Source organism: Hibiscus syriacus, unplaced genomic scaffold (genome assembly GCF_006381635.1).
Source record: "Hibiscus syriacus cultivar Baekdansim isolate YM2019G1 unplaced genomic scaffold, ASM638163v2 tig00110505_pilon, whole genome shotgun sequence".
NCBI classification, from domain to species: Eukaryota; Viridiplantae; Streptophyta; class Magnoliopsida; order Malvales; family Malvaceae; genus Hibiscus; species Hibiscus syriacus.
The window spans coordinates 906,723-958,670 of NW_024062765.1; the positions used below are offsets into that span (position 1 = coordinate 906,723).

At 34.5% G+C, this 51,948-nt stretch overlaps 1 protein-coding gene across 3 annotated transcripts; it reads left to right on the forward strand.

The window, feature by feature from the left end:
• The first annotated feature begins 8,251 nt into the window (after window positions 1–8,251).
• LOC120129955 (protein transport protein Sec24-like At4g32640) lies at window positions 8,252–30,185 on the forward strand. 3 transcript variants are annotated; one of them, XM_039147339.1, is made up of 26 exons: window positions 8,402–8,417; window positions 8,558–9,368; window positions 9,408–9,521; window positions 10,077–10,310; window positions 10,506–10,580; window positions 10,722–10,820; window positions 10,929–11,040; window positions 12,351–12,478; window positions 13,044–13,163; window positions 15,032–15,112; window positions 15,889–15,966; window positions 16,110–16,202; window positions 16,877–16,931; window positions 17,059–17,135; window positions 17,978–18,049; window positions 18,204–18,287; window positions 19,366–19,485; window positions 19,597–19,665; window positions 20,614–20,691; window positions 27,586–27,724; window positions 28,037–28,201; window positions 28,400–28,545; window positions 28,622–28,801; window positions 29,446–29,534; window positions 29,660–29,691; window positions 30,009–30,185. In XM_039147339.1, exons 2-26 carry the CDS (start codon window positions 8,649–8,651, stop codon window positions 30,113–30,115), a joined length of 3,267 nt encoding a protein of 1,088 aa, XP_039003270.1. In that variant the 5' UTR covers window positions 8,402–8,417; window positions 8,558–8,648; the 3' UTR covers window positions 30,116–30,185. The 3 variants fall into 3 exon arrangements, with proteins under 3 accessions (XP_039003269.1, XP_039003270.1, XP_039003268.1); XM_039147338.1 differs by having other exon boundaries at window positions 8,252–8,416; window positions 8,568–9,521; XM_039147337.1 differs by having other exon boundaries at window positions 8,558–9,521.
• The last annotated feature ends 21,763 nt before the right edge of the window (window positions 30,186–51,948 follow it).

Below are 51,948 nucleotides of genomic sequence, written 5' to 3' on the forward strand. Positions count from 1 at the left end.
CAAAGTTTTTAAATTACTCACTATTTGATACGAATAAATGTTTGAAAAGTCAATGTGACACTTCGGACTCGTATCCGGGTCGGATACGGGTTGGGGGTGTTACATTTAATGGTATCAGAGCTATGGTTTAGCCGATTCTCGGCATAAACCGAAGTCCAAAGTGTCATAAAGGGTGTACATGCCAACATAGATTGAAAAATTTCTGATCTGATAGTGTAAGGAATATGTTGTCTTGCTAATAGAATAAGAATAGTTTAATACAGTAGAAATCCGATCGTGATAATTTCGATGTAAGTGAAAGGTGATATTCCTGATTGTGATAGCTATTCACCTGCCCTGGCCAGGCAGGATGAAGAGCGGACACCTCAGGAAATGCCTAGTAAGATCAAAAGTTGATTTCAGAAAGCTGAAATCATATCTGAATAATGATAGAAAGTTTTCATCGTTTGGAATCGGAAAAACGATATAGAGTTATTATGTGGATAAGATAGAATATGGTGAACAGGTGTCACCATAAGAATGTTAAAAAGATCTAATGACGTGATGATTACGTATAGAAGAACTCAAGGATAAGTGCATCAGTGACAAGTGTATAAGATGTATAAAGTCAGTGCTTATGAGTTTGAAACAAAGTGATAGTATAGCGCATAAATAAGAGTATGTTTATGATAAGGGTTTGCAGTAGAGATGGAAAGAGTTAGCATTGGCTAACTAGAGTATGTGATAAAAATGTACTGGAATTATAAGATTATAAGATATTGTCAGGATATGATAACCATATCTGCAATGGATCTGGATACAGTTGCATATTTGGATCATAGTAATGTGGTATAGTAAAGGAAAAGGAAGTAAGAATTGGTATATTTAAGTAAAGCTGAGGATTGATAAGAAGAGTTTGAGAATATGTATATCGATGATCAGATTATAGGACACAGGAAGTCAGAATGTTGAGATAATTTAGATTGGAAAGGATGTATATGATTGGTATAATAGGGCTTGTGCCCTAGATTGAACGAAAGTTATTTTATAGCTGTCAGAGTAAAGGTGCTAGAGTTATAAGATTGGAGGAAAGATAAAGTGGAGTTAATTGATTATGATGTGAATTTGAATATAGTTGTATATTCTGAGCAGATAGCTATGATGTAGAAACTGGGATAAGTACTTGCATGGAACCTTCAGAAAGGAAAATACAAGTATAAGAAATGATAAAGAATGAAGTTATGTATAAGAAATGGGTTATCAGAGTAATGAGGATGCAATGAAGATTGGTACATAAAGATGAGTATAAGTGATAAGATAATAGTATGTGAATATGAAAGGAAATATATGATTTATGTATAAGGAGGAAGGAATAAAGAAATGAAAGGGATTGATTTAAAAGAATCAGATACGATAAATATGGAAGTACAGAGGACAATTTTGATATAGAAATAAGACAAGTGTGCAAGGTAATGTGAAAATATTGTTTGACTCCTTAAAGTATATGTTTAATCACATTAAGGAAGATTTAAAGTTGTGTTTTGGTCAAACGATGACGAAATACAAGTTTGGTATGGTTATTGTTGATATGATAAGTAACAGAGGATGATTGTATAAACGAAAAAGATAGTCGGAAAACTAAAGGATTAAAAAAATAAGTTTCTGATGATGATAAGAAAGAATAAGTCAGGGAAGCAACATAAGAACATTAGAAGATATGTTATTACTAAGATGTTCAGTGAAAAATTCGAGGATGAATTTTCTTAAAAGGAGGGGAGATTTGTAACATCCGCAATACCGGGTTAGTGACCAAATTGTAAAGTTTTAGAATTTGGTGACTAAAGTATAAGAATGAAATAGTTCAATGATTATTGGATATATATGATGAAGGTTAATTAGTAATTATTAAAGGAAATTAAGGGTTAAATGGTTATTTGACCAGAAAGATTTTTATATTCCTTTTTAAGGGTAATATAAACGTGGGATATGTGAGAACCATCCAGAGTGCTCTTCTCATTTCTTCTTCTTCATACGTGGGAGAGCAAGGCAAAGGTAAGTTTAATTTCAGTTGGTTAATTCTTGAGTTTTAAGCTTAGTTTTGATTCTTTGGGTATTAAATAAGCTTAAGGAAAGCTTATATGGGATTTAAACAATAAGATAAAGGAATTATGAAGGAATTTGCAATATGAGTTTTAAGATGAAATTTTGATATGGTAAGGTTTTTGAAATTCTAAGAATGAATTCGACTTGTCATCAATCTAATTAAGAAGTATGAAGTGTTAGAATTGGAATTAGAACACATTGAAAATTTGGTATGATTCTTGAATCTCATATGGAAGATAGGATTTTGAGGTTTAAGATGAAATAAATGAATATAGATTGGTTTAAGTATGTGTACTAGAGTTAAGAATGAAAAGGGGATGATATATGAAGTGTTTGAGATAAAATGAAGTAATTTTCGGGCTAAAATATGATTTCTGGGCAAGGGGAATCGGTACCCATTCAAGAAGGAACCGATACCCCTTCAAACGAATAACATTTCCAGAATGTCATTAGGGAATCGATACCCCCATAGTAGGGAACCGATTCCCCCTAAAGGAAAAATGTGTATATTGGTTTAATAAGTTCGTTTAAGTTGCTAGTATCCAATTACAAGGTGTAGGTATCTAATGATTGCCTCAAAATGTACATTTATGTAGATTCTACGCATAAAGCAATTCCGGAACGTTTGGCAAGTAAGATCGATCAAGGGGAAATATAAGAGATTGGAATTGACTAGTGAGGCCAGGTGAGTGCATATTCAATAGTATACAATGTGCGATGGGAATAAGACTTGCGATGAGTCTATTTCCTAAAGTGTTACACATGAATTCATGATTAAAGGCATGAGTGGAATATGCATGTATGTATGCTTGATTATATGGATTGATCTGTTCTTTTATGTGTTAGATGATAAAGTATAAGTAATTACATAAGAAAGGTTATGAAGTTATATGAGAAGATTATAGGAGTTATATGAAATTGATTTAAGTAAACAGATTATATTATATATATAAAGAAGTAATAGAAGTGAGATGTGTTTATAAGTCTGCCATAGATGAATATGAATATGAATTATAAGAGTGCTATATGATTTATATTAGGATAAATCGTGAGGATATATATATCTAAGAGAAGGCATAAGAGTAAGATATAAGCAATGTGACTATAAGTATATGTGCTCTAAGTGATATGACTTATAGGTATTTCTATTATAATGTTACATGATATGTTATGTATGTTAAATGAATTATGTGATGGTATAAGAAATGATATGAAATATATATATTTGAAAACAAGTACATGTTATGAGATAAGACCTATGACTATAAGCTACGTGAAAGTGTTCTAGGTGTTTCTATATATTATATGAAGTATATGATCTTATGTGAATAAGATATGATAAGTATGTTTACATGAATAAATGTGATTGGGTGAGAAATGATAGAATTATATGAAAACATGATATACGTGACATGTGAATTATATGGAAATGATCTACGTATAAGTGAACTACGTGACTATGTGATAATATGAAAAGAAGCTATGTGATACGTGATATGGGAAAGTGAATTACAAGTTTATGTGAATATTTGAAATGAAATAAATGATAACGCCCATGTTATGTGTCATGAGAGCTAGGGGTATAGTTGGCATGCCAAGAGTCGAGGGTTTACCTATGTTCTACGGAATATATAGACAGTTTTACCTATGTCTTTCGAGACATATGGACAGTATACCTATGTTCTAAGGAACATATGGACAATTTACCTAGGTTCTTCGGGACCTATGGACAGTTACCGAGGATCTTTATGACCTCTGGATAGTTACCGAGGATCTTTATGACCTCTGGATAGGTCCTTCGGGACATTTATATGAGCTGTGATGACAGTATAGTGGTGCACAACCTCAATAGACTCACATATCTACAGTTCTCACAGGTGTACATGGGCTAATCAAGAGATATAAACAAATATATGTTAGTGATATGATAAATGTATTACAAATGATATGATGTTGTGTGTGTATAGTGTTTGATTGAAAGGTTAAGCATAAAAGTATGTGATTACATGATAAACTGCTAATGATGATTTATGTGTATGTATGTATTTATTGTTAATTAATCTGATATAATTTTACATGATATGAGGAAGTCATGTAATTTGGTATAGTATGATAGAACAGAACATGCATATATTGATATACGTTATAAAGTGCATTATAAGTTTTTATGCCTCACTAAGTCTTCGACTTAGCGTGTGATTGTTTCACACGTAGGTTTCGCGAAGAGTAAAGAGGAATGCGGAGCAAGACATGTCAGTTTTCCTTACCAAATGTCAGATCAAAAATATAGGTACTGTTTATAGAGTGTAGTTGGCATGTAGTCTAAAGATATAAATTGTATGAACTCTGATATATTTTGTAAACGTTTTGAATAAGTTAAATGCTATCAAAGTTTTTAAATTACTCACTATTTGATACGAATAAATGTTTGAAAAGTCAATGTGACACTTCGGACTCGTATCCGGGTCGGATACGGGTTGGGGGTGTTACAGTGTCGACACTTTTTGTAACATCCCAAACTACGGGTTAGTGACCAAATTGTAAAATTTCAGAATTTGATGATAAAAGTAGAATACTTGAATAGTTCAATGATTTATTTGAGGATATTTCCTGAAAGTTTTTAGTAATTATCCAATGAATTAAAGGGCAAAATGGTCAATTGACATTAAAGATATTTTTATCCCCTTTAATAGGAGATAAAAACGTGGGAGATGAATGCATTTTATCTTCTTCTTCATTTCTTCTTCTTCTCCAACCATGGAAGACTAGGCAAAGGTGAGTTTTCGATTTTGTTGATTATTTGTTGAATTAAAGGTTAGGTTTTGATCATTAAATGATAATTAAGCTTAAGGAAAGCTTAAGTTATCTTAAATTCAAAAGATAAAGGAGTTATGACAGATTAAAGAAAATGGGTTTTGAAGTGAAATTTTGAATAGAAATGTTTAAATGATTTTGGAGGTTGAATTTGACTTGCCATCTATGAGAATAAGAAGTTATAAGTGTTACAATTAAGTTTGGATAACATGGAAAATTTGATATGATTATTGAATTCTATATGGAGAATAGAATTCTAAGGTTTAAGATGAAATAAATAGATATAAATTAGTTTAAGTATGTATACTTGAGGTAGGAATATGAAAGGGGATGAAATATGAAGAATTGAAGTGAAAATAGAGAATTTTCGTGTAATGAACAGTAATTTTCTGGGTTGGAACGAAAATTTCCAGATTATGCAAAGGGAATCGATACCCCATGGGGGGGATCGATTCCCCCTAAATGAAAAATGAAAATTTAGTTTATTAAACCGGCTTAAGTTATTAACATCAAATTTAAGGTTTAGGCTTCTGATAGTCGTTTTGAAATGTTATATTTATGTAGATATTGAGCCTAAACAAGTTCTGGAATAATCAAAGGATTAGGATTGAATCAAAGCAAGCAAGGCTAAGGTGAGTGCAATTTAATTGTACTTTTGCTATCGGAAAACATTGGCTCGCGATGAGCCAGTGACGGAGTTACTATGGTAAGAAGGGACTCCTAAAATGTTATATGATTGGTATGATTCTTATGAGTGCATTTTAGTTTATAGGATTATAAGGAATTGGACTTGTGATAAGTCTATTTTCAATAGTTGTTGTGTATGGATTATTGATTATAATGATGTGAATGACATAAAAGGTATGTATACTTGATTATATGAAATGATATGTGCTTATGTGCTATGTGATCTATGCGATATGCCATATGGGAAAATAGAGTGTGAACTTTAGGAAAGGATTATATGATGTATATATGAACAGATGTGAACAAAATAAGACATGCATGTTTACATGAATACATGAGAAATAATATAGGTAATATGATATGAATCTATGTGACTACGTGAGAAATAATATATGTCTATGAGAAGACATAAGAACAAAGTATAAGCTATGTGATATATGAATATGAATTCATATGAAAAGTGACATGTATTACATAAAAGTAAACTACGTGATTATATGCACATGTGAATGTGAATCACATGGAAATGTTCTACGTGTAAGTGAATTATGTGGTTATGTGAATATATGAAATAATATAAAGAATAATGCCCATGATATGTGTCATGAGATCTAGAGGTATAGTTGGCATGCCAAGAGTAGAGGGTCTACGCGGTCCTTCGGGACAAATTCTACGTGGTCCTTCGGGACGTATATGTATTCTTTGGAGCATGTATGAGGTCTTTTGAGACACATGTTTGATCCTTAGCATATATATATGATTCTTAAGGAGTTTATATGAGGTCCTTAGGGACATATTATATGGCACTACAGTGCAATTCTACGTGGCACTTCGATGCATTTCTACGCAGTCCTTCGGGACAAAATTCTACGTGGCACTACGGTGCAAATTTATACGAGCTGTGGTGACAGCATAGTGCACAACCTCACAGTACTCGCATACCTTAAGTTCTCAGTAATGTACATGGGCCTATAAAAGACATTGAAAGTGTTTACAAGATTCATATGTGATATTGTGTGCATTCCTAAGTGAAATGTATTTGTTATATGAGATTGGTAATTATTTATGCAATAGTGAGATTTGAAGTTTATATTATATGCTGATATAGTATATAAAGAAATTAGTGATGAAATGTTATATGGTTTTCTTATATATGTTATATGCCTCACTAAGTCAACGACTTAGCGTGTGATTGTTTCACGCGTAGGTTACGAGAAGATGACGGTTGATAAAAGTTACTCAAAACAGGTCAGTTTCTCCTTTCCATAGATCAGATCAGAAAAGAAATGTATAATGTGTATTTTGTAATAACGATAGTGGTTGGCATGTAAATAAATGATCAAATCTGATAAGTTTTAATCGGTTTTGAAAAGTCATACGAATGAGTTTTGTAATGTTTTAATGAGTATATGTAATTAATAATATTCAATTTATTTTGTTAAATAAATTTGGAAACATAGATGGGAATTTTTATAGTGACGAAAGGTTAATTTTTATAAGTTAATATGTAAATTTCGGAAAATACTGTAGCAATTACTGTAGCATGAACAGTAACCGCGAGTTTGAACAAAATTTTCCAGTATCTTAAAGGGGAATCGATTCCCTGCTACAGGGAATCGATACCCCTACTGTTCATCGCACTATTCACTGTTCACTATTCATACCGTATTTTTACTGTTCACGAATACATATTTTTGAACTCAAAATTTTATAACAAGCACAAATGAACCATATATGGTCGTATTTTCTTAATACAAATTAAAATGCTCGATAATTTTGAAAGTAAATCGTTTTTAAAAGTCAATGTGACATCTCAGACTCATATTCGGGTCGGGTACGGGTTGGGGTGTTACACTTTTTAAGCGCAATAACTTTTTATCTTTTAAATTCAGAAAGTGTCGATACTTATATTAAATTATCGACACTTTTAACATATCCGGTAACTTTTTCCGGTTTTGTCATTTTTGAGACCTGTTTTATCATATTTTTACCTGTTATATTGGTAAGGATCGATATATTTTCATAAAGTGTAGACACTTTGTAGGCGCTATAACTTATTCTCTTTTAAATTCATAAAGTGTCGATACTAATATTAAATTATCGACACTTTCAATATATCCGATAACTTTTTACAGTTTTGTCATTTTTGAGATCATTTTTATCATATTTTTACCTGTTATATTGTTGTTGATCGATATTGTTTTTTAAAGTATCGACACTTTATAGGCGCTATAACTTATTCTCTTTTAAATTCAGAAAATTTCGATACTTATATTAAATTATCGACACTCGACACATATCCGGTAGCGTTTTACCGGTTTTGTCATTTTGAGACTGGTTTTGTCATATTTGTAGCTGTAATATTGCTATAGAGCGATCCATTTTTTATTTGTATCGACACAAACCGACAAGCTAAGTTTACCGATTGTCAAATTTTTTAATATTTCTTTATGATTTAGACCTACTACATTATTATTACTCAACATTTCTGATAACCTAAACCGAATATTATAAATATATTATAATATATCCGATAACACCGTATATTAATCCTATATTAACCCCTTTTTCCGGAGACAATCCCGGAATAAATGGAAGAAATACGGTAAATCTAACAGCTGTAAGTTTGTAACTGTCGAAGATAGATTAATTTTCATGTCAGTCTTTGTCGCTTTCTTCTCCCTCAACCAAATTCCAATCTACTGGTCGATCCTCCTAAAAAAACCCTAATTTTTTCGTTCTCTCTTTCTAAAACCCTACCATATAAATAACATCATTCAGATCTAAGCTAATTGTTTCGTTCGGTCAGCATATCCAATTCTTGTGATCACGGGTACTTAATTGAATTCCTTCTTCTCAATTTTATTTCATTTTGTGTTATTTGATTCGATCTTTTTGTTTTTGGTTAAGTTGGGATCATAATGCTATAGACCTTTATTTTCTTAGAAATGCTTAAAGAATTATTGTTTTTTTTGGCTGTGTAGAGTTTGATCGTATTGTAGAATATATATCTAAAGGAAAGGGATATTGAAAGAGGGGATTGGAATTTGGTTTTTGATTAAATCATGTCAGCTCCAGTGCCTCCAGGGGCACCTAGACCCGACGCCAATGCACGGCAGCAACCCCCACCGCCTAATTTTAATCCTAATTATCAAACCAATTCCAATTCAATTGCAGACAGCATGCAGAATTTGAATCTAAATCGACCACTTTCTATGCCCAATTCTGGTCCTAGACCTCCCCCTTTTGGTCAACAACCACCCTTCTTTCAAGCTTCAGTCTCTACTGGATATCCAATTTCCTCCTCACCAATACCACTGCCCGGACCACCACCTGGGATGGTAGGAAGACCTGCAGTGCTTCCTCCTGGACCACCACAATCCACATTACCTGCAAATGTACCCCCAGGAAGACCGGTTGGTTCACCTGTTAGTCACCCGCCCCCTTTTGGGTCTAGAGCTCCTCCTGCTTCATTGTCTTCATCCACAGGCGGTGCGGTTCTACCTTCTAGTGCTTTCCCATCTTCAGGTGTACCTGGTGTCTCTGTTGCACCACCACCAACAGGTTCTCGCCCGGGTTCTTTTGTGTCATCTTTACCTTTGACTGGTGCTCCTGCTGTGCCAATGTCAAATGCACCTGCTGGTCCTTTTAGTAACGGGCCACCTGCAGTTGGTACAGGAGCTTTGCCTGGTCCTCCCCGATTTCCTTCTGTTGCAAGTGTTTCACAGCCCCCTGTTGGACCTCCACCATCTATGATGTCATCTAGGCCACCTGCTCAGGCTTCAACCATGCATTCTGTTTTGGGAAGTTCAGCTGTTAGTTCCCCGATAGCTCCTTCCTTGCCTTCAGCATCACCATTTTCAGCAGTGCCTCAGGCTAGACCACTGCCTCCTGGTTCTCCTTATGGGCCACAGTCATGGCCAATGCAACCCCAGCAGGTTAGTAATCAAAACTTTATGCTTTCAAGATTCTTCCAATAATCAATTATTATCTGTTGGAATTAATCATTGATTATTTTTCCATTGAGCTGGTCCTTCAGCAACCTGCATCAGGCAAAAAGTCTTTGATTGTCTTCCTTTCCTTTATTGCTATCTTAGCCCTGTACTTTAGTAATTACATTAAGCACTGAATGATTATTGTAGAAATCTTAGCCCTGCACTTGAGTAATTATATTAAAAGTACATCTAATGACCTGGATGTTTGGTCCAATAGCTGGTGTACATATCCTCTAGCTCGAATCAATTTAAAGTTGGTTATTTATTTCTTTAGGTTGAATTTGATCATTCGGCCTATGAAAATGAAATTTCGGTCTAGATGGATATTTTAAAGCTCTGAGATGGGTTGAAATTGTGTTAGTGACTTGAAACCATTTTAAGGCAATGCATATGAGGCACTGAAAATTCTAACCAGAATTGTGTGGTCTGGTTGGAGCGGGTTTGCATTTTGTTTGCTTCCATCAATGATTTGAATTCTGACCGTTTTAATTGCCTTAGGGAGCTCAACCTCCCCACATTCCCGGTGCTACACATGCACAACCTCCAAGAATGTATGGAATGCCACAACTTCCAAATCAAGCTACGACTACCATTCCACCTGCCATGGGTCAACCTGGAGCACCTCTGTCAGGGACATCAAGGATTGATCCTAATCAAATTCCAAGACCTATTCCAAGTGCAACACCAATTGTGTATGAAACTCGCCAAGGCAACATGGCAAATCCTCCTCCGGTACTATCCCTCGTCAATTCATAGGAATAGAAAGAAAATTACTCAATTCATCTGGAATTTGCTAATTTGGCTATTCCTTTTGTTCTTTATTTAAGCTTAGGTCTATCATTCTTTATCAAGGTTGTCACTGCATGTATGCATATAGCTGCAATTTGATTTTTTTTATCTATCCTAATGACTTGTAATCTTTTGAAGCCTGCTACAAGCGATTACATTGTCAGAGACACTGGGAATTGTAGTCCACGATATATGAGATGTACCATCAATCAGGTCATAAAAAGCTATACACATTTATTGTGGCTTCTTTATTCTGTAATCTCATATATTTTAATGAGGTCCGTGCTGCAATTCCACAACCAGTAATCATCGTGATGTTTTATGCTCTTGTTTACTTTTCTTTTTGTTTATTAGATCCCCTGCACAGCCGACCTTTTGACAACCTCTGGAATGCAGCTAGCTTTGTTAGTTCAACCTATGGCCCTCCCTCATCCATCGGAGGATCCTATTCAAGTAATGCCTGACCAACTTGTACTTCTATTTCGCTATCCAATCTGTCAGGCCCACTATGAAATTTGGAAATTTTGTGTACTCATCATATTTTAAACATTTCTTCCATAGGTTGTGGATTTTGGGGAAAGTGGTCCTGTTCGATGTTCTCGTTGCAAAGGTTATATAAATCCTTTCATGAAGTTTATTGATCAGGGAATGAAGTTCATCTGCAATTTATGTGGTCAGTATTATTTATCTTGTGTGTTCATATCACACATTCAGCAATATCTTGTGGCTTTTAATTATTTTTGTATTCATACATTTCTGTTGCGTTTGTTTCATTACTGTCAAAACTTAAATGATTAGTTATGCTTATAATTTGGGGATTTAATATTGCGATTATTATTTGAGAGCTTTTGATATGAAGCTTTTAAACAACCATTTATGTTTGAAATGTGATAATAGTCTCCGAGTATCTTAGTTGTCACCTATAGGTTCCTTAGATATTATATTGATCTGTTCTATTCTTAGTATGTTGGATTCTATCATTTACACATTTTACAAATAAATGCCACTTACATTTCAGTCATAGATACAAAAATATTTATTTCATGTTGGATAAATTCCATGACCACACATTGAGCTTTTCTATTTATGCTCTCTGATTGTGGTTCCGTAATGTTTTTTTTTATAAGAAGTGGAGGCCTCGTTAAAAACCCCCTTCATGATTACTAAAACACCCAAAGGTGTTCCATAATTAGCGGAAGGAGGAAAAGAGTGCCTCAAATTTTATTACTAAAAGATTAGTACAAAGTATGTGAATACAACCAAACTCACCCCCCCAAACAATAGAAAACCCGAATACCAAAATAAAAAACAACCCAACTTCTTATCAAAAAAAAAAAACAACCCAACCACCAACTCCCTATCTTAGCCAATATCAAACTTCGCTAAACCATCTGCCTCTGCATTTGCTGGCCTAGCTACCCAACGAATAAAGCCCTCCAAGTTTCTTAACTTATCAGCAATTTCTTTAGAGATAGAAACATACAAACTTGGACATTTATCCAAATTCTTAATCCACTCCACTTATGACTTACAATTACTCTCAATAATCAAACATTTCTTATAACACCAACGAGAAGATTCAAAGAAGATTAAACCCTGTCTAATGGCCTTTAATTCCATTAAAGGAGGAGGACTCGGACCAGCAGCTTCTTGAAAAGAACCAAGTGCCGTGCCAGACTCATCTCTTAGGATTCCACCTAATCCACTTGTCTTCCAATCACCTTTGATAGCAGCATCAACATTCAACTTTAGAAAACCCATAGGGGGAGGGGACCAAGAAATCTGTTTAAAAATCTGGTTCTTTGGAACAAAACAAAGATCTCCAAGAGAGGGATCACTGGTGAGGGAGTCCTTCGAGATGGAGACGTTGTTGAATTTAGCTAAGAACCAAGATGCTAGTCTGAACCTTGATGTGAAGAATGATTGAACCTTGCAGTAATGTAGTAAGATGACAATGTCACTGATTATGCTATTTTCTTTCAGGGTTTACTGAAGATACTCCACGTGACTACCATTGCAACCTTGGTCCTGATGGCCGTCGTAGAGATGCTGATGAGAGACCTGAGCTCTGTAAAGGAACAGTTGAATTTGTTGCTTCAAAAGAGTACATGGTTTGTTGAAATTTATAAGTTTGTAAATTTTAAACTGATACATATATATTTCTACTTTATTTAAATCTGGCTAGATCTCTTTCTCATTTCTTTCTTAAATGCTTTAGTAGCAATTGTTAATGCGCACACCTGCGGATAATGTATAACTAAAGTGATTATTTAACATTTGGTTTATTCAACTTAGTAACATATTAGTCCCCGCAGGTAGATGTATCTTTTGCCCCTTGTCTTCTTGATTGACTGCTATCCTGTTGCAAAGGAGTTAAGATAGTGAATATTTCCTTTTACAACTTTGATTGACCCTGCGTTCCAGGGATAATAACCAAAAGATTAAGATGAGCGAACAAAAAAAAAATGAAAGTCAAAGAAAGGGAGAAAATAATTTAAACTATTCTAGATTATGCTAACATTTTCTACTGTTTAGTTGTATGAATTTATTGCATCCAGGGGTTTATGGAAGGCGTTTTTTAGCCTTTTTTTTCATTCTTTCATCAATGCTGTGCCTTTTGTTATTTAATTGGTTCAGAGTATAGTTCATTATTTTGGATTGAATTTCTCATTCCAGGTCCGCGATCCAATGCCAGCCATGTATTTTTTCCTTATTGATGTATCCGTGAATGCCGTACAGACTGGTGCTACTGCTGCAGCTTGCAATGCAATTAGTCAAGTTATTTCTGATATTCCTGTGAGTTCCATATCATTTTTTAGAACGGATGGTTTTTAGTTCTTTCTTGTTGTAATTTATTGATTTAGTTGTTCATTCCCCCCCCCCCCTATTGTTCTCCTTGTTGCATTTCATCAATAGATATGGAAACTATACCAAGATCATAGTTTGTGGTTTGATCTATTATTTTTCTTTAATCATTAATTGTAAAAGATTTTAAATTATAGTGTCAAATTTATCTGCAAGATTTGTTGCTGTTAAATTCTCAAGAAACGGGTTCTTTACTGTTTGTTTTCATTGTTTGAACACATCATATGTTTGACCGAATTTTTGTTATATGTAAGAATTTCCGTAGGCATAACTGTATCTCGAGTCTTATTTCTTCATCAGAACTCTTCCTAGATAAATTATGACTGAAGTGTTTATTTCCTTTATGTTTGGATAAATAATTATAAAGGAAAAGAGAGGAAAGGAAAAGAAAAGAAAGGAAAGGAAAAGATAATTTTTGTTTGGATGGTTAAGATAAGTAAAGGAATTTTGACAAACTTTGTTTGGTTAAAGAGTGGAAAGGGAAGGAAATGGTTTATTTTAATGACTTTTCCAATTAGGCCCTTTTTATAAAATAATTTATGTAGAAGATCGAGGGATAAAAAATATTTCACAACTCTTTTAAAAATTTCATTTCCTTCCCCTAGTTTTCATCCCAAATTAGGGTAGTTAAAAAATGTGAATTTCAAGGGAAAGCAAGGGATATTTAACTCCCTTTTCTTTCCCTTGCTTACATAAAAAGGTTTTTCCAAACAAAGGACCTTATTTTCCCTTACTTTCCTTTCCCTTGTTTTTGTGCAATCCAAACATAGGGTTAGTTTCAACTTAGTGACAAGATGCACGCCTCCCACTAGTCCCATTTGTAGTTTTTCTTAGTTCTGATAGGCTGTACTAGAGTTACTGTTTTTGATGCAATATTTTTATGGATGCTGTATTTCTTCGTTCTCTTGAAAGTGAGTTGTTTGTGCATTAAGGAGAAAAATTGAAATGTGAATTCTTCTTTTAATGAGAAATTAGAGGTTGTGAAGTGGGAATGGCTCCACATGAGCCTTTGAGCCAGTTTGTTGATATAACATTGTGTGATTTCACATTTCTTTGTTCTCTTGATAGTATGCTGTTTGTGCATTAAAGAAAAAGTTAGAATTTGAAGTGTGAGTTTGTTGATGTAACATTGAGTGGCTATTGCTTTTCTTTGTTGTCTTTACTGCATGCTGTTTGTGCATTAAAAAAAGTTGAAATTTAAATTTTATTGTTGTAACATAATAGAGGTTGTGAAGTGCCAATGACTCCGCACTAACCTTTGAGTCAGTTTTGGTGTTCGTGGTCAAGGATTTTAATATTTATTCTAAGTTTATATGTTTTAGTAGAGAACCTAATATGGATTATCAATTTGGGTCAGTTGTATTTCCTGTACTTCAAATGGATATCTTTTCTCAATTGGGCTTTAGTTGAAAAGTGTATCAAGAAAATCATAAAGTGGGCTTTCAATGTGTGTGATAGACCAAATGTGTTTCAATTGTTTGTTTTCATTAAGCATAGTTTTGGGAATATGCTTGAGTATTTCCATTGAATGTGGTGCTAAATCATGAGATTTTATGATTTTAATCAATATGATTATTGTACTTTAGGCATGGCTATTTTTCCTTTGCAATGCATGCTAAATATAAGGCAAGTCGTCTACTTCTTTGTCTGCCATAATCGATGTCTGATAATGTTAGTTGAGTTGGAGGGTGATACATGGTCTTGATCTTTCCTTTTTCATCATGTCCAATGATTTCTTCTCAACACATAAACAAGGAAATGGAAAATCAGTTGCTTGATGTGTTAATTCCTTATTACAGGAAGGTCCTCGAACTCTAGTCGGAATAGCAACATTTGACTCAACAATCCATTTTTATAATTTGAAACGGGCACTGCAACAGGTCAGTAATTGTTGCTTCATTTAACATTCCCTCTTTCAGGCAACTATTGTTTGTTGGGCAGAAGACATTTTTGTGATCTTGTCTTGTTGGGTGCTTCCTACTTTAGAAAGGGAAGTCAATTTCACAATAATGACGTATAGAAGATACTAATATTTTAAAGAGGTTTCAATATTTTATTTCTGCAAGTAGTGTCAAATAACGACATAATGGTAAATTAAATATATAATGCACTGGGATGCATATACAAAATTGTGATTTTGGATGGTTCTATCATGTGCTGAGGTGAGGTTTAATTGGTTAGGACTAATCGGTGGAGGATCAGTATAATAGTGGTGTAGGTATACACCCAACATAACCCAACATACATGTTGCTAATAATGTGTTTGGGATTGGTACGAGAAGGTTTGTTCAACCTTTTTAGTATTGTTCAACATGTTTTAGTATTGTTCAACATGTCAGGTTTCATATTTTATGGATCACTATGAGGTTTGTAATGGTGTATATCCCCGTATGAGGGTATTCCGTGTTTTCATATGTATTAGGTGTTCTATTCAATAAACTATGAGGTACTCTTTTCTTCCTTTCAATGTTCGTTAACATACTTCTTAGTATTTGGACGAATACGAAGGGAGTTTTTAATGAGACCTCCAACTTTTGTCAAAAAAAAAATTATGGATCACTGAAAACTCTTTTGTATGATCTTTTCCTCTGATGTAATCTAATGAAGAACCTCTTGGAATTGTTCATTAGCTGATTTTGATGTCTTCAATTTGCAGCCACTGATGCTTATCGTTCCCGACATACAAGATGTCTATACCCCTCTTGAAACGGATGTCGTTGTTCAGCTTTCTGAGGTTGGTTCTTAATTTATGGGATTTTCCTTATATTTGTTGAAGTTTCCAAGTACATAATTTAACAATGGCTGAAGCTATCATGTCATCCTTGCGATTTGTCAAATATGTTCTGCTGACTATGGTTTTTTATTCTGGGGATTCAGTGCCGCCAACATTTAGAGCTATTGCTTGAAAACATCCCAACAATGTTTCAGACTAGTACAACTGCTGAGTCATGTTTTGGTGCTGCGATCAAGGTTAGCCATTTCAAGGCGATACTATAAATTAACAGATAAAATTCTTGTTCTTTGCATGTTTCAATTATTAATTAGATATGATTGTCTTTTTCTTATACCATAAAAGACGGATCAAGCTTATTACTTATTAGTTATAGAGTCCACTCAACCCCACTGATCCTACCACTGGGACAATTCTAGAACGTCAGGATTTTGTCATGGGTTAATCTGTTTCCTAATTTAGCAAATGCTAGTTTGTTATAGTTAGGAATATAATAAAAAAGTGGAACTTGTTCAAGGTTTGAAAGGCAAGAAACTTAACCTCTGCTGCTTAAACAAATTATGTTCAATAACTTTAGCTTAACCTCACTGATCCTACCACTGGGACAATTCTAGAACGTCAGGATTTTGTCCTGGGTTAATCTGTTTCCAAATTTAGCAAATGCTAGTTTGTTATAGTTAGGAATATATTAAAAAAAGTGGAACTTGTTCAAGGTTTGAAAGGCAAGAAACTTAACCTCTGCTGCTTAAATAAATTATGTTCAATAACTTTAGCTTTCTTTGAGGTTTCTGGAAAGTTAAAGAGTTTTATGGTTTCCTGGAAGGTTAATAATGCGTGGTCATAATTTAGGGTGTACAACAATTCCTGTACATTGTGTAGATGTTGATATCTTGGTGTTCTTTTTATATTTCAGGCTGCGTTCTTGGCCATGAAAAGTACTGGAGGGAAGCTTCTAGTATTTCAGTCAGGCAAACTCTTATCTACCTATTTGACATTTGCATGTTTCGGAATAACATATAATACAGCTCTCATACACAGAAATTAACGTATAATTTGCTATAGCTCTCTAATGAACGAATCTATATTTTGTAACAGTTTTGCCATCAGTTGGTATTGTTGCCTTTTCTTCTAGGGAGGCTGAAGGGAGGACTAACGTTTCTGCTAGTGAAAAGGTTTGCATATGGCTTTTTATTGTTTCCTTTGTGTGTTTATTTTTACTTGATTAATAGTGCAATGTTATTTTTTAAAACTCTTTTTCCCCATGGTATAGTTCTTTAAGGTGGAGATATTGTTGTACCTTAAGACTTGCACCTAAAAATGTGGAATCTTCTGTTTGGTTGTCCAACTTCACTGTTATAACCACTGCATCTCATCTCTAAAAGCTTCTTTATCTGTTCAACATTTGCAAGTTGATTCTATCATCTATTCAGAATATTAGGATAGTTACTACATAAGAATTTGATTTATGATTATGAAACTGATTAATCTGTTTTCTTATTCATTAGTTGAAATGCTTCTTTGATCTTCTAGATCTAGATATATATAATCTTCTTTTGAATATAATGCTTTCCATGGATTCAAGTTTTCCTAACCAAAATGTGATACCGTTGCAAGGCTAGACTAGGCTTTTGGTGTCTGTATTTTTTCTGTGGTTGGTAGGCTTTCAAAGATTTGGCTCTTTTTTGGGATGGTTATGGTACTTATCTCTAATGATCATCTTTGTAATCCATTTGTGATATTCACTCAACAGTGGATGTGTGTGAGTCCCCTTCTGAGAGAAAGAAGATAAAATAATTAAAAACATTCATCCAGAAAAATAATAAAATGAATTAGCCAACTATTAATCTGCGTTTCAGATATGATCTTATTTTCTGTTCTTTCATATTGAATCTCTTGTGATATATTTGCTTATTATAATTCAGAGTATTTGTGATTGAAACAAGAACTATTTTATATTCAATGGAAGATGAAATTCTGCTTACATTTTTTTTATTTTCCATTTCTATTTGATTAGGAGGCTCATAAATTACTGCAAGCAGCTGACAAAATTCTTAAGACAATGGCAATTGAATTTGCTGAGTATCAGGTAAACTAAAAGTAATTTTTTTCTCCTTGATATCCTCGTGATGTGATAATAAAAACCTGCCTGATGAACGCTTGTTGAAATTCATAGTTGGTTAGATAAATCTATCTTATGACTGAATTTTTCCAGCATGTTCTTATATTGCAACACATTGCAGGTCTGTGTTGATGTATTTTTAACTGCCCAGAGTTATGTAGACATTGCTTCCATCTCTGTCATCCCAAGAACTACTGGAGGCCAGGTATGAACATAAAATTTACTTTGTTTTTATTGATTTGTTTTAGTGGCTGATAATTTAACACAAATGTTTATCTTCTGGAACCCATACTTGAATAGAAATGGTGAAGTTGTTTGTTACTCTGCTTCAATTGAATCCATCTGCAGTCTGCACTGTTCTCTTAATTTAAATTTTAAAGTTATATTAGCATAAAGTCTTTTATGTAAACTTGTTAAGATTCAAGTTTTTAATAGTAATTACCATGATTTAAGTTATAAAATTTTGTAATGAAAAATGTTGAGACCAATTTTCATTAAAATGTGAAACATATGTTATGGAGGGAGTACAATTTTTAATACAAGTCATCCAAAGTACCTCTTGTAAACCTAAGTATATAGCTAATCTCTAATCTCTATTTCCTGGTCATATTAAGCATTTCAGTGAGCCAGCTACTCTGAAGTTCGTAAAGTGCACTAGGTTGCAAACCTTGCATGAGGCTGTGCTTTAAAATTTTCTGTTGCATGGTATTTCAATATCAGTGCTTATTGGACATTTTTTTGCTTAAGGTCAGGTCACACAATGACAATTTGTAACTGAAATTCTAACGGGCTAGATTTTCTGATCTGACTCTGTGCTATTGTAATCTCCAATACCACATCCAAAAAATTTATATACGGGCTTGCTGAGTTTCCTGGTTAAACAATGGTCATTGGTAAACTATGGACGAGGTGCATCTCAAGTATAAAGGGAGCAGTACAAATATGACGGATGAGTGCTTATTCCCTTTTTTTGTTATTTAAGTCCTCTTTAGTCAATCCTCTCTTTGTGTGATAAACTACATGGCTCTCTTTGTGTGAACTTGCTGTTGTCATCTCATCCTCCACCTACTTGTTTGCTGTCCCCAATAGAGTACTAATCAATAAAATATCGAGCCTGATGCATAACTTGGTGAAACTTGAAAGCCTGAGTCTATATTGATGTATATATTATTCATTCAAACCTCTACTTGTCAAACTCTATGTTCGAGGTCTTCAGTATCAGGATTACAGAGTTATTTCTTGAGTGGGAGACTTACTTTTCAACACATTTCTCCAAATTCCAGGTGTATTATTATTACCCTTTTTCTGCTGTATCTGATCCTGCCAAGCTCTACAATGACCTTAGATGGAACATCACTAGGCCCCAAGGTTTTGAAGCTGTCATGCGTGTAAGATGCGGCCAGGTAATGTTTCTGTTTTGCTCTGTTTCTTAGGTGAAATATGATAGTTGACTTTTTCGGTTATGATGATAATTTAACCATATTTTAATATATTTCCCACTTGTGTACTTATAGGGTATTCAAGTTCATGATTACTCTGGAAACTTCTGCAAACACATTCCAACTGACATTGACCTAGCTGGGGTTTGTGCTCCTTTTGAAAAATACTTGGTCTTATATTTCTCATTAATTTGTTCTAACTTCTGAACTACTCGCACTGTTTGATTAACTTAAGGAAATTATAAAATTATTTTCTGCATATTGTTTAGCTTTGAACTCAAGTTGGGTGATTAAAATCCTTGCTAAAATAAGTGTTACAAGCTTTGCTTGGATCAAGTATCTGGGATTTTGTGCTTCTAGCCTGGTGAATATTGTTTGATTTTGGGGATTGATGTGTTGAATAATTTATTCCTAACCTATTGGTTGTATTTTTGCCGGGTGTTTGAAATTCAGTCAATAGTCTTTAACTACTTAGCAAAATGATTTTATATTTTCTTATATTTTTAATTTAAGTCAATCTTATAATTGCACTATGAATGAGCTAGGGAAATGAGTGATGAGTTATCGAGTTAGATGTATGGCTTCTTCCTGGTGGTTTGTTTCTTAGTTGGTATATGACTGGACTGGAGATATTTGAAGGCTTGGTATGGGGTTGACAAGTGAGAGCAAATTTTCTTTGGTTTTTCCTTCTGTTTGAAGAGTTTTACAGTCATAATTTATGCCCTCTTGAGGTATTCAACGTGTTGTAACATGGTTAATTAAAAAAATTAAGCTGCCATTGGGTTGGAGCAAGATACTCTTCTTGCAATGCTTATCATAAAAGTTCCTCGTCAAGTTCTTATATTTAGTATCAAGTAACCAATTCCAAAATGAGATATTTCTTATTCAACATTTTCCCCTTATCATGATGTATTTTTGTTCTTTCATGAGCTATGCTTTTGTAGCTCCTGAATTGGTAATTTTGTTCAAAAGAAATTTTACACATTTTCTGCTAGGAAGGGTTTTGGCATGGTTAAGCGCAGCTTGAGCAGATTTTTTTTGTGTTTTATCTATTTTTGTTTCAACCCATGATCTGTCCTTTTTGGTTTGCAGATTGATTGTGACAAATGCATATTGGTAACCTTAAAGCATGATGACAAATTACAAGATGGTTCTGAATGTGCTTTTCAGGTACTAATTATTGGTATCTCTCAGAGAAACCTCAATTTCAGAAATATATGTTTCTGATTCTCCGTCTTTACTTTTAATAGCCTCCGTGAGCTCCAAAACATCCCTGTGATTTATTGTTGGATAAAATAGTTAGATAATACTAAATAGATTTGGGAAATGAAAGAAACAAATCATAAAAACATAAACCATAAACTAAAAACCCCAACACTTAGAAATATTGGATAGAAGTCTACAAAAGACTGTCCTATAATGATGAGAGAGAGTGTCAGGAAAGAAGAGAGAGAAAAAGGAATAGGCCAGTCTTCCTCCGGCGGGAGTTGGACTGTATTCGTTGACAACCTGAGTAAGAGAGTCACTAGGAGTGAGCTAAGAAACATATTTATCGATCAGGGTCAGGTGGTGAGAATTTTCATACCAAATGTGGTGAACAGGCCAAAGTATAAATCTTTCACTTTTGCCTTCGTTCAGTTTGGTAATGAAACAGAGATGAGGAATGCAGTTGAAAATATTAACGGGTTGTGGATAGATGGGAGGAAAATTTATGTTGGAGTTGCAAAGTACCAGAGTGTTCGACCAAGGGTTGCTGGTTCTTCTCGTCTTTCAGTTGGTGTCCAGGAAAAGGTTATATTTGATAAAGCTAATCCAAGTTCGAAGGCTGTGATTCCGAGCAGATTAAGAGATGATAGATCATACAAAGATGTCTTGGTGTCGTGCAGTTCGCAAAAGACTGAGTCGGAGCATATAGGGAAAAGTTACGAAAGTCTAGACAGGGGAAGAGGGATGAAGAAGAAGAAGAATATTTGGGAAATGCATATTCCTACTGAAAATTCAAGTTGGGTGAAAAGATCTCTAATGGGTATTGTGAAACATTCCTTTGAGCTGGAGTTGGTTCAAAAAGGTTTGGCTAGTGATGGTTTTGAAGTTCAAATTGCGAGCTGGGGATATGTTTGGAACTCTTGTGTTATAACGTTCAAATCAAAGGAATTGATGAAGGATGCGTGGTCAAATAAGAGTAAGGAGTTATGGTTCTGGTTCGATCGGTTGGCACCTCTGTTGAATGAAGGTGGAGTGCCTATGGCTTATTGTTTGGTGGAGCTGTTCGGTGTCCCTCTGTTATGTTGGCAAGATAATTTCTTACAGAAGTTAGCTGGAAGGTGGGGTTCAGTGGAGGTCATCCAGGATTCGACTCTAACAAGGGAAGATCTCTCGATGGTGAAAATTTTGCTTAGGGTGGAAAGTCCCTTTGACGTCCCGGAAGTGTTTACTCTAGGTTCCTATGGAAGATCATACAAGGTGACTTCTAAGTTGGGATCTACTTCCCAGGTTTCAAATTTCTTTCATGGCATCTCGCCGGATAAATTTTCCGACGATAGAGTCACAGTCGTAGAGTCGTCAGAGGAGGAAGACGATAGTATACGTTCGTCAGACATGGCAGGTCCAGGTCAGCTTGATGTGGAAGACCGGCAGAAAGTGGACTTATGGATTGATCAGGGATTTCCTGTCGGGGTTGGTGCAGCAGGTGAAGAAAATCAGTTTTCAAAAAGAAGCTTGGCAGGGAAAGACATTAATGAAGTTGTGTCAGAAGGTCACAGTTTGGGGAGTAGTAAAAAGGGAGATTATGCTGGGCTGGGTTTAAGAAATAAAGGGGATTATAAAGACAGTTTGCAGGCCCTTTCAGACAGGAGCAGTGAGCCTTTTTCTCCTATCTTGAGACTAGTTCCGGCTGGGCCAGCAGTCAAATTCATTGGGCTCGGAAATGCTAATCAAAAGCAAATTCATAATGTTACTAGCAGCTCTGGGGATGGAGACAAAGACAGAGGCAGTCAAGGCTTATGGTCTGAGGCGGATTTTAAGGATACAACAGGTATGGATGGTGAAGTGGGGTCTGCTGAAGGCTTAAAGTTGTCATGTTTTAGAGCTGGTTCGCCAACTCGTTCTGCTAGTCCTATTTCTTTGAAGAGTGCCCCGGTTGGGAGAAAGCTAATTAAGAGTCCTAAGAGATTTTACAGCAGGTCCAGAGAAAGAAAAATTTGGTTGGATGATCCAGGAAGGGTTTCTAGTTTAAAGTTGGGTAGGTCTCCTATTTCAAGTGGTTTTCATTCTAAAAGTTCAGAGGCGGCTGGGTTGGCTGAAGGGGTTTGTGTTGATCAAAGAGGCAAGCGCTCTTACAGGAGAATGAAAAGATCCCTCACTAGGGATGCTCTAGACCATGCTAGTGTGACTACAGTATCCACATTAACATTCTCAGGGCTGTTGGAGGAAGCGATTGCTACCTGGGAGATAAGCAGGATGCTGGGCATTTCTTTCAAGGAAGGGAAGAATGCTTTTCTACAAAAAATTATGGATTTGGAGAAAGGTTTGAGTCAGGCTAGCTGAGTCCTAAGATGGATTCTGGGATTGCTTTGGTATTTTTTATAATTGAATATGATGACAAAACTCATTATCTTGTCCTGGAATGTTAGGGGGCTGGGCAAAAAGGAAAAACAAAGAGCTGTTCAGAAGTTGTCCTCAGAGAAAAAACCAATGTTTCTTTTTCTCCAAGAGACAAAACTTGAGATTTTACCAAGCTCATTTTTAAGAAGAAGTGGGTTGAATAAGCTGCAGGGGTTCGTTGTGTCTCCAGCAGCTGGATCTTCAGGAGGCTTATTTAGTTGTTGGGATGATAGTTGTTTTGAGTTAGAAGACCAGTTTATCCATAGGAGGTTTATTGCTGTTTTTGGGAAGTTCAAATCCAACCAATTTAGGTGTGGGTTCATTAATGTTTATGGTCCGTCTGTGGAAGAAGAGAAGGCCAGTTTCTTTGAAGAATTTGGACAGTTTTTAAATGGGTGCAGTTTGCCTTTATGTGTGGGAGGGGATTTCAATGCTTACTTAACAGAGGAGGAGAAGGATGGCAGGTCTCAAAATAGAAATTCAATGGATATTTTCACTCTGTTCATTCAGCAAACGGGGATGATTGACTTACCTTTAATAGGGGGGAATTATACATGGAGCAGTAATCGGGATTGCCCCACGGTTATTAGGCTGGATAGGTTTCTGGTTAATGTCAGCTTCCTTTCTGAGTTTTCTGATATTACCCAATCGCTGTTGCCAAAGTCCATTTCTGATCAAAATGCTATTATTTTGGAGAGTGGGGAAGACAATTGGGGCAAGAGGCCGTTTAGGCTGTTTAGCTATTTGATGACTGAGGACGGCTTCCAAGAGAAAGTTGCAGAGTCTATTAATGAGTTCAAGAGGGTCAGGAAAAAAGCAGGAATTCTGAGCATTCTTAGAAATACTAAGTTTGCTATAAAGACTTGGTCTGGAAATAGGAATCAGTTTCCTAGTAAACAGATTTCTGCTATTGAAGACAAGATCCATCACCTAGAGAACTCTTTTCAGAAGAATCGAGTTTCAGGAGTTATTGATAGTTCATCAGAGCTGAAGTTACTGAGGGATGAGCTTTAGAGACTTTACAGAATTGAGGAGCAAATCTGGTTTCAAAATTCAAGAGAGAAGTGGGTTAAAGATGGTGATCGGAATTCTAAATTTTTTCACACTTGTGCTTCCATTAGGAGGCGGAGGAACGCTCTAAATGCTATTTGTGTTGATGGGGTTATTATCAGGGACCCGGTCCGGTTAAAGTCTGCTGTCAAAGAGCATTTTTTCAAAGCTTTCAATAGCCGCACTACCTTGGAAGTGGTGGATATTAAGTTAAATTTCTCAAGAATTTCAATGGAGCAGAGTCTTATGCTAGAAAAGGAGTTTACGGAAGGCGAATTTGGGAAACCTTGAATTCGTGTGATAGCAACAAAGCTCCGGGTCCGGATGGGCTGAGTATGGGTTTTTTCAAAAAATTTTGGTCTTCATTGAAAGGTGATATTATGAATTTTTTCAATAACTTTTACTTGGGAAAAGATTGGGAGCATGGCATTAATCATTCGTTCATGACTCTAATTCCAAAGGGCTCTAATATTGGTGGTCTAGATGATTTCAGACCAATTAGCCTAGTAGGTGGGATGTACAAGATTCTTTCCAAGTGCCTTTCGAGAAGGTTGAGGTGTTGCATGGATGATGTTGTTAGTGATTCACAATTTGCCTTCACTCAGGGTAGACAAATCTTGGATTGTTCTTTCATTGCTAATGAAGGTATTGATTTGTGGAGGAAGAAAGGATTGAAGGGTTGTGTGTTGTGTGTTGAAGGTGGATTTCAAGAAGGCCTACGATATGGTAGATTGGGATATTTTATTTAAAGTTATGGTTAGAATGGGATTCGAATTAAAATGGTGTGGCTGGATTCAAAAATGTGTGTCAAATGCCTCGGGTTCAGTGCTAGTTAATGGGGTTCCTACGGATGAATTTCCTATGGCTAGAGGTCTTAGACAAGGGTGCTCCTTGTCCCCATTGCTGTTTAATTTCATTGGCGAGTTACTTAATCTACTGATTTGGAAAGCAGTATCTTCGGGCCTGTTCAGTGGTTTGATTGTTGGCAAGGATGATACAGCTCTTAGTTTGTCACATTTGCAATTCGCAGATGATCTCATTATCTTCTGTATGGCTTCGAAGACACAGATTCTAAATGTCAAGAGGGTCTTACGGGTCTTTGAAGTCATTTCAGGACTGCAATTAAACCTCACTAAGTGTAGATTATTTGGGATTAATATCAGTGAGGAAGAGGTGTTGCAGTGGGCTAATACTATTGGTTGTGTAGTGGGACATTTTCCTTCGGAATATTTGGGATTACCGCTTGGTGCTAAGAGAAATTCTATAGCGTTGTGGGATCCGATAGTGCAGAAATTTAACAAGAAGCTAGCCAGCTGAAAGGCGAGGACTCTGTCTGTGGCAGGAAGATTAGTGTTATTGAAGGCTGTTTTATGCTCATTACCCACCTATTTCATGTCCCTGTTTAAAATACCCTCTTCCATGATTGTTAAGCTAAACTCCATTATGGCCAGTTTTCTATGGGGAGGAGGGGCAGAGGTTAAAAAAATCCATTGGATAAACTGGTCGACAGTATGCTCTGCAAAAAGTGCGGGTGGTCTAGGAGTTCTAGATCTTAATTACATGAATAGAGCACTCCTAGGAAAGTGGTCTTGGAGGTTTGCGAATGATAGAGGGTCAGTGTGGAAAAAGGTTATTTGCAGTAAGTATAATCTGGACCCTAGTTTGTTGATTTTCAAGGAAAAACTACATGCTTTTTCTTCTTGGATTTGGAAATCGATAGTCAATAATCATATCAAAGATGACCAGTTCGGAGCTAAATTTCGAAGTCTGTTAGATGTTCGAGTGGGCAGTGGGGACAAAATCAGTTTCTGGTCTGATAACTGGGCGACTGTTTCCCCTCTTAAAGAGGTCTTCCCCAGATTATTTGTTCTGTCTGTAAATAAAAATGGGAAGTTAAAAGAGTTTGGTGAGTTCAAGTCCTCAGTTTGGTGTTGGCATGTTCAATTGAGAAGGAGTTTGAGTGACTGGGAACTGGTTCAATTTTGCGATCTGATGACCTTAATTCACAATATATCTCTGTCCAAGGATCTGTCTGATGGGTGGGTTTGGAGAGGAAACGGGGATGGGATCTATTCTGTTAAGACCAGTGTCATAGCTTGCAGTCCTGTTTTGTCAGTTGATTCTTTTTGGATGAGATTCATTTGGAGGGGTTTGGTGCCTCCCAGAGTGGAGGTCTTTTTGTGGCAGGTTGTGCATCATAGACTGCCAGTAAAACAGGAACTACAAAGGAGAGGAGTTTCAGCTGTTATAGATGTGTCATGTCCCCTATGTAAAAAAGAGGTTGAATCCTCTTTGCATTTATTTTTTACTTGCCTTGTGGCATGGGCATTGTGGATGAAATTTTTGAAATTGTGGGGTGTTAGTTCGGTTTTGCAGGCCAATGCTCAAAGTTTTCTGCTAGCTTGGGAGCATTTGGTCCCTAATTCTAGAATTTGGTCATATATTCCGGGTGTGGTGCTATGGACTATATGGAAATATAGGAATGACATTGTGTTTGATGGGGGTAGGCTCGATCAGATCGATATGTTTTTTATGGCAAGATGTAGGCTGGCGACCTGGTTCATAACGAATTCCAAGGATGTCTCTATTCTAAAAGACTCTCTCATCTCTGATCCTACTATTGGGGATTCTTGCTCTAATTCAAGGTGTTCGATCATTGAAATTGTGTCTTGGTCTCCTCCTCCAAAGGGTTTTATTAAACTTAATGTGGATGCAGCAGTGAATGGTGATTGGAGGAAGAGTGGTGTTGTGGGAATTCTTAGAGATGAGGATGGCTCGGTGTTGGGCTCTTTTCAAGAGCCTTCTGGTCCAGGTCCTCCGGCGCTGATTGAGTTGTTGGCAGTTAAGAGGGGCCTAATTTTTTTTGAGCCGTTTCATCAGCAGATGAAGGAACGTTTATTGATTGAATCTGATAGTAACTTGCAGTAGAGTGGGTCAAGAATTTTGATCTCTGTCCCGGTGTATACTCTAATTTAGTAAAAGATATTGTTACTAAGTTAAGGGAGTTGAATGGTATTATTAGATGGGTTGCTAGGTCAGCCAATGTTGAGGCTGATAGTTTAGCCAAAGCTGGTATTGGCTAGTTTTACATTTGTGATTTGCTTTTGTAGTCTTTGGGTTGGATTATGTAAAGGGAGTGTTTATGTGTTGTTGTTAATCACTATGTATATTGTGGTTTTTAATGAATCCTAAGGCACTCTTTTCCTCCTTCCGCTGATTGAGAAGCACTTAGTGTTCTATTAATCATGAAGGGGGTTTTTAACGAGGCCTACATTCCTATCAAAAAAAAATTTATTGGTATCTGAATCTTTAATGCCCATGACGTTTCTTGCATTATTTGTTAGCATCGACAATGTAAGATTTTTTATGCATTTATAATATTTCTATAATATTCTGGCTTTCACTTTCCAGTGTGCACTTCTGTATACCACTATTTATGGGCAAAGAAGAATTCGGGTCACAAACTTATCCTTGCCATGCACAAATGTGCTAAGTAATTTGTTTCGCGCTGCTGACCTGGATACTCAATTTGCATATTTCTTAAAACAAGGTAATCTAGTCTGCATTGGACATCTTTCTTTACTTTCTTTTCCCATTTTGGTGAATTGGTTGTGCAAGTTTACTGGTTCTGCTAGTCAGTCTTTTCCCTCAATGGCCTATTTTCTCTGCTTCGAACTGTGATTTGAAGATGTTCCCCGCATTTCCATTATTTTTCACATTATGGATTGATCTTGTATGGAAGAGATGTTACTTGGTTATTTTATCCAAAGAATTTTGTCGCAACATTCTTCATGGAATCATTAATTTGATGTGCAAGAATACTGAAAATGTAGTGTGTTTTACTAATTTACCTTGAATGCAGCTGCAAATGAAATTCCTACAACCCCGCTTCTGCAAGTGAGGGACCAAGTGACAAATCTTTGCATCAACACTCTTCTTTCATATCGTAAATTTTGTGCCACGGTATCATCATCTGGACAGCTTATTCTTCCTGAGGCTCTAAAGCTTCTTCCTCTATATACCCTTGGTATAAATATATCTTTTTTTTTAAATTATTACTTGATCTCTCTCATTATTTCCATTATTATTATTTTATCTAATTCCATTTTCAAACTCCATGTTTTGTTCCATTTTGGCAAATCCTATGGTAGAAACTCCATTGTATTCTCAATAAAAATTTGAAATATTTTTATTTCGATAAATATTTGTCTTTTCCTTTCTTCAGCATTAATCAAGAGTACAGGGTTGCGAAATGATGGCAGAATAGATGACCGTTCATTCTGGTTCAATTATGTTTCCTCGCTTTCTATTCCTTTGGCAGTCCCGCTTGTTTATCCCAGGATGTTTGCCATCCACAACCTTAATTCAAAGGTAATAAATTAATAGTTGCCTCGAGGTCCAAAGTATTTTAATCCTGCTAACAGACAATTTTCTGCTTGTTGGATAGGAAGGGGGTGATTCTATTCTTCCTCCTACAATCCCACTTTCTAGTGAACATGTCAGTGATGATGGAATATATCTTCTTGAGAATGGTGAGGATGCTTTAATATATTTTGGGATCTCAGTGGATTTGAGTGTCTTGCAACAACTTTTTGGCTTCACCTCAGTTGATGAAGTCCCCGCTCAGGTACTTTGTTTTACTTTGTGTTTCTGATAATCCTCATCAATTTATTAGAAACATTTTGTGAATTCTGACCTAATCACTCGTAAAGAAAGTGTCGAGGACCCGGACTTCTTTTCACAGACATTTCAGGTTTTTATCGGCTGAAAATAACTGAGCCCTATTTGTTTTAAAATAAATTGAACATTCAAATACTAAATTCAAATGGCCCAGTATATATTAAACAGACCACATCCGTGTTTTGATTTGAAATCACTATTAAACTCCCTGTGCAATGATTTTTGTCTGCGTGCTTATTTTCGCTTTCCTTCCATTTAAATTTGTGAATTTCCCTTTGTGGTTTATGGAGAGAGTGCTTCTTGGATTGAATGAGAAGAGTCTTGAAAGTTGTTGAATTTGATGACTGAATGGTATGAAGCTGAAATGAGTGAACATGGATTCAAGTGTTAGAATAATTGGGTAAGGCTATCTCCTCTCGGTCTGTTAGTAAGAAAAGATTGGGGAAAATGGAAAAAGAGAAGAAAACTTTATGGGGCTTATGGTGTTTGTTCCATGATATGTTTTTCACTTGTCAGAATTATTCCGCGTCTGGACCCTTTCACCTTCCTAGTACTGACACTTACGGTCTTTTTTCAACGTTGGATGTTCAGTTCGTGATGCAGCAATTTGCCAATCCTTTATCAAAGAAGTTAAATGATGTAGTAAATGTGATTCGCCAACAAAGATGTTCCTACCTTCGGTATGATTAATGATTCTTTACTGTTACTTTACCCCTAAACTAACGGTTTTTTTCCATATCCTTTACTGAAAGAGTAAAGTATATTTGGCTGTTTAATGCAATTTTGTGCTGATATTCTTTTGCAGCTTCAAATTGTGCAAGAAGGGGGATCCATCAGGTCAGTTAATTGAACTTATTACTCAAACTATGATACTTTTTGACAAATTATCATATGTGGAATATTCAACCAAAATAGCCACTGATTTTTCTAACATGTGATCATAAAAACTTCTCGTAACTTTGAAATTTGAGAGCTAGACTAAGGTGTTAATGGTTTGTCCGAGAATTTTTGCCTTATTTTTTTGACAACGAAGCAAATTGCTTCTACGCTTGCAGGTTTCTTATTATCAGAGTAATTAGTATATAGTCAATTTGTATTTTAGAAGAAAAAAATTATATTATGGCATTCTCATGATTTAATGCCTACATTTTCAGGAATGCTGTTCTTATCATGCATGGTTGAAGACAAGAATGCAGGTGGCCCTTCTTATATCGAGTTTCTTGTACATATCCATAGGCAAATCCAAATGAAAATGGCATAAGTTTCAAGCTTCCATAGCTAAGCTGAACAGGTATTCGATTTTGATTTGGGATTTTGCATGAAGCACAAAGGGGAAAAAAAAAGATACAAGTGAGATGACAAGAATCCGAGTGACCTCATACTCGGGTTTTTTGTATTGTGCGGCTATTCTTACTGAAAGAGAGTGTTATTATGGTTTTCACAGTTTGTTTCACAAGTTGGGCTCGTCCAACATTTTATGATGCACCTGGAGATTAAAGTTACAAAGAAGCTTTGTAATTTCAGATATTTAGGAGCTCAATCAATTTTTTTCTTGAAACCTGTATTTAAGCTAAGTTTTGCCGAAGAAAGGGTTCTTAATTGTAATAAATTTTGATATTACAGTGGTCAGTTATTTGAAGTAATAATAATACAAGTCATCTCTGGTGGTTCGTTTCCCAATTTTCGTATCATAAATCCCACTCGTGTGTCCTAAAAATTTTGTAGTAAATATAGGAACATAACCTCTGTAATCGAACTGTTCATGGGTCAGATATTCAAGATCTGAACTGTCGGCTCGGATGGGAAAAAAACACAGCACTGATATCATATTTTAGTTGTCTCGAATCAAATTTAACCTAGCACAGCACAGTCCATGGCTGCTTTTACTTTCTTTTATTATTTATATTTAGAGTTCTTGGTTATTCATTCTAACAATGTTGTTTTTAAGATGGGTACCTTCACTTTGTCGGAGTAGATCTCATTTGGCAATGGCATGAAGTATTAAAGGGCTTCGCCTTGCTCGTAATTTGAAACTCAAACCAGAAAGGTTCATAGTATGTAGAGTAAGTGTTAATCTGAGTTTGTAATAATTCGAATATAAAAAAAAAGCCCAAACCTCCAATGAAAGCATAGGAACTATTTTTCAAGTGAAATTTGAAAATCCAAACCCTCTAGAATTCATCTTTCCATCTAAACATTCTCTCTCTCTTGGGTAAAACTCACCCAAAAGTGTTGTTTTTCTTTCCTTTTACAGTATTCCTACAGAAATGGCTTTCCCTTCAGTCCACGAGTTTTAACATGAAAGATGGGATGTTTTTTAAGAAAATATTAAACAAACTTTCTCTAAACTAAAACCCACTTTAATCTTTGAAATATCTTCGATAACTTTATCATAAGTGTACTTTGGTTATGAAGAAAATATGAAGAGGAAGAGATGGAGAGGAAATTGTTGTAGGAAAAAGTATGAATTAAAAAGATGGCATGAATGTTAAAAGATATAAAATAATGATTTTTCTCCTCTTTTTATTTAAAAATAGGTTGGGTTTTTTCCACATATCGTTCAGACTATTAATAAATAAATTCTTAATATGATTAACTTCAATTACAATATAAAAATCATGTAATATCAAACTCAGAAAACTTTGACATATTTTTTTATGAAGATATACATATTTATCCTAAAAATTCTAGGATGTTATATAAATAGTAAAACGTGTTGTTGAACTAATTCAACTCATAAACATATCTAATCTTACAACAATTCACGCATAATTATTTAAATTTATCTAAATATGTCTTGAACCAAAAAAAAAAAAGTTAAAAAAGAACACAATTTTAAAAAGTTAAATCTCACCCGAACACACTTGTTTGTCACCTCTAATAGTATGATTCCTTTGCTTGAACCTGTGCATATCTGGTGTAGTCCTGGGCTTGTAGCAAAGGTTAATCCACTTGATTGATTTGATCCGAATTTTATTTAAATAAAAATTTCAAATAATAAATTATTTTTCAATTTAATTTTTAATAATAAAATATAAGAATACTAATATATACAAATATTTTATTATTTTAAAAATATTAAAATAGGTTGATTAAAGCCTAACCTACATCATTTAGATATCTAATTCACTTGGGATAATGAATTTGGGTACTCAAAATTCCATTATTCAATTTTTTTAAAATAGTTTACAAAATTTAAATATTTAATAATTTAAATTCAGATAATAATATAAATACTTATGGTAAACGATAAACGATTGGAATTTGATTATAAAAAGGAGTTAATTTCACCACAACGCTCCTTAATATTTCTATATTTGCTTAAGTTTAAGCTAACCAAAAATTATTCTTAAACAAAGAATCACCAACCGAGTAGAATTACATGTAATAAAGTAACGACAGTTTGGTGTATTCTTATACGTAAAGAAGGAAACTTAAGTAAAGTGGGTGATTTCTATCACCCCAAATCCTTCACATAACAAGTGCAATTTCTGATCATAAATACCTTCATCGAAGTGCTTCCTCGATATAGCCAATGGCGGTTTTCCTTAAACGCATTAACATGCGGGATGAACACGACGAACGTTCAGCATATTGTTATATCCCGCCACACAATGCATATGTTTTCAACGTAGATTTAGAAGTTCATCGCCTTTCTCGTTCTCGTAACCGGGGAATTACAACGGTAGAATACCTTTATGATCACTTAACATGTTACCGTGAGGTGCTTGTGTCCGAGGAACACGGGCCCGATCTCCTACTTCCGCTGATTGCCGACAAGGGCGTGCCTCTACGGTCCCTTCGATGTGTGGTTGTTCCTGATATCTTGTCTTTTGCGCGGAAGGTCAACTGTGAACCTGCCAACTCTGCTCGTCCTTTCATAACGTTGAGCCTGCAATTAGTTGTGGAGGTGAACACCGGTGAGGACGATGGTGCCGCGGAGATGATTGCTGAGTCGTTGAATACATTGAGATTCAATCCTGCCAGTGCTCCGTCGATTCGAGGTTTGAAGAGGTTTAAATGGGGTAATGACGATGAGGACAATAATGAAGATAAAGATGATGTGCCTTTGAAGGAAAGGGGATTACTCGAGGATTTGAGTTCGAATAAGATAAAAGAATGTAGAATCTGTTTGGCTGAGTTTTCGGATGGTGATGAGACTGCCGTAATGCCTTGCAAACATGTTTATCATGATGTTTGTATAGGTGAATGGTTAAAGATTAATAACATGCGTCCGCGCTCTGTCGATTTGAGATGTCAAGTTGATTTATTATTGTAGAAAAAATATTTTTTATTTATTAGAATCTAAATATTAATAGATTAAATCTTGAATCCTAAAATTAAAATGTTAATTTCAAGCGTATTTTCATCATATACTATTAACGAGTCCTACATATGCTAACCGAGTTGAGTAGCATCATGTTACTCCAAGATACTCTTTCAAGAGTTACTTTTGATAAAAACACAAAATTAGCAAACTTTTTAATTCTCGGATCAAATTTTTATAAAAGTAAAATTTATTTTTAAATGAGAACCTCCTAATGTTTTACTTGAAGGACTTTGAAATCTTAATTCTTTAACGTTGGATCTAACAATTATTGGTCAATTTGTGTAAGTTATGTATGCAGCTGTGCAGCCTAATTGTGTCCATCCAATTGTTTATAGGAATAATTTTAAACAGGATTGCCTTTTTCTTTTTTCTTTTTCTTTTGTAAAAGGGTACTTTGTATTAAAGGAATTACAAAGTAACCACTCCAAGGGCCTCGTTAAAAAACCTCCCTAAACCTAATCGGAAGAAAAAAAGTGCACCATGGAGCGAAATGAATACAAATAACAGGCTGTAAAATAGCAGCAGTAAAGGATATCCTGGCAGTGAACACATGCCATAATACCAGCCCTGTCCAACACTGAACATACAGAGACGCCAAAACAAGAGCAAATAATAGCAACATGAATCAATCCTATGAAAGCAAACAGCAACCAAAACAGAATCTGAACATTCAAACCAACGTTAGAACGAACCGCAGAATAAAAGCAGAAGAACAACAGCAGCAGGAAAGCCATTAACAGAACCCACGAGCAAAAGCTGTCGGATTTCGAACAAAGTCCGACACCACATGATACAACCTCGGCCATAAATAATTTGCCCAAATTCCAATCAGCAGTAAAGCTTTAAAAAAGATCTGATCCGCCGTAAAAGAAGCCCCATTAAATCTGGTAAGATTTCTGCAGATCCATATATCCAAATCAAACCGAAGAATCCCAGACACCAGAGCGGTTTTACTCTCGTTCTAACCCTTTGCGCGAACCAAATTTCAATCAATAATTTAACATTCTTAGGAAAAACGAAATTTACATTCCACACATTGCACCATCTTTGCCAAGCATTCCAAACTACATAACAATGACAAAGTGCATAATTTACCTCTTCCGGCAGAAGCTTACAGTGGAGGCAGCATACCTGATCGGAGCAATTGATACCCCTTTTGAGCAGCTCAACCATAACCGATAGTCTTTGATACACAGCTTTCCACACAAAAGCAGAGACTTTGGTTGGAACAAGCTTAATCCAAACGAATCTCCACACATGGTCTTCCACTAATCCATCACATGACACTTTATGACATAAAGCTTTTGGGTTATATAAACCATATGATAAACCAACCCAAATCACCCTATCACGATCTTGATTGACTCTAACCGCTCTATTTAAAACCGGGATGAATTCATTCCAAATAGGCTTTTCCCATTCAAAGAAAGGTCTTCTCAATTCAATTCTTCATTCCCAACTATCAAGGACCCTACAACCGAAGTCTTTAATCTTTTCGGTTTTGTTAACATCAAGACTGAAAATTCTTGTAAAAGATAATTTTAAAGAAATATTTTCAGTTCAGAAATCAGTCCAGAACTCTATGTTGTGACCATTCCCCAAAACAAACCTCAAGTCAGTAAGAAAAACAGACAGAAATTTCCAGTAGGATTCACAAGACTACGCCACATCCAAGAAGAAGATCTATAGGAAACTGCTTTAGGCAAGATGACATCTTGATCATAATTATACTTGGCAACTATAATCTTCCTCCATAAACTATCCTTTTCCACACTGAACCTCCAAATCCATTTATTAAGTAAAGAACGATTTCTAATTTTGACATAAAAAAAACCCAGCCCCCCATGAGAAAGAGGTTTACAAATACAGTCCCACCTAATCCAATGGATACTCCTCTCCGACTTAGTATTCCAGACAAAATTAGCAATGTAGCTATTGATCTTATCAGTGATAAACATTGGCATAGCGAAAATAGACATGAAGTAAACAGGCAGATTAACTAGGACAACTTTAATAAGAGTCAATCTACCACCCAATGAAAGTAATTTACCTTTCCAGCTTTGGAGCCTATTGGAGATTTTGTTCAAAATGGGGTGCCAAATCAACTTTGAATTTTTTTGATGACCTAAAGGCAAACCCAAGTACGTCGAAGGCAGATGAGCCCATCCACAGTGCCTCAATTATGCTATGCTCCTCACTCTACTTTCATCCAAATTAATGCCGAATAACGTAGTTTTTGACATATTAAGCTTCAGACCCGCTGCCACTTCGAAGATTTTTAAAATTCGGAAGAAATTAGAAATTGACTCATCATTTGATTCTGAAAAAATGAGCAAGTCGTCAGCGAATTGAATGTGAGATAGAACCGGACCGTCGGTTCCAACAACCACACCACGACATAAACCAATGTTCGTTGCCTTCTTTAGCATACTACTGAGCGCTTCCCCTACAATATTAAAGAGTAATGGCGAAAGCGGGCAGCCTTGCCTTAGGCCCCTCTTAATTGAGAAGTTATTAGTCGGAGAGCCATTTACTAGTATTGCAATCGAAGGTGTCGAGATACAAAAATTGATCCATTTTCTCCATCTTTTACCAAACCCCATCTTCTTTAAAATCAAGTTCAAAAACTGCCAATCCACCGTATCAAACGCTTTGCAAAAATCCGCCTTGATCAAAATAGCTTCTTTCTTGCTTTTTGATAAGTCGTCAATAACTTCATTGGTGATCAAACTGCAGTCCGATATTTGTTTGCCAGCCATGAAGGCAAATTTGTGCTCTCCGATCACCTCCGTGAGACAATTGCCCAACCTCTTAGCCAATAAGCGAGCGACAATCTTATACATATTGCCCACTAAGGAGATTGGTCTGAAATCTTCCGGGGAAGTAGCCTCCACCTTCTTCGGAATAAGCGCAATAAATGATTTATTAAAGGATAAATCAATTACTTCCCCATAATAAAACTCGTGCATAAATCTCATAATTTCGCCTCTAATATGCTTCCAGAATCTTTTGAAAAAATCCATGCTAAAACCGTCTGGGCCTGGTGCACTAGAACCGTAAGATGATTTTATCGTTAGCCATACCTCTTCTTCCGTAAACGAACTTTCAATGTATCTTTTGGATGCTACATTAATTCTCTTAAGAGGGATGTCGAATCTCTTTATGGGAATAGTTTTCACCTCATTAAACCCCACTGAAAAATAATTAACAAAAGCAATTTTAATACCGGCTTGATTCTTGAAAATTGCATTATGGAACTTCAGCTTAGTGATCTGATTTTTACGCCCCCTTGAAACTGTCGAAAGATGAAAAAATTTAGTGTTTTTATCCCCATATTTAAACCACCTGAGTCTCAATTTTTGTAACCATTCGCGTTCTTCCCTCATCGCAGTAGCCCACATTCTTGCCTTCAAGGCTGAAATATCCTGCTGAAAATGAAGATTATTAGGATCCGACAACCACCTCTCTTCTAACACATCAATCTTCTTGCTAATCTCTTCCAAAGAATCCTGATTTTGCACTCTCACTTCTCTCTCTCTATCCTTGGTCACGATCTTTACCAATAACAAAAGATTGATAATACCAATACCTTCATTAGTCGAACTTAGTGCTCTTATTCTACTAACCATAATTTGGTCCTCCGCCCAATGGTTGAACCATTTAAAAGTTCTACAAATTTGATTAGACCTCTTCTCTTTCAAAATAATCGGTTTATGGTAAGATAAACCCCTAGGCAGCGAACTTTGGACTAATAGAGGGCATCGACTGAGAATATTGGACGAAACTAGAAATCTGTCAAGCCTGCTAGCTATCGCGTTTCCGCCTCCCCTAAACCACGTGAACAAACTGCCCAAATTAGGCACTTCTAACAGATTACAATCTGAAATAAACTCCTCAAAGATTCTCGACGCCGACGCATGATCCTGGGCCCCTGATCTTTTGGTCTGTTACCTGACGCAGTTGAAATCTCCCCCTACTATCACAGGGCAACTCCAATTAGAGATGTAGATTTTAGTAGCTCAAAGAACTCTCCTCTTTCGCTTTGTACGTTCGGCCCATATACATTTAAAATCCCTAACTCCAAATTAGATGCAACTACTCTCCCACGAAGAGCAATTACTCTCCGATGAATTGATACACAACTAACAACGAACATGTTCTTATCCCACAAGGAGATCAGTCTACCCGACGCTCCAATAGTAGGAGAACAAACAATTTCTTTATCGCTCTTCCACATTATTCTTCTAAGCATAGAGCTACTCAATTCAGCCACTTTCGTCTCCTGAAGCAAAATCAGATTCACCTTCGACAACTCGGATGCCCTACTAACTTCTCTTATTTTTTTTCACTATTCCTTAACCCCCAAACATTCCACGATAAAATAGCTAGACTAGAAACCATTAATCTATAACACCCACAAGAATCGACCTAGCTAGAACCACATAACAGAAACCTTACTTACCCAAATTGCCTGTGACTTCCAACCTTTTCAAAACTTCTCCTCTCTCCCCCGCGAATTCCACCCCCAATGCTTCAGCAACGACTAGTGTAACACCCTAACCCGTACCTGACCCGAATCGAGTCTGATGTGTCACATTGACTTTTCAAACTTTGACTCTTGACAAAATTCAAAGCAAATTTAAAACTTTCATTAAAATAAAAATGGTTTATTTACATAATTGACCAAAATAACCAAAATCGATCAGAGTATATTCAACTCAATCAATTAGTACATGCCAACTATATTCAAATTAACCAAACACATTTAAATCATCTATTTTCTGATCTGAATTTTGTAAGGGAGATGCTGATCTGTCTTGCTCTTATTCACTTCTCTTCTCGCTTCTGTAACCTACGCGTGAAACAATCACACGCTAAGTCTATGACTTAGTGAGGCAATAAACATATAATGTAAACTATAACTTGTAATCATGCATGAACAATTACTGCTATCATATCATACCCAAACATATATCCATTCATATATATATATATATATATATCAAATACACACATGCATATAATTATCTTCTTTCCTATCATTATCATATTATCACCATTCATATTTCTATTATCTTGTTTATATGATCCATTATGTTCATATCATATATCTTATAACATATACAATAATCACTCATACACACATATCATATCATATAATTCATATCACAAAACACATATATACATCACATGTAACACCCTCAACCCGTACCCGACCCGGATACGAGTCCGAGGTGTCACATTGACTTTTCAAACTTTGACTATTGACGAAAAATCAAGGAAATTTAAAACTTTCATTAAAATAGCATTGTTACTTTACACAAGTTAACCAAAACAAGACAAAATGATCAGAGAAATTGTAACAGACATTTTTCTTACATGCCAACCATATACACGACAAAAGACATACTTTATATGTTACTTCTGATCTGATCTTCTAGCAGTGCTGCTGTTCTTGCAACCCTATTTCCACTCTTCCTGATTCTTGGTACCTGTAAATCACTTACACGCTAAGTCATAGACTTAGTGAGACATATAAATATAACAATAATGCATTCAGTATGAATATGAACATGCAATCTATCCATTCAATCCTGTCGTATACAATTCAATGTAAACAATAATAATATGATAACATATAACTATAACAATGTAATTACCTTTAATAACCTTTTATAGGTCCATGTACATTTTTGAGAACTCAAGGTATTCGAGTACATTAAGGTTGTGCACTATGCTGTCACCACAGCTCGTATGGGTCCTACTAGGGGCTATGAAATTTGTCCCGAAGGACCTATGACTGTATTTGTCCCGAAGGACCACTCCTTAAGAACCATATACATATTCCAGTGGATCAGATCTGTCTCAAAAGACACTGTAAATGTTCCAAATGATACATATGCGTCCCGAAGAACCACGTAGAACCCTCGACTCTTGGCATGCCAACTATACCTATAGCTCTCATATCGTATACCATGACATTATTCTTATGTTTCATGTGTTCACATGTTCATGTCATTTCTCTTGTGATCACATAGCTCATATCACTTATCATATCACATGTGCATTTGGGTCTTTTCACATATATCATTTATCAAATCATATGAACATATATACTTTATGCATTTATCATAATAATTATCATGTATGCATGTTCATAACTATTGTGCTATTAAAATCAACATAGGAATTAGACTTATCACAAGTCTTATTCCCTTGTACCATACTTCTAATATGTATTCACCTTAGCCTTGTTTGACTCGATTCTAATCCTTCAATTGTTTCGGAACGAGATCACGTTCTAAATCTACATATTAATACATTGATACATATCAGTATACTAATTGATATATTCTAAACTATCATTCCTTAGGCTAATAAGAAATCTATTTTTATCTTTTAATGAAGGCATGCATCGATGCACTACACCATGCATCGATGCATCCCTTGACAGGTGCATCGATGCACTATTCATGCATCGGTGCATAAATCCTATTCGATGTTTGTATTTTAAGCAGGTGTATCGAAGCACTGATTGCATTCGATGTTCATTTATTTGAGATTGCATCGATGCACATTGAAGATGCATCGATGCACACAACCCAGAATTTACATTTTAAGCACGAATTCACTCTCTTTCAGCTTAATTCTTCATCTTTCACCTCTTTTAATATTCCTAACTTTCATATACATACTTAAACTCACTTCTACTCCATAATCATTTCTTTAAACTCAAAATTCTATCTTCCATATGAAATCCAAGAATCATACTAAATTTTCTACTTGTTCTAAATTCAATTCCATCACTTCATATCCCTTAATTAAGTGGATGACAAGTCAAATTTGTCTTCCAATATGAGTAATGAACTCTATTCCAAGATTTCATTCAAGAACTCAAAATCTTTAATCTCTCATATATCTTTCATCTTGATGTTTAAGAACAAATTAAACTTTCCTTAAGATTAATTATCATCTAGTGATCATAACCCAACCTTTAAATCAACAAATAATCAAGAAATCACAAACTTACCTTTGAGCTTGGAGATACGGGAGGAAAAAGAAGAAGAAGAGAGTTTCCCAGATAACTCTTTCTTTTCCCCCAGGTGATTCATTCTTATAAAAGGGGAAAAATATCTTTCTTATCAAATGACCAATTTGCCCTTTAATTCATTCAATAATTACCAAACAACCTTCAACTATATTCCAATAAGTCATTAAACTATTAAACTATTTTACTTTTATCACCAAATTTCAAAAATTCTCATTTTAGTCACTGACCCGGATTTCGGGATGTTGCATCACATACATTATATTCAATGTTATCTCTTATTAGCCCATGTACACCTGTGAGAACTATAGATATGTGAGTCTATTAAAGTTGTGCACTATGCTGCCACCACAGCTCGTATGGGGTCCCACTAGGGGCTATGAAATTTTGTCCCGAAGGACCACTATGAAATATCCCGAAGTATCACTGTATGTCCCGAAGGACCGCGTAGACCCTCGACTCTTGGCATGCCAACTATAGCTATAGCTCTCGTATCATATAACATGGGAATTATATTCATATCACTTCACATATTCACATATACATTTCATTTTTCATATGATTTCATAATCATATGTCACTTAGCTTATAACACTTCTCTTGTGTTCATATGGCATGTAACTCATTATCATATCTTATTCTCATATGATTCTCATACCTCAAGTATATCACATTCATATTACAGATTCATATAAGCTCACTATTTTTTATCACTTATCTTCTTATTATATTATTCACATCATATCACTTATTGTCCAATAATCTCATATCACATAACATGTATTATTCAAGTATATTCACATGTCACATGGCTATGTCTTCTCATGTATTCACCTTCATCATATTTTTCTATGATTACCTATTTTATCTCATAACCATATGTTCACATAAGCCACATAGCACATACAAAAACATATACACTCATATAATCAAACATACATATATTTCATGTTATTCACCTACTTATAATCAAGACTTCATGCACTTTAACTATCGGAAATAGACTTATCACAAGTCCAATTTCCATATCATTCTATAAAATAAGATGCACTCACCTTGGCCTCACTAAGTTCCAATCCATTTTTATAATTTCCTCTCTTGCGATCGAATCATAACTTGATAATCGTTCCGGGATTTGTTCGTGCTCGATATCTATATAATCATACACTGATATATATTAGTATCCAATTGATATACACTAATATATCATTTCTTAGACCAAAAGAAAGGTATAATTCTATTTTCCTTTGAAGTGCATCGATGCACTACCCATGCATTGATACACAAATCACCTTCAATGTTTTCATTTTAATGGGGTGCATCAATGCACTCCTTATGCATCGATGCACTAATTGTATTCGATGTTTCCCTTTTTAATGGGTGCATCGATGTATTTCCTGTGCATCGATACACACTGAACAATTGCTGGAAATTTATCCTTGATGCATCGGTACACTTTGAATGTGCATCGATGCACATAGCCCATAATTCATTTGTAAGCCCGAAAATCACTCCAATTCCACTTAAACACTTCATATTACATCCTCTACCATATTCTTAACTCTCATATACATACTTAAACTCATTTCTACTCCTTTATCACCCTTTATATCTCAAAATTCCTTTCTCCATATGGAAATCAATAATCATACCAATTTTTCAATATGTTCTTAATTCAATTATATCACTTCATATCTCTTAATTAAGTTGATGACAAGTCAAATTTATCTTCCCATTTGAGTAATGAACTCTATTCCAAGATTTCATTTGAAAACTCTTAATCTTTAATCTCTCCCAACTCCATCATCCTTTGTTTTTAAGACGATTTAAGCTTTCTTTAAGCTTAATTATCATCTAATGATCATAAACAAACCTTGAATTCAACAAGAAATTATCTAACAAGAGGACTTACCTTTGCAACCTTGGTTCACGATGGAGAGAAAGAAGAAAGATGAAGAGAACTCTGGAACTTCCTTTTCCCTCTTCCCACGTGGTTTCCTTATCTTATAAGGGAAAATAAAAAATCTTACTTGTCAATTGACCATTTTACCCTTTAATTCATTCCATAATTACCAAATAACCTTCATCATATATTTCCAATAAATCATTGAACTATTCAATTATCCTACTTTAATCACCAATTTCTAAAAAATTTCAATCTAGTCACTAACCCGATATTGAGAATGTTACAAATCTCCCCTCCTTTTAAGAAAATTCGTCCTCGAATTTTCATTGCACATACCAATAAGAACATACCCTATAATGTTCTCATGTTGCCTCCTTTACTTAACCTTTCATTCCTTTAATTCTTCAACTTCGTTTTTCCTTTATACATTCATTTACTGTCACTTATCATATAAACAGTAACTAGTAACTTTAATCCATTTCTGTCTTTTCTCTCCTTCCCTTATGCATTTTTCTTTGACCCTTTCTGAAATTTCATATAATGTCACTAATCACGCAGACAATAACATCCATTTTCATTACTTAACCTCATAAATCCCTCTTTAATTATCTTATAACAATAACCAACTCGTTTTCCAACATTATTTGACCGAGAACACAACATTAGATCTTTTTTAAATATAATTAACATACACTTTAAAGAATCTTTTCACATCACCTTGCACACTTTTCTTACTTCTATATTAAAATTGTCATCTACACTTCCATATAACCTTTATCGTATCTGATCCTTTAATTCATCCCTTTTATTTCTTTATTCCATTATTCCTTTATTTATTCCTTATACCCAAATCATATCTTTCCTTTCATGTTCATATACTCTTATCTTATCACCTATACTCATCTCTAATTACCGATCTTTATCACCTTTTCATAACTTTGATAATCAATTTCACTTATACAAACCTCATTCTTTACCATCTCTTATACTTGTATTTTCCTTCCTTAAGGCTCCATACAATTACTTATCTCCTTATCTACATCATAGTTATCTGATCAGAATACACAACTATATCCATATCCATTTCATATTTGGTTATCATATCCTGACAATATCTTATAATCTTATAATTCCAGTACATTTTATCACGTACTCTGGTTAGCCAACGCTAACTCTTTCCGTCTTAACTGCAAACCCTTATCATATAAACACTCTTGCTTATACACAATGATATCCCTTCGTTTCGAACTCATAAGCTCTGACTTTATACATTTTATATGCTTGTCACTGATACACTTATTCTTGAACTCTTCTACCAATTCTCACTGCATCATTTAATCTTTTAACGCTCTTATGGTGACACTTGTTCACCATATTCTATCTTATCCACGAAATAATAAAACTACTCCATATCATTTTTTCGATTCAAAACAATGAAAACCTGCTATCACTATTTTAATATGATTTCAACTTTCTGAAATCAATCTTTGATCTTATGAGGCATTTCCTGATGTGTCTGCTCTTCATCCTGCATGGCCAGGGAATGTGAATTGCTATTACAATCAGATTTACCTCTCATTTCATTTCGAAACTATTGCAATCACATTCCCACAATATCATACTATTCATATTCTATTAGCAAGACAACATACTCCTTACACTATCAGATCAGAAATTTTCACTTTTAATTGGCATATACATATTTGTAAACCTCATTTGACTTTAGTTTAAGCCTAGAATCGGCTAAACCTTAGCTCTGATACCATTAAATATAATACCCCCAACCCGTACCCGACCCGAATACGAGTCTGATGTGTCACATTGACTTTTCAAACTTTGACTCTTGACAAAATTCAAAGAAAATTTAAAACTTCCATTAAAATAAAAACGGTTTATTTACATAATTGACCAAAATAACCAAAATCGATCAGAGCATATTCAACTCAATCAATTAGTACATGCCAACTATATTCAAATTAACCAAACACATTTATATCATATATTTTCTAATCTGAAATTTTGTAAGGGAGATGCTGACATGCCTTGCTCTTCTTCACTTCTCTTATCGCTTTTGTAACTTACCTGTGAAACAATCACATGCTAAGTCTATGACTTAGTGAGGTAATAAACATATAATGTAAACTATAACTTGTAATCATGCATGAACAATTACTGTTATCACATCATACCCAAACATATATTCATTCATATATATATATATATATATATATATATATATATATATATATCAAATACACACATGCATATAATTATCTTCTTTCCTATCATTATCATATTATCACCATTCATATTTCTATTCTCTTGTTTATATGATCTATTATGTTCATATTCTATATCTTATAACATATACAATAATCACTCATACACACATATCATATCATATAATTTATATCACAAAACACATATATACATCACATACATTATAATCAATGTTATATCTTATTAGCTCATGTACACCTGTGAGAACTATAGATATGTGAGTCTATTGAGATTGTGCACTATGCTGCCACCACAGCTTGTATGGGGTCTCACTAGGGGCTATGAAATTTTGTCCCAAAGGACCACTATGAAATATCCCGAAGGATCACTGTATGTCCCGAACGACCGCGTAGACCCTCGACTCTTGGCATGCCAACTATAGCTATAGCTCTCGTATCATATAACATGGGCATTTTATTCATATCACTTCACATATTCACATATACATTTCATTTTTCATATGATTTCATAATCATATGTCACTTAGCTTATAACACTTCTCTTGTGTTCATATGGCATGTAACTCATTATCATATCTTATTCTCATATGATTCTCATACCTCAAGTATATCGCATTCATATTACAGATTCATATAAGCTCACAGTTTTTTTATCACTTATCTTCTTATTATATTATTCACATCATATCACTTATTGTCCAATAATCTCATATCACATAACATGTATTATTCAAGTATATTCACATGTCACATGGCCATGTCTTATCATGTATTCACTTTCATCATATTTTTCTATGATTACCTATTTTATCTCATAACCATATGTTCACATAAGCCACATAGCACATACAAAAACATATCCACTCATATAATCAAACATACATATATTTCATGTCATTCACCTACTTATAATCAAGACTTCATGCACTTTAACTATCGGAAATAGACTTATCACAAGTCCAATTTCCATATCATTCTATAAAATAAGATGCACTCACCTTGGCATCACTAAGTTCCAATCCATTTTTATAATTTCCTCTCTTACGATCGAATCATAACTTGATAATCGTTCTGGGACTTGTTCGTGCTCGATATCTATATAATCATATACTGATACATATTAGTATCCAATTGATATACACTAATCTATCATTTCTTAGACCAAAAGAAAGGTATAATTCTATTTTCCTTTGAAGTGCATCGATGCACTACCCATGCATCGATACACAAATCACCTTCGATGTTTTCATTTTAAGGGGGTGCATCGATGCACTCCTTATGCATCGATGCACTAATTGCATTCGATGTTTCCCTTTTTAATGGGTGCATCGATGCAGTTCTTGTGCATCGATACATACTGAACAATTGTTGGAAATTTACCCTTGATGCATCGGTACACCTTGAATGTGCATCAATGCACATAGCCCAGAATTCATATTTAAGCCTGAAAATCACTCCAATTCTACTTAAACACTTCATATTACATCCTCTATCATATTCTTAACTCTTATATACATACTTAAACTCATTTCTACTCCTTTATCACCCTTTAAATCTCAAAATTCCTTTCTTCATATGGAAATCAATAATCATACCAATTTTTCAAAATGTTCTTAATTCAATTTTATCACTTCATATCTCTTAATTAAGTTGATAAGTCAAATTTATCTTCCCATTTGAGTAATGAACTCTATTCCAAGATTTCATTTGAAAACTCTTAATCTTTAATTTCTCCTAACTCCATCATCCTTTGCTTTTAAGATGATTTAAGCTTTCTTTAAGATTAATTATCATCTAATGATCATAAACAAACCTTGAATTCAACAAGAAATTATCTAACAAGAGGACTTACCTTTGCAACCTTGGTTCACGATGGAGAGAAAGAAGAAAGATGAAGAGAACTCTAGAACTTCCTTTTCCATATTCCCACGTGGTTTCCTTATCTTATAAGGGAAAATAAAAATCTTATTTGTCAATTGAATATTTTACCCTTTAATTCATTCCATAATTACCAAATAACATGCATCATATATTTCCAATAAATCATTGAACTATTCAATTATCCTACTTTAATCAACAATTTCTGAAATTTTTCAATCTAGTCACTAACCTGATATTGAGGATGTTACAACTAGCACCTTCGTCGCTTCCGAGGTTGCACTATCTTTGTCACCATACTGCTCCTGTCCTACTAAAACGGTCTGATTACCGCTCCTGCTAGCCGATTTCTGAACGACCCTTCCCTTGGCACCAAGCTTATTCTTGCTCGCTTTAATTGTTCTCCTGGAAATTTTGAGACTGACCGGGCATGCCTCCCGCCTGCTAGGATAAAGTGGACGAACACCCAATTCATTTTGAGGAGCCAAAGTCCTCGACTTTTGTTTCCCAATCCTGGAATCGCGATAAGAAGAATACAAATCCTTTTCCATAAGACTTAAAGAGGACACCTCATCTATCGGTACCTCTAAAAGCCTAGAGCTATTGGAAATGGATTGGGTTTCACAAAGAAAATTCTGATCTCTGTTGATCGATATTAGCCCCACACTTTCATCCGGATCTAGCTGCTTCTCAGGCCCAATATTCTCAATAATGGGAACGTCATGAAGTCTTTCTTGATAAGCACCCGAACCACCCACATTGACTGCAGAATACACTGGACCATCTTCCAAAAAATTAACAATGATATTACCCCGACTATTAAGCACAGCCTGCTCCTGCCCATACTCCACTTCCTCGACACCCTCGCCTTCAGCACGCCCAACCTCGTAGCTTGGGATGATTGTACCTTCATCTTCTATGGCACGATACACTTCCCCCCTCACCATGGATCCGTCGATGAAAGATCGAGCTTCTTCCTGCACTTCCGAACGGATTTTAATGGTGTAACAACGACCATTAAAAATAATGGACATTTTCTCAGGAATAGAAGATTCAGATTGGACTTCCACCAAAACTCGAGCTACATCAAACCTATTACGCTCGACAGTATCTTTGTCTAACTTAAGGACATTACCCCACAAGCTACCAATGTCTTTGAAAAACTTCTCACTCGAAATAGAGATAGGCACATCCTTCAGCGAAATCCAAACTTTCACTTTTATTTTATTCTCATAACCTTCCATTAATTCCAATTCATCAAACCAAAGTCGGATCCAATCAGTTATATTTACCCAACAGGAGTGGCGCTCCAACTCATTACGGAACTGAATTATCATAAACAAATCATGCCAAATGCTCACTTTTACGTCCAATCCTTCTGCTTTGAACGCAGAATGGATAATAACATCATTATAGCAGTTCTTAATTTTAGCTACCAAGCTATAATTAGCCCACGAAAGCTCTTGCTCAGGGATTGTAATAAGTCCATTAACACCCACTGAAGCTGAAGCGAGAGTAGCTTCATTAGAATCAACTACATTGACATGCAATACCGGATTAGCATCACTAAAGGGACCAACCTGAAGACTTTCTACCATCTCACCAGGATTCCTCCCATCATCCTGGACTCCCCCAAGCGCTTCTTTAAAAGACCTAGCATCCTTAAAAGCTGGGTTCCAAACCTTTTTGACCCTATTATCAACAGAAACACTCTTCCTTAGGCTACCAGTCGAATTATCGTGGAAAACTCTGATCTTAAACCCGTCCATCAACCTCCCGTCCGCTCTAGAAACCGCTCTGTTAGCTTCAGACCTGCTACTGAACTTAATGAAAGCAAAAGTAGATCTCGCAAACTACCTTTTCTACTCTTATATGCAATAAAGACGTCCCAAACCTCACCATATTCCAGAAAAGCCTCCTTAAGAGAAGAGACATGTATCCTTTTGTTTACATTATTAACGAAAACCGAAAAGCCCGCCTTGGGAAACTGCTGTTGAAACCGGAACGTAGTTTGTCTTGGTGATAATCTGACTCGAGATCTAACGGAAGAAGGCATACTCACTTTCTCTGATTGCCTATTTCTTCAGCTTCCCCTTATTGCATGTTTAGGGGATTGTATCTTAGATAAATTGATTAAACATCAGTTATTACAGTACAAACATCACTAATAATGGTAACGTGAGAACGAGATGTCAATCTTCTAAATAATTTGTTTAATGTTACATTTTTATACATCTTGTATTGATCCTTGACTGAATAGTTTATTATTTTCTATAGCTGTGTGTAACGATCAACTAACCCCAAACAAAAACAAAATCATGCCAAATGAATGAATATATATATATATATATATATATATATATATATATATTTACATCTTCATTGTTTATCTTTTGAAAGTTTAATCGTGAAAACATTTTTGCCGTTTATTTTACCATTAAAAATTTAACGATAATATTGATGTGTCATCACAAGGTAATGTCACATCATTATTAAAAAAAAATATTATGTCATCATTTTTGTTAATTTTTTGACGGCATGATACTAAATTAGAACTAAACTAAACGTTAAATATAATTTTTAAAAGAATTAAAGTTTAAATATCAAAACGGAATAAAAAAATAATTTAAGTACTCAACATATAGTTTATCCAAGAATTTAATAGCGGATAGTAAATTGTGGGCCCACCAGGAAGATCATATTTTGAGAGGCCCCACACCAAAGATCTCGTACCAATGTAAGTGTATGTTTTGTGGGACTTTTTGTGCTACTTTTTCTTTTATATTATTAGCCTACGCCGATGGATGGAAGGATTTTCCTTTTGAACATATGATTATAAAATTTATTTCAATATTTTCTATATTTTATATTTTTTTCTATTTTAGTTCTCAAATTTCTATATAAATGTTAAGTATTGGTCAGAAAATTTTCAAATAATAGTTTTATAATTTAATTATTTTTATTGAATTAAAATATTAATGCATTGGAATATATTTTTATGTAAATATTGGCCTAACCAATGTTGTTTACCAAAAAAATGTCACTAAATATTGATTAGAATTTTAAAAATTAAACATAAAATTGGTTTGGTTTGATTGTGTGTTTTGGGCATTCAAAATTATGTATGCATAAGGTGGACTAACCATTTTGGACCTATAATTGATGTATAATTGTACTGAGAAGAAGTTCATGGGATTTTCTTTGTGGATTTTATCTTTAATTAACTAAACAATCAAAGATGGCAAAATGAACTCTTCTTTATTACCAAGTTAAACAACTAACCACGTGAGATTGGATTAAGCTTTGATTTTTTTAAAATATATTATAATTAAAGAGAAAATAGTTGTACAAAATTGAATGATCTTTTGAGAGATATATTAGGTTCAATTTTTTTTATGGGTTTACCTATTTTTATATTATGATTTATTTCATTAAGAAAAGAATAAATTGTAATTTAAGAGGGTGTCTACTATCTTGTGGGATGGGAATTATTGATTTTTTTTAAAAAATATTTAAACTATTTTTAAATATTAATTTTAATTTACAATCATCGAAGATAGACACTCACAATTATCAACTATATATTATAATTGAGTGTGATAATAATAATTTATTAATAAATTATCATTATTATATGTATTTTTATGTCAAAATTAACCGTGTTTATCTTTCACTATTGACATTGATGTTTATCTATATCTATCATTTATTTAAGTTATTTGGTTGATTTTTAACTTATTTTTTGTATATATATATTTTAATAATGAAAATTGGTTTCATTAATAAAAATAATAGAAGAAATCAGAACTGCAATGCACCAAGCATAGAGAAAAAATTGGGGATAATAGTCGCATAAAAATTGGGGATAATAGTCGCATAAAAACCTCATAATAAAACAAAAGTATTAAACCCAAAGATATGAGGGAAAACGAAATCTTCCTTTGAGGATGACGTCTAACATCAAAAGAACATAATAACCTTCATAAAACTTCATGTATTTGTCAAACGAGATGTTTTACAAATTGATATAAGAGTGGTGAGCGAACCAAACTATATGATATACTGATTTGTTACACAATTTTGATTATGTCGACAAACAACCTTTTTACCAAAGAGTATATCTAGCTATATGTGACCATCAACAAACTAATCATAAAACAAATGTCGTGAGTCTTTATGTGAGCACTAAAACAATCGCAAAGGTATGTAAAAAACGTACCAAAAGCCATAAGGAACGTATCACTAGAACAGAGAAAAAACATGTCACACAAGAACAGAGAAAAATGTGTCACAAGAACATAAATTCTTATTCAAAATTGAAAAAAAAAGAACTCAAAAAAAAGGAAAACAAGAAACATGGTGTGAAAAAAAATAATCATTGATGGTCGACAACCAACATTAAAATTGATGTTGCTGTCAGATAAACAAAAATCAAAAGAAAAGAGAAAGACAATATCAAAATACTAAAGGAAATGATAGATATTGAGAGAGAGAAAATATAGATACGATGAGTATTAATATATATATATATATATATATATATATATATATATATATATATATATGATCGAAAAGGAAAGATTTCTAGCTACAAAGAATCTTAAAATATTTATAGGTGTGATTAGGCTTAGAAGTTGTATCCTGTGAGTGATTTATTGCTCTTTTGCAGAAAAAAGGAAGAAAAAAAATATTCCCAAGATTTACAATTATTGCCAAAACTTTGTTTAGATTGTAAGTTTAAGTCAATAATTTGTTGGGTGCTCAAACCAAGTTTAGGACTTAAGACAATGAAAGAATACCTAAGTGATCAATGATATTTCTTCTTTTCTTTCTCTTTTACATATAAAGTTGAGCACATTTTATTAAAAAAATATAATAGTGTATATTTTTCTTTGTGATCGGCGGTGGCACCTACTGGTTGCTGACCACCGGTATTTGTTATTTTTCTTTTTCTTTATTATAATGTATATTTGTTTTTTTTTCTTTTTTATCTTCTTAATAATTTTGTCTTTTTTGGCATGTATTCTTCTGCCTTTATGACACGTTTTTCTTTGCCTCTATAGCATGTTTTCAGTTGTTTGGTCTTTTTTTTTTCATGATTGGATTTGACATTGTCACAACTAATCAAGATGTTTATTTTTTATCATGATGATCTTCACTGCTTTAAACCCTCTGATTGAATTTGGATATGCGATTTACGTTCGTGGATAGTATTTTTATATCGCTCGATTTTGATTTGTGATATGCCAGTAGTCTTTCAATAGCTTTATTCCTTTTTGTGGTTTGTTTGCCAATGCAGTCAGATCTATTCATATTTATCTCTTGTTCGAGTTTATTTGGTTAGTTTTAGAAAAATATTCTTATTATATATTTAGTTTACACATTGTGGGTAAACATTCGTTGTAATTTAGATATTTTCTATTTTTAATAAAATTAGAGATTTTTATAAAAAAATAGTAGAAATATTATTCTCACTTTATTTCATTAGTAATGAACAATTTTAATGTTTTGGATCATATTACACTTAAAATGATATATTTTTCATCTAAAACCCCCTCTTCTCTATTTATTTATTCATGAATAAAAAAATTCTTAAAATAATTTGATTAATATCTAAATATTAATTAATAAATTTTAGTTTTGATAATGAATTTTTTAATTGATTATTGACCAAATTGTTAAAATTTTATTA

Bases quoted from the DNA above. Each gene is read 5' to 3' on its own strand.
- LOC120129955 (XM_039147338.1), top strand. From the start codon at position 8,649: ATGTCAGCTCCAGTGCCTCCAGGGGCACCTAGACCCGACGCCAATGCA. The intron at 13,164-15,031 runs GTGAGTTCCATA...TCCTTATTACAG, and splicing joins AAGTTATTTCTGATATTCCT to GAAGGTCCTCGAACTCTAGT. The intron at 28,802-29,445 runs GTACTTTGTTTT...TTGGATGTTCAG, and splicing joins TTGATGAAGTCCCCGCTCAG to TTCGTGATGCAGCAATTTGC.